At 38.2% G+C, this 72,089-nt stretch overlaps 1 protein-coding gene and 1 pseudogene across 1 annotated transcript; one reads left to right on the top strand and one right to left on the bottom strand.

Annotated features, from left to right (window-relative positions):
• Positions 1-707: 707 nt before the first annotated feature.
• Positions 708-11,653, bottom strand: LOC113268470 (transcription factor IIIA-like; annotated as a pseudogene).
• Positions 11,654-36,585: 24,932 nt separating this feature from the next.
• On the top strand, positions 36,586-65,416 carry SLC5A7 (solute carrier family 5 member 7). The gene is made up of 8 exons (XM_026515906.4): positions 36,586-36,814; positions 42,158-42,271; positions 43,016-43,171; positions 48,496-48,644; positions 52,381-52,524; positions 56,150-56,303; positions 60,257-60,474; positions 61,504-65,416. Exons 1-8 carry the CDS (start codon positions 36,637-36,639, stop codon positions 62,128-62,130), a joined length of 1,740 nt encoding a protein of 579 aa, XP_026371691.1. The 5' UTR covers positions 36,586-36,636; the 3' UTR covers positions 62,131-65,416.
• The last annotated feature ends 6,673 nt before the right edge of the window (positions 65,417-72,089 follow it).

Raw genomic sequence — 72,089 nt, 5'->3', positions numbered from 1 at the left:
CTACATCCCCAATGCCAATAACGACAAGAACAATAAACCTTGTGGGATGCTTGGGTGGCTCAGTTGGTTAAGCATCTGCCTTTGGCTCAGGTCATGATCTCAGAGTCCTGAGATCGAGTCCTGCATTGGGGCTCCCTGCTCAGTGGGGAGTCTGTTTCCCCCTCTTCCTCTCCCCCTGCTTGATTATGCTCTCTCTCTTGCTCTCTCTCTCTCAAGTAAATAAATAAAATCTTTTTAAAAAACCAATAAGCCTTGTGTATTTCCATTTGTAATATACTCGTAAATATTTCCATTTGTAATGTAATTTCCATTGTAATATACATTTGTAATATTTGTGTAAATCCATTTGTAAATAATATACAAGCTGTCGACTCACTTAACCAGTATACTCATTGGGATGGAAAGAAAAAGAAAACCATATCCATCCCCAGGTTTTTATTCCCCAGATACAATGACCTACCCTGGAGAGGCAGAGAGTGGATCCCAACTATGCCTTAGTCACAGCCCAACAGCCTCTAATAAGGGAAAGAATCGTTACTGTTTTTTTAATAAATGGCTATTCTTTTTGTAATGCTGCCACATTTATTTTTATTTGAATACTTTCTTTTTTTGCTGTGCATCAGTGATTTTAAAAAGAAAAATGTGCTTCTGAGAGATAATAACCGAGGTGGCTGCTCTGTAGTCCTTTGAATCGAGCAATCTGGTGTTTAGTTGAAGGTAAGTATTGCACCTGTTGGGGGCACTTTGTCTTCAGTACAGTTCCCTGACTGTCCATCTTTAGGTGCAGATAAGCCTTGTTCTCGTTTCCTTTAGGAGGAATCTATCCACTGAGACCAGGGGCCAAGCTCCATTCTTCATGAGATGGTTTTACTTCGAGATTCAGTTTCTTCTCATCAGGTCACGTGCAACAGTATGCCTAGTGAGACTTTGTTCCATTGCACATGTTTCACCACAGCCAGCACGTTCATGTGTAAATGGGAGCCTTTCCTCAGGAAAAGAGAGAATGTGGCTCTGGAGGTCCAGCACAGTTGTGCAGTTTCCACCACAGCCTTCTCTTGGACACCGGCACACATCCCTTTCTATTTTTTTTTACAATGATTTTTTATTATATTATGTTAGTCACCATACACTACATCCCCGGTTTTCGATGTAAGGCTCGATGATTCATTAGTTGCGTATAACACCCAGTGCACCATGCAATACATGCCCTCCTTACTACCCATCACCGGCCTATCCCATTCCCCCACCCCTCTCCCCTCTGTAGCCCTCAGTTTGTTTCTCATAGTCCATAGTCTCTCATGTTTCATTCCCCCTTCTGATTACCCCCCCTTTCTTTATCCCTTTCTTCCCCTACTGATCATTCTAGTTCTTATGTTCCATAGATGAGAGAAATCATATGATAGTTGTCTTTCTCTGCTTGACTTATTTCACTTAGCATTATCTCCTCCAGTGCCGTCCATGTTGTAGCAAATGTTGAGAACTCGTTCTTTCTGATTGCTGAGTAATATTCCATTGTATATATGGACCACAACTTCTTAATCCAGTCATCTGTTGAAGGGCATCTCGGCTCCTTCCACGATTTAGCTATTGTGGACATTGCTGCTATGAACATTGGGGTGCATATGGCCCTTCTCTTCACTACATCTGTATCTTTGGGGTAAACACCCGGTAGTGCAATGGCTGGATCATAGGGTAGCTCAATTTTTAACTTTTTAAGGGACCTCCACACTGTTCTCAGGAGTGGCTGTACCAACTTGCATTCCCACCAACAATGTAGGAGGGATCCCCTTTCTCCACATCCTCTCCAACAATTGTTTCTTGCCTTGTCTATTTTTGCCATTCTAACTGGCGTAAGGTGGTATCTCAGTGTGGTTTTGATTTGAATTTCCTTGATGGCTAATGATTTTGAACATTTTTTCATCTGTCTGTTAGCCATTTGTATGTCTTCATTGGAAAAGTGTCTGTTCATATCTTCTGCCCATTTTTTGATTTGTTTATTTGTTTCTCGTGTATTGAGTTTGAGAAGTTCTTTGTAGATCTTGGATACCAGTCCTTTGTCTGTAGTGTCATTTGCAAATATCTTCTCCCATTCCGTGGGCTGCCTCTTAGTTTTTCTGATTGTTTCCTTGGCTGTGCAGAAACTTTTAATCTTGATGAAGTCCCATAAATTCATTTTATCTTTTGTTTCTCTTGCCTTTGGGGATGTGTCATGAAAAAGGTTGCTTTGGCCGATGTCGTAGAGGTTGCTGCCTATGTTCTCCTCTAGAATTTTGATGGATTCCTGTCTCACATTGAGGTCTTTCATCCATTTGGAGTTTATTTTTGTGTATGGTGTGAGATAGTGGTCAAGCTTCATTCTTTTGCATGTTGCTGTCCAATTTTCCCAGCACCATTTATTGAAGAGACTGTCTTTTTCCCACCAGATGTTTTTTCCTGCTTTATCAAAGATTAGTTGCCCAAAGAGCTGAGGGTCCATTTCTGGGCTCTCTATTCTGTTCCATTGGTCTATGTGTCTGTTTTTGTGCCAGTACCATGCTGTCTTTGTCATCACAGCTTTGTAGTACAGCTCGAAATCCAGCATTGTGATGCCCCCAGCTTTGTTTTTCCTTTTCAACAGTTCCTTGGAGATTCGGGGTCTTTTCTGGTTCCATACAAATTTAAGGACTATTTGTTCCAGTTCTTTGAAAAATGTCCTCGGTATTTTGATCGGGATAGCATTGAAAGTGTAGATTGCTCTGGGTAGCATGGACATTTTAACTATGTTAATTCTTCCGATCCATGAGCATGGAATATCTTTCCATCTTTTTATGTCTTCCTCAATGTCTTTCAAGAGTGATTTATAGTTTCTAGAATAAAGGTCCTTTACATCTCTGGTTAAGTTAATTCCAAGGTAACGTGTGGTTTTTGGTGCTATTGTAAATGGGATGGATTCCCTAATTTCTCTTTCTTCGTTCTCGTTATTCGTGTACAGAAATGCAACTGATTTCTGAGCATTGATTTTGTATCCCGCCACATTACTGAATTGCTCTATAACTTCTAATAGTTTGGGAGTGGCTTCTTTTGGGCTTTCCATATAGAGTATCATGTCATCTGCGAAGAGAGACATTTTGACTTCTTCTTTGCCGATTTGAATACCTTTGATCCTTTTTTGTTGTCTGATTGCTGTTGCAAGGACTTCTAGTACTATGTTGAATAATAGTGGCGAGAGTGGGCATCCTTGTCGTGTTCGTGATCTTAAGGGAAAGGCTTCCAGCTTTTCCCCATTGAGAATAATATTTGCAGTAGGCTTTTCATAGATGGCTTTTATGAGATTGAGAAATGTACCTTCTATTCCTACACTCTGAAGGGTTTTAATCAGGAAAGGATGCTGTATTTTGTCAAATGCTTTTTCGGCATCGATTGAGAGGATCATATGGTTCCTGAGTCTTTTCTTGTTGATATGATGTATCACGCTGATTGATTTGCGAATATTGAACCACGCTTGCATCCCAGGTATGAATCCCACTTGATCGTGATGGATAATCCTTTTAATGAACTGTTGGATTCTATTAGCAAGTATCTTGTTGAGGATTTTGGCGTCCATATTCATTAGGGAAATCGGTCTGTCATTCTCCTTTTTGAGGGGGTCTTTGCCTGGTTTGGGGATCAAGGTAATATTGGCCTCATAGAATGAGTTTGGTAGCTTTCCTTCTGTTTCTATTTTTTGAAATAGCTTTAGGAGAATAGGTATTATTTCTTCTTTGAATGTTTGGTAGAATTCCCCAGGAAAACCGTCCGGGCCTGGAGTTTTGTTATTTGGAAGGTTGTTTATCACTGACTCAATTTCTTCATAATTAATTGGCCTGTTTAAGAAATCAATTTCTTCCTGTTTCAATCTTGGTAGTTTATAGGTTTCCAGGAAGGATTCCATCATTCCAGATTGCTGAGTTTACTGGCATATAGCTGTTGATAAAAATTTCTAATAATCCTTCCAATTTCAATGGTGTTCGTCGTGACCTCTCCTTTTTCATTCACAATTTTAATAATCTGGGTCCTTTCTCTTTTCTTTTGGATAAGTCTTGCCAGTGGTCTGTCAATTTTATTGATTCTCTCCAAGAACCAGCTTCTAGTCCTGTTGACCTGCTCTACTGTACTTCTGGTTTCTGCTTGATTGATTTCAGCTCCTATTTTGGTCAACTGCTTCCTCGTGCGTGGATTAGGCCTGTCCCTCTGTTGCTGTTCCAGCTTCTTGAGGTGAGAATATAAAAACTGCATTTTAGATTTTTCTATTCTTTTGAGTGAGGCTTGGATGGCTATGTATTTCCCCCTTAGGACCGCCTTTGCAGTATCCCATAGGTTTTGGACTGTTGTATTTTCATTCTCATTGGTCTCCATAAATTGTTTAATTTGATTTTTGATTTCCTGGTTTATCGAGTCATTCCTAAGCAGGATGGTTCTTAGTCTCGAAGTGTTTGAGTTTCTTCCAAATTTTTCCTTGTGGTTGAGTTCCAATTTCAGAGCGTTGTGGTCTGAGAATATGCAGGGGATAATTTCAATCTTTTGGTATCGGCTGAGACCTGTTTTGTGTCCCAGAACATGGTCTATTCTTGAAAATGTTCCATGGGCATTAGAATAGAATGAGTATTCTTTGGTTCTGGGGTGTAGTGTTCTATATATATCTAAGAGGTCCAACTGTCGAGTATGGCATTCAAAGCCTTTGATTCTTTGCTTAGTTTTTGCCAGGGTGTTCTGTCTATTTCTGAGAGTGGAGTGTTGAGGTCCCCTACTATTAATGTATTTTCATTTATATGTCTCTTTATTCTGGTTAAGAGTTGGCTTGTGTATCTTGCTGCTCCCCTGTTGGGGGCATATATATTTATAATTGTCATATCCACTTGTTGAATACTTCCTTAAAGAATAATATAGTGCCCTTCTGCGTCTCTAACTATAGTCTGTAGTTTAAAATACAGTTTATCTGATATGAGAATTGCTACCCCAGCTTTCTTTTGAGGTCCATTTGCGTGAAAGATGGTACTCCATCCCCTTACTCTCAGTCTGAATGCATCTTTGGGTTCGAAATGAGTCTCTTGTAGACAGCAAATGGATGGGTCATTTCTTTTTATCCAATCTGCAACCCTGTGGCGTTAAAGCAAGAATTTAAACCATTTATATTAAGACTGAGTACTGAGAGATATGCTTTTAATTCTGCCATGTTGTCAGTAAAGTCTTTGTTTGTATTGGCTGTGACTTTCTGTTTTGTATCACTCTTGGGGCCTTTTTACTTTTATAGAACCCCCCGTAATACCTCCTGTAGGGCTGGTTTCGTGGTTACGAAATTGGCTAGTGACTGTAGATTCTGAAATGTCTTTATTTCTCCATCAATTCTGAATGACAGCCTTGCTGGATAAAGGATCCTTGGCTGCATGTTTTTCTCTGAAAGAGCTTTAAAAATGCTCCCCCAACCCTTTCTCTCATTCCAGGTCTGTGTAGACAGGTCTGACGTAATTCTGATGCCTTTGCCTTGGTACGTGAGAAATTTCTTTGCCCTGGCCGCTTTCAATACTGTATCTTTGGATCTAATATTTGCGAATTGCACTATGACGTGACGTGGTGTAAGTCTGTCATGGTTGAGCTTGGGAGGGGTCCTCTCTGCCTCTTGGACACGAATTTTTGTTTCCCTTGCTAGATTAGGGAAGTTTTCAGCTACAATTTGTTCAAATATCTCTTCTAGACCTCTGTTTTTCTCCACCCCCTCGGGGATGCCGATGATTCTAACATTGGATCGTTTCGTTGAGTCAGTAATCTCCCGTAGCCAACATTCGTGGGTGTGGATTTTTTTAAGACCATCTTCTATTTTTATTTTTTCCTCTATTAACCTATCCTCCAATTCACTAACCCTTTCCTCTGCTTTGGTGACCCTGGCCGTCAGAGCCTCTAGTTTTGCCTGCATTTGGCTCATAGAATTTTTAATTTCTGTCAAATTCGCTCTCATTTCCACCCTTAGGGATTCTATATTCTCAGTAACATTTTCCTGAATACTTTTTTCAAGTCTACCAATTATCTTGACCATTGTTACTCTGAAATCCATTTCTGATAATTTGGTTACATCCATATCCGTTACTTCTGTGGCAGAGGCCACAGACTCACTGTCTTTTCTTTGCTGGGGGGGGCTTCTCCTTCTTGTCATTCTAATGAGGAGAGGTTGCGGGGTTGTCCAGAGCCCAAATTATTGACTGGGTCCCAGGCCGTGCCCCTTGTTTTATAGGGATCTTAGAGATGTGGGCTTCTTCTTTAAAGATTTTATTTATTTACTTATCTGAGAGAGGGAGACAGACAGTCAGCAAGAACGGAACAGAAGCAGGGGAGTGGGAGAGAAAGAAGCAGGCTCCCAGCGGAGGAGCCCGATGAGGGACTCCTTTCTGGAATGCTGGGATCACGCCCTAAGCCGGAGACAGGCGCTCAATGACTGCGCCACCCAGGCGCCTCGGGTTGTGGGCTTCTTGATTTTTCAGCCTGCCTTCTGTGTTCTGGGGGAGGGGCCTGCCGTGCGGATACTCAGGCAACCCTGTTTGGTTAGAGTGTCCATGTCCCCTGCGAGGGAGGATGGGGATGGGCACTCTCTGAGCCGGTATTTCCAGGCTTTTGTTCTCTGGCGGCTTTCCCTGGCGGCCGGCTATGCCTCTTCTGAGAGTCAGAGCAGCAGAGGCTGCATTGTCACAGAACAGAGGGATTGCGGCCCATTCTCCACTGATGTTCTGGCCACTTTAACTCTATTACTATTGGTGCTGCTCAACCCTGCAGCGTCCCGGGATGTGCGCACCAACTCGGCATCCCTGCCCTCACTTCCAGGGCCGGCGCATCTCTGTCCTTTGTGTTTCTAATGCCGCCAGCCACCGGCCGCCCCGCACACTCCCGGGTCTCCCGGTCTCAGTCTATGCCCGGTGAGCACACCTCGATTCCGGAGTTTCGTGAGAAGCCTGGTGGCACGCGCACCCGGTTCAGGGTCTCAGTCTGCTGTTTCGCGGGTGCCGACCGCGAGTCCGCCCGCTCCCCCGTGCAGGTGGCCCGCCAGCCGCCAGCCACCCCACGCGCGCTCCAGGAGCTCCCGGTCTCAGTCTGGATCCCGTGAGCACACCGGGATTCCGGTGTTCCGGGAGATGCCTGGTGGCGCGCGTTCACGGCTCACCGGTCTCAGTCCGCTCTCTCACGGGTGCCCTCTGTGAGTCCCCCCACTCCCCCGTGCAGGTGGCTGCCGCTTCCCGGTGCCCAAACGCGGCGGCTCCCTCCCCCTTCCGTTTATCTTCCGATATCTGTGCATGGTTTACAGCTCCCCTCTTTGTACCTCAATAGTCAGCGCTGGAGATGTTCATTTGTAGAGATCCAGATGCATCATCCTGCGTCTCAGGCTGATTCCGTGGTTATTTAGGCTGGTCTGGTACCTATCCAGCTCGACTCAGGGGACCGGCTGAAAAAGGGGTCCCCTACTCCTCCGCCATCTTAACTCCTCAACCCACACATCCCTTTCTAGGGTGTGAGTCTTCATACATTGCTTAAGATAATCTTTGTGTTTCTTTCTTTTTTTTTTTCAGATTTTCATTTAAATTCTAGTTAGTTAACATATAGTGTAATATTGGTTTCAGGAGTAGAATTCCAGTGATTCATCACTTCCATATAACACCCAGTGCTCATCACAAGTGTCCTCCTTAATCCCCATCACCCTTCTAGCCCATCCACCCACCCACTTCCCCTCCATCAACCCTCAGTTTGTTCTCTGTTGTTAAGAGTGTCTTATGATTTGCCTCTCTCTCTTTCTTCCTTCTTCTATGTTCATCTGTTTTGTTACTTAAATTCCACATATGAGTAAAATCATATGGTATTTGTCTCTGACTGACTTTTTTTGTTTAGCATAATACACTCTATCTCCATACATGTTGTTGCAAATGGCAAGATTTTATTCTTTTTGATGGCTGAGTAATATTGCACACACACACACACACACACACACACACACACACACACACGGCACATCTTTATCCATTTATCACTTGATAGACACATTTGGCTATCGTTGATAATTTGTCTACTGTTGATAATGCTATAAACATGAGACAGTATGTGCCCCTTCAAATCAATATTTTTGTATCTTTTGGTTAAATATCTAGTAGTGCAATTGCTGAGTCCTAGGGTATTTCTATTTTTAACTTTTTGAGGAATCACCACACTGTTTTCCAGACTGGCTGCACCAGTTTACGTTGCCACCAACAGTGTAAGAGTGTTCCCCTTTTTTCCACATCCTCGCCAACATCTGTTGTTTCATGACTTGTTAATTTTAGCCATTGTGACAAGTGTGATGTGGTATCTCATTGAGGCTTTGATTTGCATGTCCCTGATGCTGAGTGATGTTGAGCATCTTTTCACGTGTCTGTTAGCCATCCAGATGTCTTCTTTAGAACAATGTCTGTTCATGTTTTCTGCCCATTTCTTAACTGCATTATTTGTTTTTTGAGTGATGAGTTTCATAAGTTCTTAATAGGTTTTGGATACTAACCCTTTATCAGATATGTCATTTGCAAATATCTTCTCCCTTTCTGTAGGTTGCCTTTTAGTTTTGTTGATTGTTTCCTCTGCTGTATAGAAGATTTTTATCTTGATGAAGTCCCAATAGTTCATTTTTGCTTTTGTTTCCTTTGCCTTTGGAGACGTATCTAATAAGCAGTTGTGTGGCCGAGGTCAAAGAGGTTGCTGCCTGTGTTTTCCTCTAGGATTTTGATGGATTCCTGTCTCACATTTAGGTCTTTCAACCATTTTGAGTTTATCTTTGTGTATGGTGTAAGGAAGTGGTCCGGTTTCATTGTTCTGCATGTGGCTGTCCAGTTTTCCCAGCACCATCTGTTGAAGACACTGTCTTATTTCCCTTAGATATTCTTTCCTGCTTTGTCGAAGATAATTGACCATAGAGTTGTGGGTCCAGGTATCTTTGCATTTAAATGTTTTCTGGCATACTTGGCATTTTATGTCTTCTTTTTGAGTTTCTCATACATGTTTTAAAAGCTCTGTCCACGTTTTTGCCACAAAGGAACATTCTGTTTGACACATTCAGCCCTGTGGATCTTCCCGTGTAGTTTAAGCCTGCTGAGTGAGGTGAAGCATTTCCCGTACCCTTCAGGGGCACACTTGTGTGTGGCACTGGCACTGGAATGTTGGCACTGGTGGATTCTCAGCTGCTGGTGTTTCTTAAAGGCCTTCTTACAACCTTCAAAAGTGCATACATGTCATTCTTGCTGATTTTCATATCTGCGTTCAAAATGCTTGCTCGGGTTTGATTTTGTGTTGAATTTGTGGTCACAGCCACTAGCTGTACCAATGGCTTCCCCTCGGTGTGAATCAGGACACGGTGGCTCAGATGGCAGCTCCTGACGAAGTTCTTTTGCCACATCCTTTGCGGTCATACACAAAGGGTGTCTCCCCACTTGCTTGCGCAGGTGCGCATCTAGCTTCCAAGCCTGTGATTGTCACTGCAGTCAGGGAAGGAGCAGATGAACCTCCTATTGAGTGCCTAGGGCCCAGGCTGGGGTGCTCATGGGCAGGCCAGGTGAATGCGGTGGTGGCAATATTCAGGGATGTCACCAACAACACAGCCCCTGCTCCAGGGCCCTAAGGCCCATCCTTTTCACCCCCTCACCCCTGCTCAGCCACGTGTGTAACCAAGTGCCACAAGCCATTGTGCACTGCCAACTCTCTTGTGCCTTCTGCTCCCAGAGGACCCTCCACACGACTAAAAAATAAGAGTGCAGTTACAAGTATAGGCCAATCAGTAGGAATGAGTTGCTAATGTGACATTCTATAGTCTGTGCCACTCTGGTTCAGCAAAGAAAAAAGACAAATGATAACATGTGTTTTGTTTTACTTATTCACAATACCAGCACAGTTTGAAGAAATACTTATTACCACAGGATCACGGTTGCATAATTATAGGCATCTTTAAATAAAGTTTTACTTTTGTTATTCAACTTTTATGGCAAATGCAAAAAAAAAATTAAAAAGCTATTATGCACATAAGCCTGGCACATGGTAGGTGATCAATATATATTTATTGAAAGAATAAATGGATTATTTTACCATGTTCAGCAAGAGAGCACACATGTGTCTAAATCATCTATAACTAAAATTAACAGAAATATATAATTGGATCTGCTTGTATAATCATCTAAAAGGAATTAATTACAGACTTATTGCAGCTAATAAAATTTAATCTGAATAGAAACATAAAATTATCTAAAATGGAAATTATAGGTCAAATTGCTTTATTATTGTTTGGGTTTAAGTCTTTGTATGCAGAATAAATTTCCTTTTAATAACCTAGGACATCTCTAAAACTATTTTGCATTGGAAATATACGTAGAATATCTATCCTTAATGAAATTTAAAAATCTTCTATTTGTTTCCTTAAAGGAGTCAGTAACATAAATGATTTCAGCAGTAATTCCTACTAATTTTTATATCAAACATCTTCTCAACTTCCACATCTATTGAGTTTTTGAATCATTGGTTGACTAGTGGCGAAGATAATGTTCATTTTCATTTTCTTCCTTACTGAGCAACAATGCTTAATGATAAAAAAAATTTACTAACAGAAGGTATTTACATTCAACATGAGCAGAGCAAACAATTCCAATCATCAATTACAGTATGAAGAACACAGTGCACAATACAGTTGATTCTGTTGACTAAGGAATGATTAATGTCTCTTACTGTTAGGAACTAGAGAAGACTCACCAAATGGCCCATTAGATTCACATTCGCAGACTTTCTGTGAAATTGAATTAAGTGAGGTGTTGATGTTTATAGAGTTTTTAATCTTTAAAATGCAAAAATTAAATCAATACCAATCATCAGGAAAAAATAAGTAAAGAAACTTGAGGTATACCTGTAATTTCCAGGTTTTAAAATATTTGTCCTCAAAAAATCTAGGATTCTGTAATTCAAAGCATAAGTGTCCCCAAAATATAGTGTATGTATCCCAGATTAAATCAAGATGCTGGGAACAAAAACTCTTTCATAGTTAAAGGATAGGTCTTCTTTATGTCTGGTGGATTAAAGCTGGGCCTCTTCATTGTAATATTACATTTCTCCCAACAGTAAACTGGGAGCATTATTTCTTTGTGGCCCTGGAGTGGTGGATGAGGAATTGGCTTATCTCTTTTTCTCTAATTGCCTCTCCACTTTTAAGTAACAAACACTAATAATAATTCCCATGAATTAGAGACAAAAACTAAGGTTCACTCTCAATTAGTCATCTTAACTGGATTTTAACTTCCTTAAATGCATAAAATATTTCTTGTGAGTCCTTAGTACAGAGTCCTTTATTTTATTATAGAAAAATATACTGAGTTCAAGAATGGCCTTGGTTAACATGATTTTGTTTTATCAATAAAATGTGACGTTGAGATTCTGAAACCATGGCACAAGTATGCTGGAATTAAGTAAGTAGATGGAAGATGATGGAAATCTGGTTTATCATTGTTCAAGTGGGGAGTTACAGAAAAGAGATAACAATGGCTAGAATAATCCAAGTGGTTCTGGATTTGATTTGGAGACAACAGCATGAACTCGTGTATTATATAGATATAGATAGATATAGGTAGATGATAGATACATACATACATACCTGCATCCTTTCATTAGATGGATATAGGTAAATGATAGATGGATGGTAGATAGATGATAGATGGATAGATAGGTAGAGATGAATATATGTAGAATATTTATAGATGTGGGGGTAACATGGTTAGTATTCATACATATTTCCAAACTCTTATCTGAGAGAAGTAGAAACAATGATGTTTCAGAAACAAGGAGCACATCCAGAGACCATATCTTGCTTTGTAATACCATTTTCCATAAAAGGACCTAGAATTCCCTGGTAAAATGGCTCATTCTACAACTGGGTCAGGGAATATATAAAATGAGCTTGGACCATCTTGCAGTGCTAAAAAGTAAAGAAATGTCAAAACATACACACACACACACACAAAACAATGGCAGTATGTCAAAAGGACACAGTAGCCAATTGTAAAAGATCCTAATTCCAAAGCTGGAACAATTTAAGCAACAAAATAAATAATTTGGTTTTGGATCATAACCCCAGAGCATAAAATAAATATCCATGAGACAATATAAATAAATGATTAAACAATAAATGAATAAATTGGGAATAATAGACAATTCTATTATTCCATACAGAAGAATTCCCAGAAATTGATGTAAATATTTCCCCCTCAAGGCATTGGAGTGTAAGTCTCCACCCTTTAAATGTAGGCTGTACATAGTAACTTCCTTCTAAAAAGTATAGTATGGAAAGAGGGAGGAGAAGGGAGAGTAACTTTTCCATGGAGATACATGAAAAATACTATCTCAGTCAAATAACAATCCATGTTCATAGCATGTACCCTTGATATGATATAAGAATAATATTATGTGTCTGTGGCCTTCCTACCCCCAATCCATAATCACAGTCTAATTGTGAAAAAAACATCAAACAAACCCAACTGAGGTACATTCTATAAAATACCTGACCAGTACTCTATAAAACTGTGGGGACCATTAAATAAGGAAACTCTGAGACACTGTCAAAGTCTAGAAGAACCTGAGGAGATATGATGACCTACTGTAATATGGCATCTTGGATAGGGTCCTCGGACAGGAAGGGACATTAGGTACACACTAAAGCCATCTGAATAAATGACGGGTTTTGATTAATAATAATATTACAATATTAGTTAATGATGACAAGTGTATCACACTAATGTAAGATATTAACAATAAGGGAAATTGATTGTGGTAATATATTCTCTACTATGCACAGTTTTTCTGGAATTTAAAAGTATCCTAAAATAAAAATTCATTGGAAAAAACATGATGTTGATTTCTCTCCTATTGGAATAATGATAATTGTAGAATTTGTATTTCATTGGTTTTCTTTTACATTTGAGCTTGCTTTCTCTCCATATTCTTGGCACTTATAATCCCTTATTGACTTCAGTGCTATAAACTGTCTCCTACTCTTCCCCAAATCCTTACTGATGATACCTGAAAGTGAATCACATAGTATGTTTTAAATTATATTTGCAATAATAAGAAATGTGTTGTTGATCGAGGCCAAAATCTGGTGTTGTTACTGCCATCACAAACCAGTCAAGGTCAAATGTACTCAGGTAGCTCACAGACTCATTTTGAAGTTGCTTTAGCAACAGTTTATTAAGTTCATTTGACAGCCCATCCATCATATATCATGTTCCTATGTTCTTTGAAAATGGAAGATTTTGCAATCAATGAAGAGCACACGTAAAACTATTCTCTCGAAAGAGCATAATTTAAATTTAATGGAAAAACTTCTCAAAAGAATGCAAGAAAAATTTCACTCTAGTTTTGAAAAATAAAGGCCTCTATCTTTTAAGTAACATACTCTAGTTTTGAGAAATAAAAGCCTTCTACCTTTTAAGTAAATCTATGTATAATAAAGTATATATAGAGTTTCTTGTATATACAGAAAGAAATTAATATTATTATTAAGTATAACAGAAGCCTTTATTTTCTGTTTCATAGTTTCACTGCAAATTTTTTATGTCAAAGAACCAAGCAAATATAAAGGGGTAGAATGAAATATAATTATATCCTTCTAAGGGTAGGTAGCATTGAAATTCATTAAAATTACCTTTTTGGCAAGAAGACTAGAAAAGGTTTATAAAAGGAAAAGTGTCAGGTAATGCAAGTATACAATTTTGGTTAACTCACATGTTTTTCTTTGAATTACAGCCAACTACCTTAATTTTTTTCGTACAAGGCTACAATTTTTTAAAAAGATTTTATTTTTTCATTTATTTGAGATAGAAAGAATGCAGAGGGGAGGGGCAGAGGGTGAGAGAGAGAATCTCAATCAGACCCTGTGCTGAGTATGGAGCTCAACCTGGAGTTCAATCTCATGACCCTGAGATCATGACCTGACCTGAAACCAAGAGTCCAACGCTTAATGGACTGAGCCACCCAGGCACCACTCGGCTACAATTTTTAAAGGAAAAAAAGTTAAATAATTGTCCCCAAAATGTTTATTCCAGATACCACATTCTAGATATCACTTCAATTCTGTAAACCAAACAGGCCCTAAAGCAGAAAACTAGGGTCAGTCGGAGGATTCTGAAATTTTATCCTGTAGACCTCCAAGCCATTTGCTGCTCTGACAGTCATCTTATTTTCATGGTTTATTTGGAATCTGGAATGGAAACAAAGATAAAGTGGCAATCCTAACTCTTCTTAAAGATTTAAGTAACAGCAGTGAACACACCTCTGATGATATCAAGAATTTTGTAGCGGCGCCTGGGTGGCTCAGTCATTAAGCATCTACTTTGGGCTCAGGGCATGATCCCAGGATCCTGGGATCGAGCCCCACATGAGGTTCCCTGTTCCCGTGGGAACCTGCTTCTTCCTCTCTCACTCCCTCTGCTTGTGTTCCCTCTCTCACTGGCTGTCTCTCTCTCTGTCGAATAAATAAATAAAATCCTTTTAAGCAAAAGGAATTTTATAGAAATTACAAGTGGTTCTTTCTCAATAAAAATGGGAAGATTCCTCCACTGGCCAAATATAATTAAGGAATACGTTGGCCTTAAATATAATTGACTTATGACCTTTACCAAATAGAATTAGTGGGAATGCTATCCATTGGGTCATTTTTCCATTATATTATGAGAATGTTCAAATATACAAATAAATTGAAAAAGCTGTATAGTAAACATGCACAGTCTCATCACCCAGATTCCAAACAAACAAACAAACAAACAAAAACATTTTGCGATATTTGCAAATTCACACATCTACTCATCCTTTCCTCCATCAATCATTCTTTTTTTTCTGGATTTCAAAGTAGGTTATAGACATATTTCACCCATAAACATTTCATTATGAATATCAATATTTGTTTATGCTTTTTGAGGTAGAATTTATGAAGTGAAATATCTAAGTCTCAGGTGTACATCTAAGGAATTTTAGCAAATCTAGATACACAAACAGAAAACTGCTGTCAAGATATCAGCTGTCACCATTGCATGGGAGGTTTCCTTCATGTTCCTCTCCAGCCAGTGCCCAGTGCCCACCCCACCCCAACAGAGGGAACTCGTGCTCTATGTTTTACCACAAATCAGTTCAGCCAGTTCTAGAACTTCATGTAATTGCTCTCATGCAGTCTGTACTCTTTTCTGAAGGCATGTTACGCTCAACAAATATGTTGGAATTCATCATGTTGTTTCATAGATCAGTAATTTTATAACAGCTTCATTGAGGTATAATTTACATATGATGATATTCATCTCTTTTTAAATTTTTTTTATTATATTATATTAGTCACCATACAGTACATCCCTGGTTTCTGATGTAAAGTTCGATGATTCATTAGTTGCGTATAACACCCAGTGCACCGTGCAATACGTGCCCTCCTTACTACCCATCACCGGTCTATCCCATTCCCCCCCCCTCCCCTCCGAAGCCCTCAGTTTGTTTCAAGTATAATTAACATGCAGTGTTTTATTAGTTTGAGGTGTAAAATATAATGATTCAAGAATTCTATGCATTTCTCAGTGTTCATCGAGATGAGTGTACTGTTTATCCCCTTTATCTATTTCACCCTCCCCCACCACCTCACCTCTAGCAACCACCAGTTTGTTCTCTGTATTTAAGAAAAATACTTATTGTAAGTGTAAAATTCAATGAATTTTTGGTAAATATATAGAGTTGGGTAACAATACTGCATTGGAGTTTTAGAACATTTCCTTTAGCCCAAAAGTTCCCTCATGCCTGTATGCAATTTATTCCCACTCACAGTCACCGGCCATAGGCAAGTAATGATTTCCTTTCTGCCACTATTGACTTATTATTACATGGAATCACAAATCTGTAGTCTTTTGAGTCTGGCTTTCTTTCACTTACTATAATGATCTTGAGGTTCATACATGTAGTAGGATGTATCAGTAGTTCATTCCTATTATTATTAAGTAGTATTCCATTGTATGGTCATACCACATCTTGTTTATTCCTTCACCAGTTTATGGATAAATTGGGATATCTACTTTTAGACAATTATGAATAATGTTACTATGAACATTTACATATAAATCTTTGTGTGGATTCCTAGAGTTCAGCTGTCTGAAGTTGCTGGGTTATATGTTATGATTATTATTTAGAGCTTTCAGAAACTGCTGAACTTTTTTTCAAAGTGGCTATGTCATTTTTTGCTCCTGCCAGTTATGTATGAGATACCAGTTTCTACACATCCTTCTCAACACTTGCTATCATCTTTATTATTGCCATTATAGTAAGTGTGTATCTCATTGAGGTTTTAATTTGTATTTAATATGTATTTCTCTAATGACTAATTATGTAGAGCATCTTTTCATATGCTCATTAGTCATTCTTTGGTGAAATGCCTCTTCAGATACTTTGCCCATTTAAAAAATTGAGTTATTTGTCTTTTTATTATTGAGTTGTAAGTGTGATGGTTAATTATATGTGTCAATTTGACTGGCCACAGAATGTCCAGATAATTTTGGGTGTGTCTGTGAGGGTGTTTCCAAAGAGATTAGCTTTTGAATTGGCGAACTAAGTATAGCAGATGGTGCTCTCCAAATGGGTAGGCATCGTCTAATTCACCGAGGGCCTGAAGAGAGCAAAAAGGCAGAGGAAGATTGGCTTTGCTTTCTGCCTGACTGCATGAGCTGGGATAGCAATCTCTCTCTCTCTCTCTATATATATATATATACTATATATATATTGTATATATGTGTGTATATATATGTAAATATATACACACAATATATGTATATGTATATATACACACACATACATATATATATATATATTTGTAGGGCATGCCTATATATATATATATATATATATATATAAAATATGTAATCCTTTTGGCTCATTATATATAATTTTATATTTTATATACATTATATATAATTATACATGTATATGTATTGTATATATTATATATGTTAATTATATATTATATATGTGTATATATGATATGTAAATATATGTGTTTATATACATTATATATATATATATCCTTTTTGTTCTGTTTCTGTCTCTTTGGGGAACTCTGACTCATATGTAATAGTTCTTTACATTCTGGACACAACTCTAATCAGATATGATTTACAAATTTTTTTTTTAGTACCCGGATTATCTTTATTTTCCCCCCCAAAGAAAAAAACAAGGTAAAATTTTTAATTGAAATTTGTATTGAGACAACTGTAGATTCAGATGCAGTTATAAGAAATAATGCCAAGAGATCAAATTAACATTTTTCCAGTTTACCCCAATGACAATGTCTTGCAAAACTATAGTACATATACTACAGTACTACAATATCACAACCATGATACTGACATTGACACAGTCTACTAATCTTATTCAGATTTCCCCATTCTCGCTTGGACTTATTTGTGCATGTGTGTATTTATTTGTATGTAATATTATCACATGTATAGGTTCATGTGCAGGCAAACCTCATTTTATTGTGCTTTGCTTTATTGGGCTTTGCAGATATTACATTTTCTACAAATTGAGGTTTGTGGTAACCTTGTGTCCGTGAGTCTATTGGTGCCATTTTTCCAACAGCATTTACTCACTTAGTATCTCTGTGTCACATTTTGGTAATTTTAATAATATTTGATTTTTTTCATTATTATTATATTTGTTATGATGATCTGTGATCAGTGGGCTTTGAAGTTACTCTTGTCATTGTTTTGGTGTGCCATGAACCATACTTATATAAGGCGGTGAGCTTAATCAACAAATGTTGCGTGTGTTTTGACTGCTCCACTGACTGGCCATTCCCCTCTCTCTCTCTCTCCCTCTCCTCAGGACTCCCTATTCTCTGACACAAAACAATATTGAAATTGAGCCATTTAATAACCTACAACTGCTTCTTTTTTAATATTATTTATTTATTTATGAGAGATAGAGAGAAAGAGAGAGAGGAGCAGAGGGAAAGGGACAAGCAGACTCTGTGCTGACTGAGCCAAAACCAAGAGTCAGACACTTAAGTGACTGAGACACCCAGGCACCCCCTGCAACTGCTTCTAAGTGTTCAAGTGAAATCAAAAGGTAGAAATTATTAAGCTCAGTGAGGGAGGCCTGTCAAAAGCAGAAATAGGCTGAAAGCTAGTCTTCTTGCAAGGAACTTAGCCAAGGTGTGACTGCAAAGGAAAAGTTCTTGAAGGAAATTAAAAGTGCTACTCCGGTGAACACATGAATGATAAGAACATGAAACAACCTTACTGCAGATATGAAGAAAGTGTTAGTGGTCTGGATAGAAGATCAAACAGCCACAACATTCCTTAAGCCACAGCCTAATCCAGAGCAAGGTCCTAACTTTCTTCAATTCTGTGAAGGCTGTGAGAGGTAAAAAAGCTGCAGGAGGAAAGTTTAAACCAGACATTGGTTCACGAAATTTAAGGAAAGAAGCTGCCTTCATAACTGAAAATTGCAAGGTGAAGCAGCAAGTGCTGATGGAGAAGCTGCAGCAAGTTCTCCAGAAGGTCCAGCTCAGAGAGTTCATGAAGGTGGCTACACTAAACAACAGATTTTTAATATAGATGAAACAGTCTTCTATTGGAAGAAGATGCCATCTAGGACCTCCACAGCTAGAGAGGAGAAGTCAATGCCTCGCTTCAAAGCTTCAAAGGACAGGCTGACTCTCTTGTTAGGGGCTAATAATGCAGCTAATGATCTCAAGGTGAAGCCAATGCTCATTTACCACTCTGAAAACCCTAGGGCCCTTAAGCATTATACTCAATCTACTCTGCCTGTGTGCTACAGATGGAAGGGCAAGACCTGGATGACAGCACACTGGTTTGTAACGTAGTGTACCAAATATTTTAAGCTCACTGTTTGAGACCTACTGCTCAGGGGGAAAAGCAATCCTTTTAAAATATTACTGGTCAGGGGCGCCTGGGTGGCTCTGTTGGTTAACCATCTGCCTTGGGCTCAGGTCATGATTCTGGAGTTCCAGGATTAAGCCCTGAGCCAGGCTCCTCACTCAGCGGGGAGTCTACTTCTCCCTCTGCACCTTTCCCTGTTCATGCTCTCTCTCTTTCACTTTCTCTCAAATAAATAAATAAAATCTTTAAAAATAAATAAATAAAATAAAATAATACTCATCATTGTCAGTGAATGCACCTGGTCACCCACCAGCTCTGATGGAGATGTACAAGATGAATGTTGTTTTCATGCCTGCTAACACATTCTGTAGCCCATGGATCTTTCAAATACATTATTTAAGATTTCTCAAATAAATAAATAAAATCTTTAAAAAACACACATTATTTAAGATTTCTCAAATAAATAAATAAAATCTTTAAAAAACAAACAAAAAACCAGAGAGACAAATCCAATATTTGAATATGAAAATACTATATAAATAAAGCAAAATTATTTGAAAGAATATGCCAAAATCCAAAATCTATCATTCACACTATCCAGGATTAGGATACAAACCAAATTACTCAACGTAATTAGCAATGGAAAAATGTGACCAATTTCCAGTAGAAGATAGTAATAGGAAATAAACTGTAGGTGACCCAGATGCTGCCACTAACAGACCAACATACTAGCACACCTATTTTTAACTATGTTTGACTACATAAAGAAAATATGTCATGCTGACTGGAAAGATACAAAATTCAGGGAAGGTAACAATTTAAAGAAAACAAATAGAAATTCCAGAACTACAAAACACAATGTGTGAATTTTAAAGAAAAATAGGATACGGTAAAAGCACAATGGAGATGATCCCCCCAAAATTTCAAAAGTCAATGAGCTTAAATATATCTCAACAAGAAGGATCCAATCTAAAAAACAAAGACAAAAAACTGAAAATACAACTAGAATCTTAAGAATCAGAGCCGCGCGTTCAGGTGCCAGGAAGCGGCAGCCACCTGCACGGGGGAGCGGGCGGACTCACAGACCGCACCCGCGAGAGAGCGGACTGAGACCGGTGAGCCGGGAGCGCGCGCCACCAGGCATCTCGCGGAACATCAGCATCCCGGTGTGCTCACGGGATCCAGACTGAGACCGGGAGCTTCCGGAGCGCGCGCGGGGCGACTGGCGGCTGGCGGGCCACCTGCCCGGGGGAGCGGGCAGACTCGCAGTCGGCACCCGCGAAACAGCAGACTGAGACCCTGAACCTGGTGCGCGTGCCACCAGGCTTCTCATGGAACTCCGGAATCCCAGTGTGCTCACCGGGCATAGACTGAGACCGGGAGACCCGGGAGCGCGCAGGGCGGCTGGAGGCTGGCGGCTGGCGGTGTTAGAAACAAAGGACAGAGACGCGCCGGCCCTGGAAGTGAGGGCAGGGACGCCGGGTGTGGGGCACACATCCCAGGATGCTGCAGGGTTGAGCAGCACCAACAGTAACGGAGTTAAAGTGGCCAGAACATCCGTGGAGAATGGGCCGCAATCCCTCTGTTCTGTGACAATTCAGCCTCTGCTGCTCTCTCAGAAGAGGCATAACAGACCACCAGGGAAAGCCGCCAGAGAACAAAAGGCTGGAAACACCGGCTCACAGCGTGCCCATCCCCATCCCCCCTCGCAGGGGACACGGAGACTCTACCCAAACAGGGTTGCATGAGTATCGGTGCGTCAGGCCCATCCCCCAGAACACAGAAGGCAGGCTGAAAAATCAAGAAGCACACAACCCCAGGGCAACTGGGTGGCGCAGTCATTGAGCGCCTGTCTTCGGCTTAGGGCGTGATCCCGGCGTTCCGGAAAGGAGTCCCTCATCGGGCTCCTCCGCTGGGAGCCTGCTTTTTCCTCTCCCACTCCCCTGCTTCTGTTCCCGTTCTTGCTGACTGTCTCTCTCTCTCAGATAAATAAATAAATAAAATCTTTAAAGAAGAAGCCCACATCCCTAAGATCCCTATAAAACAAGGGGCACGGCCTGGGACCCAGTCAATAAGTTGGGCTCTGGACAATGGACAACCCTGCAACCTCTCCTCATCAGAATGACAAGAAGGAGAAGCCCCCCCACCCCCCAGCAAAGAAAAGACAGTGAGTCTGTGGCCTCTGCCACAGAAATAATGGATATGGATGTAACCAAATTATCAGAAATGGAATTCAGAGTAACGATGGTCAAAATGATGAGTAGAATTGAAAAAACTATTAACGAAAAGGTTACTGAGAATATAGAATCCCTAAGGACAGAAATGAGAGCGAATTTGACAGAAATTAAAAATTCTATGAGCCAAATGCAGGCAAAACTAGAGGCTCTGATGGCCAGGGTCACCGAAGCAGAGGAAACAGTTAGTGAATTGGAGAATGGGTTAATAGAGGAAAAAATGAAAATAGAAGATGGTCTTAAAAAAATCCATGCCCACGAATGTAGGTTACGGGAGATTACTGACTCAATGAAACGTTCCAATGTTAGAATCATCGGCATCCCCGAGGGGGTGGAGAAAAACAGAGGTCTAGAAGAGATATTTGAACAAATTGTAGCTGAAAACTTCCCTAATCTAGCGAGGGAAACAAACATTCGTGTCCAAGAGGCAGAGAGGACCCCTCCCAAGCTCAACCACGACAAACCTACGCCACGTCACGTCATAGTGCAATTCACAAATATTAGATGCAAGGATACAGTATTGAAAGCGGCCAGGGCAAAGAAATTTCTCATGTACCAAGGCAAAGGCATCAGAATTACATCAGACCTGTCTACACAGACCTGGAATGAGAGAAAGGGTTGGGGGAGCATTTTTAAAGCTCTTTCAGAGAAAAACATGCAGCCAAGGATCCTTTATCCAACAAGGCTGTCATTCAGAATTGATGGAGAAATAAAGACATTTCAGAATCGCCAGTCATTAACCAATTTCGTAACCACGAAAACAGCCCTACAGGAGATATTAAGGGAGGTTATATAAAGGTAAAAAGGCCCCAAGAGTGATACACAAAAGATAGTCACAACCAATACAAACAAAGACTTTACTGGCAACATGGCATCATTAAAATCATATCTCTCAGTTCTTAGCGCAAATGTAAATGGTTTGAACGCTCCCATAACATGCCACAGGGTTACAGATTGGATAAAAAGAAATGACCCATCCATTTGCTGTCTACAAGAGACTCATTTCTAACCCAAAGATGCATTCAGACTGAGAGTAAGGGGATGGAGTACCATCTTTCACGCAAATGGACCTCAAAAGAAAGCTGGGGTAGCAATTCTCATATCAGATAAATTGGATTTTAAACTAGAGACTATAGATAGAGATGCAGAAGGGCACTATATTATTCTTAAGGGAAGTATTCAACAAGTGGATATGACAATTATAAATATATATGCCCCCAACAGGGGAGCAGCAAGATACACAAGCCAACTCTTAACCAGAATAAAGAGACATATAGATAAAAATACATTAATAGTAGGGGACCTCAACACTCCACTCTCAGAAATAGACAGAACACCCTGGCAAAAACTAAGCAAAGAATCAAAGGCTTTGAATGCCATACTTGATGAGTTGGACCTCATAGATAAATATAGAACACTACACCCCAGAACCAAAGAATACTCATTCTATTCTAATGCCCATGGAACATTCTCAAGAATAGACCATGTTCTGGGACACAAAACAGGTCTCAGCCGATACCAAAAGATTGAAATTATCCCCTGCATATTCTCAGACCACAACGCTCTGAAATTGGAACTCAACCACAAGGAAAAATTTGGAAGAAACTCAAACACTTCGAGACTAAGAACCATCCTGCTCAGGAATGACTCGATAAACCAGGAAATCAAAAATCAAATTAAACAATCTATGGAGACCAATGAGAATGAAAATACAACAGTCCAAAACCTATGGGATACTGCAAAGGCAGTCCTAAGGGGGAAATACATAGCCATCCTAGCCTCACTCAAAAGAAGAGAAAAATCTAAAATGCAGTTTTTATATTCTCACCTCAAGAAGCTGGAACAGCAACAGAGGGACAGGCCTAATCCACGCACGAGGAAGCAGTTGACCAAAATTAGAGCAGAAATCAATCAAGCAGAAACCAGAAGTACAGTAGAGCAGGTCAACAGGACTAGAAGCTGGTTCTTGGAGAGAATCAATAAAATTGACAGACCACTGGCAAGACTTATCCAAAAGAAAAGAGAAAGGACCCAGATTATTAAAATTATGAATGAAAAAGGAGAGGTCACGACGAACACCATTGAAATTGGAAGGATTATTAGAAATTTTTATCAACAGCTATATGCCAATAAACTAAGCAATCTGGAAGAGATGGAATCCTTCCTGGAAACCTATAAACTATCAAGATTGAAACCGGAAGAAATTGATTTCTTAAACAGGCCAATTAATTATGAAGAAATTGAGTCAGTGTTAAACAACCTTCCAAATAACAAAACTCCAGGCCCGGACGGTTTTCCTGGGGAATTCTACCAAACATTCAAAGAAGAAATAATACCTATTCTCCTAAAGCTATTTCAAAAAATAGAAACAGAAGGAAAGCTACCAAACTCATTCTATAAGGCCAATATTACCTTGATCCCCAAACCAGGCAAAGACCCCCTCAAAAAGGAGAATTACAGAGCGATTTCCCTAATGAATATGGATGCCAAAATCCTCAACAAGATACTTGCTAATAAAATCCAACAGTACATTAAAAGGATTATCCATCACGATCAAGTGGGATTCATACCTGGGATGCAAGCGTGGTTCAATATTCGCAAATCAATCAGCGTGATACATCATATCAACAAGAAAAGACTCAGGAACCATACGATCCTCTCAATTGATGCCGAAAAAGCATTTGACAAAATACAGCATCCTTTCCTGATTAAAACCCTTCACAGTGTAGGAATAGAGTGTATATTTCTCAATCTCATAAAAGCCATCTATGAAAAGCCTACTGCAAATATTATTCTCAATGGGGAAAAGTGGAAGCCTTTCCCTTAAGGTCAGGAACTCGACAAGGATGCCCACTCTCACCACTATTATTCAACATAGTACTAGAAGTCCTTGCAACAGCAATCAGACGACAAAAAGGGATAAAAGGTATTCAAATCGGCAAAGAAGAAGTCAAAATGTCTCTCTTTGCAGATGACATGATACTCTATATGGAAAACCCAAAAGAAGCCACTCCCAAACTATTAGAAGTTATAGAGCAATTCAGTAATGTGGCGGGATACAAAATCAATGCTCAGAAATCAGTTGCATTTCTATACATGAATAACGAGACCGAAGAAAGAGAAATTAGGGAATCCATCCCATTTACAATAGCACCAAAAACCATACGTTACCTTGGAATTCACTTAACCAGAGACGTAAAGGACCTATATTCTAGAAACTATAAATCACTCTTGAAAGACATTGAGGAAGACATAAAAAGATGGAAAGATATTCCATGCTCATGGATCAGAAGAATTAACATAGTTAAAATGTCCATGTTACCCAGAGCAATCTACACTTTCAATGCTATCCCGATCAAAATACCAAGGACATTTTTCAAAGAACTGGAACAAACAGTCCTTAAATTTGTATGGAACCAGAAAAGGCCCCGAATCTCCAAGGAACTGTTGAAAACGAAAAACAAAGCTGGGGGCATCACAATGCCAGATTTCGAGCTGTACTACAAAGCTGTGATCACAAAGACAGCATGGTACTGGCACAAAAACAGACACATAGACCAATGGAACAGAATAGAGAGCCCAGAAATGGACCCTCGGCTCTTTGGGCAACTAATATTTGATAAAGCAGGAAAAAAACATCTGGTGGGAAAAAGACAGTCTCTTCAATAAATGGTGCTGGGAAAATTGGACAGCTACATGCAAAAGAATGAAACTTGACCACTATCTCACACCATACACAAAAAATAAACTCCAAATGGATGAAAGTACTTGATGTGAGGCAGGAATCCATCAAAATTCTAGAGGAGAACATAGGCAGCAACCTCTACGACATCGGCCACAGCAACCTTTCTCATGATACATCCCCAAAGGCAAGAGAAACAAAAGATAAAATGAATTTATGGGACTTCATCAAGATTAAAAGTTTCTGCACAGCCAAGGAAACAGTCAGAAAAACTAAGAGGCAGCCCACGGAATGGGAGAATATATTTGAAAATGACACTACAGACAAAGGACTGGTATCCAAGATCTACAAAGAACTTCTCAAACTCAATACACGAGAAACAAATAAACAAATCAAAAAATGGGCAGAAGATATGAACAGACACTTTTCCAATGAAGACATACAAATGGCTAACAGACACATGAAAAAATGTTCAAAATCATTAGCCATCAAGGAAATTCAAATCAAAACCACACTAAGATACCACCTTATGCCAGTTAGAATGGCAAAAATAGACAAGGCAAGAAACAACAATTGCTGGAGAGGATGTGGAGAAAGGGGATCCCTCCTACATTGTTGGTGGGAATGCAAGTTGGTACAGCCACTCTGGAAAACAGTGTGGAGGTCCCTTAAAAAGTTAAAAATTGAGCTACCCTATGATCCAGCCATTGCACTACTGGGTGTTTACCCCAAAGATACAGACGTAGTAAAGAGAAGGGCCATATGCACACCAATGTTCATAGCAGCAATGTCCACAATAGCTAAATCGTGGAAGGAGCCGAGATGCCCTGCAACAGATGACTGGATTAAGAAGTTGTGGTCCATATATACAATGGAATATTACTCAGCTATCACAAAGAACGAATTCTCAACATTTGCTGCAACATGGATGGCACTGGAAGAGATAACGCTAAGCGAAATAAGTCAAGCAGTGAAAGACAACAATCATATGATTTCTCTCATCTATGGAACATAAGAAATAGGATGATCAGTAGGGGAATAAAGGGATAAAGAAAGGGGGGTAATCAGAAGGGGGAATGAAACATGAGAGACTATGGACTATGAGAAACAAACTGAAGGCCTCAGAGGGGAGGGGGGTGGGGGAATGGGATAGACCGGTGATGGGTAGTAAGGAGGGCACGTATTGCATGGTACACTGGGTGTTATACACAACTAATGAATCATTGAGCCTTACATCGGAAACCAGGGATGTACTGTATGGTGACTAACATAATATAATAAAAAATCATTTAAAAAAAAGAATCTTAAGAATCTGTGGGACAAATTCAAAAATCTTATACACATGGAGACACAGATGTCTAGGAAAGAGAGAAGGGGGCAGAAACAAAATTTTTTAATGATGTGAAATTTCCTGATACCATACACAAAAATTAATTTGAGATAGACTACAAAACTAAAGGTAAAAGCTAAAATTATAAAGCTTTTTAAAGAAAATATTGGAGACTATTCTTTGACTTGAGCTAGAAAGTCTTAGAGAATGAAAGAAACTAAAGAAACTAGAAACTAAGGAAACTACTCAATTACTTAAATAAAACTAAAGAAAATAAATAGATTCAATCAGACTTAAAAACTTCTGATCCTCAATAAGTAGATATATAAAGAATATCTACAACTAAATAATAACTTTTTAAAAAACAAGTAACTCATTACAATGGGAAAAAATTAAATACACACTTCACAAAAGAAGACGTACTATTTTTTTTTAAGATTTTAGTTTTTTACAGTAATCTCTGCACCTAACATAGGGTTCAAACTCACAACTCCAAGATTAAGAGTCACGTGCTCTACTCACTGAGCCAGTGAGGTGCCCCAAAAGAAGACCTGGTATTAATCATTAAGCACATCAGGAAAATGCAAATTAAACCCACAATGACATATCTCTACATAACAGCCAGAATGGTCAAAATTAAAGGGAAAAAACATATATGCAAATTATTTTAAAACAGGAACTGATAAGACCAAATGCTGGCAAAGATATGAAGCAAAATCTTATATGTTGTTAGTGAGAGTATAAAATGGTACCACTACTTTGGGAAAAGATCTGGCATTTAAAAAAAATCTGAACATACATTTTCTGTGATGCAGAAATATCATTTTTATGCATTTACACAAGAGGAATAAAAACCTGTGTCCTCAAAAATAGTTTCTCATAGCATACATCGTAGTCAAAAATTGGACACAACCAGTTGCCTATCGAAAAGAGCATACAGATCACACAATGGAAATGACAGCAAAAAAGGAACACATTACCTATCCAGTCAGCAACATGGATGAATCTCAAAAAACTATGCTGGGTGCAAGTTCATACTGTGTGATCCCATTTACATGAAGTTCTAGAATAGACAAAATTAATCTATAGTAGAAGAAAAATCAGAATATCACTTGCCTTTTAGGGACAATGGCAAGAATTGACTCAGAAGGGTTGTAACAGACTTTCTGGGGGCACAAGTAATGTTTTATATCTCGGATCAGGGTTTGGGTTACACTGGTTCTTGCATTTACCAAAACTCACCTAATATACTCTCAAGATTCATGCATTTCATTGCATGTAAATTTTACCTCAATAGGAAAGAAAAAAAAAACTGTAAATGATTATTGAACTCCAGTTAATGATATGCTTGCTCAGGGGGGTATTCTACTTATGTCATTTATTTTGAAATGCATCAAATAAACAAGATGAATTGATGAGTAGATAGAAGATAGATATGAGAAAAAGAAATGTTTTGATAGAATCTAAATGGTGGCTACACAAGTGCTAACTTTGATACATGTTTTAACTTTAATGTTTATTTGAATACGTCCATAATAAAATGTTAGGGGAAAAAAGGAGAAATATCTTCTGCTGCTACAAGAATGATAGCAATGTTTGCACAGAATGACTTTGACACCACCAATAGATGGTGACCCTAAAATACATTATTCATTAGTTATACTTAAAAAAAAATTGTGATGAGGGTATACAATTATATAACTCCCATATAACTTCTTGTTTTAAAAGTATGAAGATTTAGTCATCATATGCCATTTATTATAAGGACAGAAGAAAAAACTTGGCATTTGCAGGGCAATTGCATTTGAATCTAATTGATTTGTTTCCAAGTGATTAATTTTAGTGTTATTGTCAGCACATGGAGGTCTATTCTAATGTGCTCAGGTCTTTATTTTGAATCTCATTTTTTTCCTTCTGTAAAATAGTAAGGCAGTTTAGCTCAACTAACTTTTTGACTAGTGGTATTCTAGGCACAATGCTAAGTGCTGACTATATAAAACGTATGGAATGTGATCTTTCCCTTCCCAGAGTTCACAGGGTAAAAGAGAAATCGACATAGGATCTGTAGACAATTCATAGGTAGTAGTAAGTGCCACAGGACAACAGCCTGGAAGAGGGACACATCACTTGGCTGGGCATAGATAAGGATCATGGAAGTTTCTCTTGGATTCCTGTCTGAGCTAGATCTAAATGAAAAGGTGTTAGTTAGCCTTATACAAGGTGACCAAAGTGAAGAGGGTGTCACTGAAAAGTTTCTGGGGACTGTTGGTGAGGACTGAGTGTCAGGCAGAGGAAGAAGTTGGAAGATGTCTCTTCCACATGTATCTCTATGAAAGTGAATTATTACCAGTCCTCCCAGACCTACCTACAAAAATATAAATTGAATTTAGTTAAAAATTTATCAAGAAGTAGAATCTAGACCTTAGTCTATGATGTGGTTCATGAAATATAAGAACTTCTGAAGCAGCCCTGAGGTTATTAGCAAAACATTTCTTTGCCATTAAGTAAGGAAATGGGCAGAAACATTTATCTACCATAAGTTGTGTAATTAACTGCCACCAGAGGCTGGAACTTCAGCAGTCTTCAACAGTGAATCAAGCAACAATAACAGAAGTTACTGCTGAGGTAGCAATTGCCTACTGTATACTGAGCACCAGTGGGAAAACATGTGTTGCACATAATGTTTTAAAAAATACTGCCTCAGTTAATCCTCACATTCCTATGAGATCAACACTAACCTAGCATGGTTTTTATTTCTACTTTAGAGAAAAGAGAATTAAAACTTAAAGAAGGCAAAATAATTTTCTGAAGTTCCCATAACTAGCAAATATCAGCTAAAGTTGTGTGTTTTGACTTCAAAACATTTTCCACCCTGAAAAGCAGCAGGATCCCCAAACTTAGCTGATTATCACGCTCCCCAGGGAAGGTTTCAAATAAGGGAAAGGAAAGGAAAGGAAAGGAAAGGAAAGGAAAGGAAAGGAAAGGAAAGGAAAGGAAAGGAAAGGAAAGGAAAGGAATGGAAAGGAAGGAAAGGAAAGGAAAGGAATGGAAAGGAAGGAAAGGAAGGAAAGAAAGGAAAGGAAAGGAAAGGAAAGGAAAGGAAAGGAAAGGAAAGGAAAGGAAAGAAAAGGAAAGGAAAGAAGAGAAAAGAGAAAAGATTCTGCTTTTCTATTTACCTATATACACAATGAACAAGTGGAATCTGAAATTAGAAGCACAGTGGAATCTGAAATTAGCACCCCCCCAAAATAATACAGATATGAATATAACAAAATCTATGTGAGAAAAACTACATAACTGATGAAAGAAGAACTAAATAAATAGAGAGATAGTCCATGTTCATGGATAAGATAGGAAGACTCAATATTGTCAAAGATGTCAGTTCTTCCCAAACTGATCTATAAGTCAATAAAATTCCAATCAAAATCCCAGAAAGTTATTTTGGGGATTTTGAGAAACTGATTCTCAGGTTTATATGGACAGGTAAAAGACCCAGAATAGTCAACACAATATTGAAAGTTGGAGGAGTCATGTTACTCAACTTTAAGACTTAGTATAAAGCTACAGCAATGAGACAAAGCGATTTTGGTGAAAGAACAGAAAAATACATTAATGGAAAAGATTAGAGAGCCCAGAAATAGACCCAACATAAATGTAGTCAACCGATCTTTGACAAAGGAGTAAAGGCATTGTAATTGAGCAAAGAAAGTCTTTTCAACAAATGGTCCTAGGACAACTGGACATCCTCATGCAAAAACAAAAATGAATATAGACACAGACCTTACACGCTTTACAAAAATTAACACAAATTGGATCTCAGGCCTCAGTGTAAAACACAGAACTCTAAAAGTCCTAGAAGGTAACAGGGGAAAATATAGATGATCTTGGTTATGAAGACGACTTTTTATATACAACATTGAAGACACAATCCATGAAAAAGGTAATTGATAAGCTGGACTTCATTAAATTAAAAATTGTTGCTCCATGGAACTTTACATCAAAAACCAGGGATGTACTGTATGGTGACTAACTAATATAATAAAAATATATATTATTATAAAATAAATACATAAAAATAAAAATTGTTGCTCTGCAAAAGATACTGTCAAGAGAATAAAAAAAAATAAGCCACAGACTGGAAGAAAATGTTTGCAAAACACATATGTTAGAAAGGACTTTTATCCAAAAGATACAGAGAATTCTTAAAATTCAAAAACAAGAAAATAACCTGATTTAAATATGGGTTAAAAGCCTTAAAAGACGCCTCACAAAAGAAGATAGATGACAAATAAGTGTATACACTGTATACCATATGACATCCGTGAAGTGCAAATTAAAATAAAAATATAATACTATTACACATGTATTGGAAGGGCTAAACTTCAGAACACTGACAACAACAAATGCTGCTAAGGGTATGGAGCAATAGGAACTCTCATTCATTCCTGGCAGAAGTAAAAATTGGTGCAGACACTTGGAAGATAGTTTGACAGTTTCTTACAAAACTTAACATCCTCTTAAAATGTGATCCTGTAATCACACTCCTTGGTATTTACCCAAAGGAGTTGAAAACTTATGTCCACATAAAAAAACTGCACACATATATTTATAGAAGCTTTACTCATAATTATTCCTAGACTTGAAAGTAAAGAAGATGTTGTTTAGTAGATGAATGGACAAATAAGCTGATACATCCAGACAATGGGATATTATTTAGCATTAAAAAGTAATGAACTATCAAGCCATGAAAAGACATAGAGGAAACATAAATGCACATTACTAAGTGAACAAAGCTAATCTGATAAAGCTACATACCATTTGATTCCAATTATATGACATTCTGAAAAAGGCAAAACTATGAAGACAGTAAAGAGGTTACTGGTTGCCATAGGTTAGTGAGGAAGAAGGAATGAATCGTTGGAGTACAGAGAATTTTTAGGGCAGTAAATCTAGTCTGTATGACACTATAATGGTGGGTACATGTCATTATACATTTGTCCAAACCCATAGAAAGAACACCGAGAGTGAAATCTAACATTAACTACAGACTCTGGGTGATAATGATGTGTCAGCGTAGGTCCACCCATTGTAACAAATGTACCACTGAGTGGGGGTGAGGGTGTGGGTGGTATCAATAATTGTAGAGGCTATGAGTATGTTGGGGAGGGAGTGTTTGGGAAATGCCTTCTATTCAAATTTTCTGTGAACTTAGGTTACTCTTTAAAAAAGTAGTTCATTTAAAAAGAGATTTCTGAACTCTTGTCCAAGATTTACTGAATCAGAACTTTTGCTGTGGGGTCCTAGTATCTACAACTTTTAAAGTACTCTGTGACTCTGATAATCCCGTGGTTTGCAAATGACAGACCAAATTGCAATTGAAGCTGAATGTAATCAATCAGAAATTATGAAAGATTCAAATAAAAATTGTTTGAAGAGAAGGGCCATATGCACCCCAATGTTCATAGCAGCATTGTCCACAATAGCTAAATCGTGGAAGGAGCCAAGATGCCCTTCAACAGATGACTGGATTAAGAAGATGTGGTCCATGTATACAATGGAATATTACTCAGCCATCCAAAAGAACAATTACCCAACATTTGCAGCAACATGGATGGGACTGAAGGAGATAATGCTAAGCGAAATAAGTCAAGCAGAGAAAGACAATTATCATACGGTTTCATTCATTTATGGAACATAAGAAGTAGGAAGATCGGTAGGAGAAGAAAGGGAAGAGGGGGCAGTAAACAGAAGGTGGAATGAACCATGAGAGACTATGGACTCTGGGAAACAAACTGAAGGCTTCAGAGGGGAGGGGGGTGGGGGAATGGGATAGGCTGGTGATGGGTATTAAGGAGGGCACATATTGCATGGAGCACTGGGTGTTATACGCAAGTAATGAATCATGGAACTTTACATCGAAAACTAGGGATGTACCGTATGGTGACTAACATAATATAATAAAAAGTATTATTAAAAAAATAAATAAATAGGCAAAGCAAATAAACAGAAAAGAAATTTAGAAAAAAGAAAAGAAAAAATTGTATGAGGGAAGTGGGACATTATGAAGGATAATAATATAAGGTGAATGGATTCCCCAAAAATCTCATTATGCATTGTCATTCATATCTGAGTCATGTTCAATGTGTGTATGAAAAATGATGTCCTTCTCAAATGATCAAAGTTATAAAAACAAAAGAAAAAGAGAGAGAGAGATGATGATGTTTGACACTGTTGTTCCATGGACCATACTTTGAGTAGTAAGGTGGTAGACTGTAAGCTCAAAGAGGATGGGGCTTTCTTTGTTTCTATGTACCTGGCATCTCTCATAATTCCTGGCACACAATAGGTCCTCACACTGTGTCTGTTGAATGAATAAATCTCCCCCTCCTCCAAGAATACCTGGGCCTGATTAAGGCCTTTTTGTGTGTTTTCCCTTAAATCTGTGTGTATAGCTATGACATAGCTTTGCCAGCATTTATAATAGTATGCTCCAGGAGAGCTTTTGCTGGTTTGTTCCTGTTTTCCTTTCATTAATGATAAATTGCCTGAGGGCAGGGACTATATAATTTCCACACATTTCTCAGTACTTGGAACAGTGCTTAGAACACTGAAGGTACTTAGGAAATGTCTGTTAAATAAATAAATTATTTGGAAAGGCACAATCTCCTTTTTTATCTTCCAAAGCTGCAATTGAGCTTCCACTGCAATGTATTTCCCATATTCTCAGGAGAGTGGATGGAGAGTTGCATTTTGAAGACAAAACAGGAACGGGTGTCTGGGAAGGTACATCCCGGAGCAGAAATTCACAAGCGGCGTCATCATTAGATCAGACGCAGGAGCCCAAAGGGCTTTGAAAATGAGGAAATGTCTCCACAGCACTAGACTCAATACATCAGCAGTTATTTTCAACTGGTGCCTTCTGTCATGAAGATAGCTGCTCTGCCAGGTCAGAATTGTTTTGGCTACCTTCAAGGTCATTGTGCCTTCCCAGATCTGGCCCTGAATCTAGAGGCTGGCAAATCTGGCTTCTTAAAGTGGATTAAGTGGGCCCCACAGAGAGCTTTGTGTCCTGGCTGCATTCCCAATTCTTACAGCCTAAAGCCCTGGTGATGTTTCTCTGAGGACAGCCACCTCTTTTGTCCCTCTTCGGTTTTGAGGCTAGCCCCCTGGACCTGAGCCTTGCACACTACTTCATGCACTCTCATTGCCCATATCTTCTCTGCTACAACCACAAGCTCTTTGTCATCATCACCTTAAGTGTATTCTGGTAGGGAAGACACAGGAAAACCTGTGGCCAAAGTCCAGAATCAGAAATTGACTTATATATAACTGTCAAAAACAAAATCAAGAATGAATGAATGAATGTTTCTGTTGAAAAGCACTTGAGTAATGATATGAAATTCCACCTGTTTTCTATCAGTTCCTTAAAATTGATTAAATTCATAACCCTTCCATGTAAAAATAGGAGTTACATTGAAAGACTTCTTAAATCTTTTCCAGAAAATCAGTAAGCTAATCATTTGAACCAGATGAATGAACTGTCCATGCAAACCCTTCTCCCTTGTCCTAATTTCTGTTTGAATTCCATCGGCCTCTTATCTCAAACAGGGCGATTGGATGCAGTTACTGTTTATACAGAGAACAAAGCAAAGAAGTAGTGATATAAATTTGAAAGTCCATTTCTAAACCCAGCATAAAAAAATGGGGGATGGTCTAAAAATTCACCTAGAGAGAGGTGACCAGTAATTAAGGAATACTCTTACTTATTCTATCAGTTACTAGATTTTCATATTTCACTGTTCAATAGACTGGCATGGTGGAATATGGAAAAAGGGAGAAAAGGAACAAAATGACCAGAGGGGCTTGTGGCTTTGTGACTTGTGGCTCTTCTCTCTCTTTTTCCATACACTCACAGATGTATATAAACACACACACACACACACACACACACACACACACACATATATATATGGCTATAGATGTGCAAGTATAACCATGGATATATAAATAATCTAGGCCTTAAATATAGCTATGTGGGGATAGATAGATGATAGATGATAGATAGATAGATAGATAGATAGATAGATAGATGATAGATAGATAGTTTTAAACTTATACAGTAGATTTTTTGTAACGCTGAAATAGGATATTTTGGTGGGCAAGCAATCTAGTTAGCTCTACAAGGAAAATTACCTTGTCTGGCTTGTGTGATAACTCCATTGTTGTTTTGGACAACTCTTAAGATCTTGTCTTTCATTTTAACCCCATTTTTAAACGGAAGGGACATGAATTTAAAATGACTATGGAAACCTTCCTGAAATATCTTCAGAGAACCCCTCACCAGGGCAGCAGGAACCAGCCTCCACCCGCGGCCCATGGGAGGCAGTGGGAGAGAGTCCCTCTCTCAGTGAGAGATGTAAGAAATCATTTACCGCAAAGTCTGGGAAGACAACTCTGACCCCTTCCTCTCTGTTGGACTTCCAGCTGCTCCATCTGAAAACACGATGCTCCGAAACCCTCCCAGCCTCCCCATTCCCTGCTTCCAACCAGAAGTCATGGGAAAACAGAATGGGAAATGACCCTCGGGAACACGCCCTCCTTCCCGGAGGAGGGGAAAGGGAGTGGCAGCGACTTGGCCGGCACCGCCAAGGCGCGGGATACCGAGGCGGCTCTAACTGGGAGCCCAGGCTCTGCCCCAGTCCCTCAGCCCCAGTCACTCTGCACCCCTACACCCACCCTGAGCGCGAGGCACTGTCCCCAGCACCCGCCCCAGCACCACTTTGCTCTGACGTCCGCCTTCCCAGCTCTGACGATCGCCCCCGCCGGCCGCTCTTATAAAGGGGACTTTTGCCAATACTGGGATCGATCGCCACCTCGCCGGCGTCGAGCGCCCGCCGCCTCAGCTCACACACCTGTCAACTCCTCGCGCCCCCAGGTTCTGGAGACCCGGGGCTGGAACCCCGCCGCCTGGCCCTACCCCTCGCCCCTCGGCACCCCTGACCCTCCCGCCCTCCGCACCCTTGGAGCCCCCAACCCCCGCGGTGCCTGGGCGGCGGTCACGGGAGGAGTCCCAGACGCCGGAGCGCTTCCCGGCGCGGCGACCACTCAAGGTAGGAACAGAGCGGGCATCCGGGGCACCTCGGATCCCGCTACCCGGGGGACACGGTGGCAGCCCCGCAAGCGTTTTTAGGTCGAAGGGACGCGGCTTTTTCGCCTCTTGGTGGGGATGCGCGGGCCGGTCCACTGTCTGGCACCCATGGCTCTCGAGGTGCATCGGCGGGAAAGTCCCAGCGCTGGAGAGGGGCCTAAGGGTAGCGGGAGGGATAGCTGGGAACTGGGGAGCCCCCAGGCTGGGCCCGGAGAAGAACGAACTTCCTGGCTCCCGTGTTCACAAAAGCCGAGCGCATCCAGCCCGCCCCGCGCTTCTTTCGCTTCCTGTAAATCCAAGGGAGGCTAGTTCTTTCACCCAAGGTCTTATCACCCACCTGCGGACACAATTATTTGTTTTTCCGCAAGAAATGTGCTTGTGTGAACGTGAGGGCATGAAATAGCCATGGTCACGAGGGCTGAAAAATAAGAGAACAAGAATTCCAGGAAGTACAGGGGTTAGAACTTGACATCTGTCTCTTAAGAGTCTTGTTTTTAATACCTTTGATGCCTTCTTATATTTTTAGGCAATTCTGTATTTATAAATCGCTTTCTTGTATATACCATTAAGAGGGTGGGAGAGAGATGAAAAGAGCAAAGAACAAGGGATGAGGAAGAAGAGCGGACCAAGAGGGTGCACTCTTTAAACAATGTAACATCTTTAGTTGCTACAGTAACTTGGACCACAGGCACTTGTTGGAAATTAGAGTTGATGTGGTTTTGAAACGGATTTTCCTCAAGTCCCCCCACCCCAGATATTTGCATGTCACATTACTTTTGGAACCATTCCCTGAAATTGTTTGAAAGGAGATATAGAGGAATGAATGAATGCATGAATGAATGAATGTAAGACTATGTTAGAATTCTCAAGGTAGTCTTACAATACCCTTTATGTTACTGAATAATTCTAGATGGAATAGTAAGTTAGTTCCAAAAGCCAAATACGTAATGTTTGTAAATGATTTCTTGACCAAGTTACAAGACAAGGTTAATTTTAAATTGAAAGAATTTATTTAACACAAAAAGTGACCGTGGCTACATTTGTTAAGCAGCATTTTCAATTTTTTTTCTTTTTCTTGAAAGCTCAAAACAATAGTAAACTGTTAAATAGTAATTAGAATAAAATAGTGGGCATGTGTTGGCAATTGCCAGTGTCATATGTAATTTCGATGTGCTTTTTCTGTAAGTGGCACAGGATCGCTCATGAGCCAGCTGGTTTATTCCCAGCTGCCTATGCATGCTTGGCTGGTTTATAATGCATTACTGTATTTTCTTCAGAAATCTTAATGAAGTAGCTAGCTGTGGAAGAATCTGGACCCCTAAATAAAAATGACTTTCCATGTGGAAGGACTGATAGCTATCATCGTGTTCTACCTTCTAATATTGCTGGTTGGAATATGGGCTGCCTGGAGAACCAAAAACAGTGGCAGCTCAGAAGAGCACACCGAGGCCATCATAGTTGGTGGCCGAGACATTGGTCTGCTGGTGGGTGGATTTACCATGACAGGTAGGTTCTGATGCCTCCATTCTGTGCTGCGCACCCCTCCTTGGCTTCTCATAGTGACAAAACAAATATTAGCCTTTGTCCTTTGGGGATTCCTTATGTTTACTGCTTATATATTCTAAAAATAATTTTACATTTATTTAAAACAAAAATAAAATGGTTTCACCTCAGTAGTACTTGAACAAAATGATTTTATAATAAATCGCTGGACAGACTATCAGTGAAATGACTGTGGGGTATCTGGACAGTTTGGTGGGTGGGAACAGAGTAAAAACAAAGAGGTGGAGAAAAGTGTCTTAGTCTTACAAATTATGTGATAAAGTCAGTGTCTCATCATATTCACTAATACAGGAACAAAGTTGTGACTTTGGGTTGTCTTAAATGATGAATGTCAATGAATATTAACTTGTGATGGTTTTCAATTGAATAAATCAGGGGCAACACAATTCCAAATTGATAGATGCTCTGTTTTGAAACCCAATTCTCATGCTTCATTCTAACATAATATAATAAAAAAAACATTAAAAAAAATGAAGTCAGTGAAACCTAATTCTCCCATTTAATGAACTAATTCCTTCAGAGGAGACAATCACATATTAGGAATCCACAGCACTGGGGGAAAAATGATTTCCAGGAACCTTGACATAAAAGGGGAAAAGCTAGGGTGTGCCCTAACAGGAATGCCTCAGCCAGCGACGCAGCCCTCTCCCATTCAAACCACCTCCAGGCTCTGAGGGTCTGTTGCCCTGAGGTGGTTCTGTTTAAGTGGTGACGTGTTTCTCTTTTATATTCTTCTTCGTTGTAGAAAATATTTATGAAATCAACAATTTAAAATTGTGTCTTTAATATTATTTGATACATATTCACTAACAACACACATTTCACTTCTGATTCTTACTAGGTTTTTAAACATTAGTAATATGATCCACACTAACTTGAACTCTGAGAGCTCAATGGAAAATATCCCATCAGAAATCATAGCCAAATGAAGCCCAATTTCAGTCCTGATGTGCTACTTAAAAATGATTCATCTTTAAATGAAATGGTTTACCAAAGCAGTCTGTGAAGACTACATCCCTGCTGGCCATCTGAAACCTATAATATTCTAGAATAGTTTATGGACTATAGGTTTTATTTTTCAGATATGCACATTGTATGTTCTTTAACTCTTTGTCAACTGCCTATGGTTTCATATCATCTTCATGAAGCTCTTTTTATTTGACCATTGTGAAAGGGCTCTGGGATGAAGTAAGGACATAGAGTATGTGGTTAACAAGGACCAGAGTCAGCACCAAAGCCAGGTCTTCTGGCAGCCACGCCCTGAGGCCCCTGCACATTCCACAGCATGCAGGCCTCCAGCTGAATTCACTTCCTTTCTTTTTAATTAATTTTTATTATGTTATGTTAGTCACCATACGGTACGTCCTTAGTTTTTGATGATGTAGTGTTTCATGATTCATTATTTGCATATAACACCCAGCGCTCCATGCAATATGTGCCCTCCCTAATACCCATTACCGGCCTATCCCAATCCCCCACCCCCTCCCCTCTGAAGCTCTCAGTTTGTTCATTTCCTCTTCTGTTTACTCCCCTTTCACTTCCTTTCTTTATAAAGGCACATCGTTTGTAAAGAGGTCCTTTTTTTACCCTCTGTTTCTCAGTTTTTCTACATACACTCATATATAGAGTAACTTGTATCATGCAAATTATTTTCTGTGATATCTAATACACAGAATCATCCATAAGCCTACCATCTGCATATACGTTTACTGAAATGTTGGTATACATTTTCAGATGTTGTTTCTCTTATTATCCACCTCTTGATGGACTCCATACACAACTTTACATCTTCATTTTCATTGTTTATTATACTACAAACATTTCTTCTTTACCCTAAAGATCCAGATGCGATATTGGCATCTGAAGTGAATTAAAACATTGTGATTATATTTCATTCAGGTTTTTCCAGTACAAAGAAAATGAGAAGAAAAGCAAAATAAAACAATGAAAGTTGATCTCACTAAAAAACTGTTGAAAAGAATAAATGAGCTGCTCTATATCAAAGTCTTTGTTCATTGTAAATTTTGTTCATTATTATAATGTTCTATTACTGTAGTTTAACATTTTATCTATTGTGTTCATAAAGATATCCCAGATTTTGTTCATTTGTCATCTAGAATGATTTTTTCAATACAATAGTTTATTAAGTATACAGAAAAATTTAAATCATGGTATTTCATATGAAGGGTCATGGTCTAGCTCATATTTTAAAGATTTTTTTTCAGTCTTTCAGAACTGAAAAGAACCTTGGTCAATATCATAATTCACTTAAAATCTGAAACATAATATCTAAACCTTGTCAGACTCATTGATTGTATATATTTGATAAAGAATAAAGCTTAAAAACGAAAAATCTGTATAATTTGAAAGAATTCTTCTTCTCACTGGTGAATCTGACATGAAATATACAGACATGCAGAGCAAATTCTAGCATAAAAGGGGTGAGACTGGTAAAAATGGGAGGACTTCAACATGATAAGTAACCAAGTCTTCACTTCTGTAATAAGTTGATAATCATTCAATCACCAAGTTTGTTTTGGACAAAGGAGAGGACACCTACACAATGAAAAATGATCACTAAAAAGCTTTGTGCTCATAGGACTATTTATGCAATAAAACATTGCTGGTGTGTTGTTAGCACTTCCAGTAGCCTAGCAGGAGAATCTGGTCTGATTCTGCAGCTGTGAGAATCATTTCTTCAAGTCCCAGTTAGGAACCCAGTGGAGGGGGGAAACCCTGTTTATTTTTATTTTTATTTTCTTAATTAACATATAATGTATTTCAGAGGTACAGGTCTGTGATTCATCAATCTTACATAACACCCAGTGCTCATTACATCACATGCCCTCCTTAATTGTCCATCACCCAGTTACTCCATCCCCCACCCACCTCCCCTCCAGTGACCCTCAGTTTATTTCCTATGATTAAGAGTTTCTTATGGTTTGTCTCCCTCTCTGGTTTCATCTTGTTTCATTTTCTCCTCTCTTCCACTATGATCTTCTGCCTTGTTTCTTCAATTCCACATACCAGTGAGATCATATGATAATTGTCTTTCTCTGATTGACTTATTTTGCTTAGCATAATCCCCTCTAGTTCCATCCACATCATTCCAAGTGGCAAGATTTCAATTTTTGACAGCTGTATAATATTCCATTGTGTATGAATACCACATCTTCTTTATATTTGTCTGTTGATGGACATCTGGGCTCTTTCCATAGTTTGGCTCTTGTGGACATTGCTGCTATAAACATTGGGGTGCAGGTGCCCCTTCAGATCACTTCATCTGTATCTTTGGAGTAAATACCCAATAATGCAATTGCTGCATCATAGGGTAGCTCTATTTTCAACTTTTTGAGGAACCTCTATACTGTTTTCCAGAGTGGCTGCAAGAGCTTGCATTCCCACCAACAGTGTAGGATGGTTCCCCTTTCTCTTGCATCCTCACCAACATCTGTCCTTTCCTGACTTGTTAATTTGAGCCATTCTGACTGGTGTGAGGTGGTATCTCATTGTGGTTTTAATTTGTGTTCCCCTGATGCCAAGTGATGTTGAGCATTTTTTCATGTGTCTGTTGGCCATTTGTATGTCTTCTGTGGAGACATGTCTGTTCATGCCTTCTACCCAGGGAAACCCTGTTTAAATTTTCAGGAAGGCTCAGAATGAGAAGAACAATAGCATCTGTTATTTGTTAACACCCATGTAAAAGCTTCCAAACAGATGAGAGTGGCTGTTAAGTGCATATTTGTCCACTTCAGGATTTTGTATATGAATTTTCCATTTAAATGTGCTTAAAATTCCTTTGCTGGAAGGTCCTTTCATATTAGCCTTTAAACAATAATACTAACTTCACAACATTCTCTTCTTTGCTTTGTATTTGGATCAAAAGCCAGATAAATTTTGGCATGAACATAATAGAGACACCTGATAGTTTCATATACGTATTATTTATTTTACTTACATTCTTTGAGAATTCAGATAACTTTTCAGAGTCAAATTTTATTCCCAATTGGATGATATAGCCTAGAATTCAGACTCATATCTGGTAAGCCAACCTATGTTCCTCGTAATTTCACACAAATTCTACAAGGGATTCTTTTAAATATTTTGGCAACACTCTTAAAGTTTATAAACTATGAAGATTTCAGTGTTCCATTACCTTTAGCTTTTCAGCAGTAATCAAATGTGACATTACCTTCTCACAGAAAATGGTAAAGTTTATAGATCCTTTTTTGGCCCAATCTTGTTTAACCAACCTGTGTTTACTTTGGTTCCTTGACCTCCTCCTTCAGCTATCATGCTACAGATATTCTATTAAATAACACCTGAAGAAGATAATATTTCTTATTATTCTCCATGAAATATCAAATATCTTACTAAAAGATCCAGATTAAAACAAAGAATGCAAGTGGGTATGCAGTCAACATTTCAAATTCTAAATGCTATTTCTGTGCCTAAGTGTATGTTGGGTACTTGGGAAGAGGGAGGGAAATGATAGCTTAATCTCACTTTAGGATGCCTTGGAGTAAAAGTGTCATCTCTCCTTTAACAATTTAAGAAAGTAAGCAAAATGTTATGATGGAGAACAGATCTGCCAAAATCCTATGTACCCAGGGTGTTTAAGAAGTGACCCTATTAATAAAAATAAAAATTTTTAAAAAGCACATACATCCACAACTGCATATGCATGCACTCCCCTCTCCGACCCCCTACCCCCCCCAGGAAGATAATTGTGATCAGAGTGAGAAGATCAATACAATTAAAACTGACCTCACGTTAGGGAGGCTGGGGGGGGGGAAGTACTATTATTGAGAATAGAAATAGTCATATAATATTTTGTATATAATGTCAGACTTCGGTATATAATAATATTGTTTGAAAGTATTGATAACTAAATGGACTCAGAAAACACCCAGGGCAACACCGTCCAAGAGAAACATGGTGTGAGCCATAAAGGGAATGTTAAATTTTGTACAAACCACTTTAAAGAACATGAAAAAATAGGGGAATAAATATAAATAATAGAATATTTAACTCAATACATTGAAAATGTTTTCATTCCATCAGGTAATTAACACAAAAAAATTATTGCAACAGCTTACATTTACTTTTGCAAACTCGGTCTTTGAAATCCAATGTGTGTTTTACACTCAGAACGTTCAAACCAGACTAGCCATATTTTGGGTGCTCAGTAGTCACAGGAGGCTAATGGCCACTGTGTTAAACTGAGCAGGTCTAGCGTATGTTCAGTATGATGGCGTCTTTCCCTCACTGTTCGTTCTATTTCAGCCACCTGGGTCGGAGGAGGTTACATCAACGGGACAGCTGAAGCAGTGTATGTACCAGATTATGGTCTAGCTTGGGCTCAGGCACCAATTGGATATTCTCTTAGTCTGATTTTAGGTAAGTGAAAGTTTAAACCTTAGTGACCCACTCAGCCAAGCATAAAGAAGAGGAGTACAAATAACAAGTGAAATAACGAGTCAAACTGTGAATAACTATTGTGGGGGAAAAAATGTTACCAGAAATCTCTCAAGTAGATGTTACCAGAAATCGGTAACACTAATGCTTAAGATTATTTGATCCCTTGATTGTGGAGTATGTTTTTTAAAAATTCCTTGATCTATAGCAAGAGAATAGTGATTTTTTTTCTTTCAAAAACACTGGAGGAGATTATGCTAAGTGAAATAAAAAATAGTATAGAGGTATCATTAACAGGGAATCAACTTGAAATGTACCTGAATTTCTTTTTGTAAATCAAACTGAGAAAAGGTCAAGAATATTACATAATAGAGTTCCTAATTTTTTTTTGCACTTTTGCATTTATTGGATCTTGTGCTTAATCAGTGTCTGAATGCTATGCTCGGTGATACAAAGGCATTTTAGTGAGCGCCACACTGGTCCATGTTTTTCAATCCACATGCTTTGGATATACCGTCCAGTGACAAATGTATTAAGAAATTCACGTTTGGTTGTTACATATGTCTTGGTTTTGTACTCACAGTATATTTCAGACTGGTTCTTCCACACATACCAGTGTTCTAAAAAAATTTTCCCTTGAGAAATTATAGCATAGTAAAAGTTGGCAAAGACTATTATATTATGAATTTTTTATTTTCTCATAAACACTTGTTTAATTTATTTTAGGTGGTTTGTTCTTTGCAAAGCCTATGCGTTCCAAGGGATATGTGACCATGTTAGACCCATTTCAGCAGATCTATGGAAAACGCATGGGTGGGCTCCTATTTATTCCTGCGCTAATGGGAGAAATGTTTTGGGCTGCAGCCATTTTCTCTGCCTTAGGTAAGGACCTCTGCCTCTCTCTGGTTAACGGAACATCACATACCCAACTTTACTCCCTTAAGCCACAGACCAGGCCACCCACAGCCTCCCTGCCTGCATGAATGCAACCATCTCCCTGCTTATTGTTCAGCGCTCCTCCTCCAGTCTACACATAGTACAGACTCATCCTTCTAAAATGCAAATCTGATCATGTCCCTTTACTGTTCCTTTCCAAACTTTTAAGTGAGTGAATAAAGCTTTTTATGGCTTAGATTATGATTCCTCTCATTATCCCCCTCCTCCTTCCTTTTTCCAGAACTCTAGACATCACCTTCTCTCTGGCCTCTAACACTGTGAAAGCCCAGGTGTCCTCTACTTTGGACTCAGCCCCCGCCCACACACACACCCTTTTGCACATCTGCCTAGCTAACCAGGAAATATCCTTCAGTCTTCTCTTAGATGTCACTTACTCGGAGCAGTAACCCTGACCTTGCTGGATGCCTTTCCTGTGGCCTCCTTAGGCACCTGGAATTTTGTTTTCATTGGACTTGTCACTTTGTATGATTATATGCTTGTTTATCTATATCACGCCCAAATCCAACCTCACAAAAGGGATTATAAATTTCTTGAAGGCAGAACTTGTGCCTTGTTAATAGTCGTGATCTTATCACGAATGAATGAGTGAGTGAATCATCTCTACTTTCTTCAGAAGAGAAGAAAAACAACATCACATCTTTTCTCAAAGTAACCCTCAGGTACTGGGTCGTAGACATGTTTAGGGATCTAGAAAATGAACTTATACTCCAATAAATGCTAAGGACAACCTATCCTGGGCTCACTGATTCTCAGCACACTTGTAAGCTTTAGAAAACGAGAGACTTCAGTGGGGTGGTGGGAGATCTTCAGTCAGGCTTAATAACCTGGTTTTTGATCAAGGGGAAATATAAGCCATTTCACTGAGTGTTGAGGTCCTTCTTGAAGATGAACAGTGTTGGAAGTTCTACAACCTTCCTCAGTGAACTATGTCTGTGTTTGACATCCAGGCATCTATATAGGTTTCTCTCCATCTCTTCTTACAAATGAAGATAAAAGGCTTCAGGGTACAGCTAGACCCCAAGTGGTCAAACAAAAGTGAGATAAGACGAATGTCCTTCTACTCTATATATTCCAGACCACAAACTTCTGGCTTTGGTATTATCATCAGATCTGACCTCTGTAATAGCAGATATTAGTTTATGTTACCTTTCACTTTCTTTTTTAAACTCCTATATAATCTTACCTTCTTAGTCTCCAACTGTAAAATGAAGGGATGATTTGATGTAGAAAAGAAGAGAGTTTGATAACTATAAAATACTGTATAACTCAGTGGAAAATGTTGCACTTTCTTGGTACAATATAATAATACTCCACAATTACCCCTACACTTACACCTGATGAAATTATGTGTAAAAATATACCTCCCTTCCCATCTTGCTCTCATTAGCCAAGAAGCAATGGGTAGTTTTTTGTCATTGGTTTCAACACTCACTAGAAAATGTTGATTTTAAGAACAAGTGGCCCACTGAGATATTAAAAAAGGAGTGGGCTGAATAGCTAATGGAATACAAAATGTTCACTCTCATGGAATAAAGATCAATTTACGTAACAGAGCCCTAAAGGGAGAATTGAATTAATAAACTAATATTTCTCTTTTGTAAAAAGGTTTATTTATTTTAGAGAGAGAAAGAGCACGAGCAGGGGGAGAGGCAGAGAGAGAGAGAAGCATACTCTCCTCTGAGCGCAGATCCTGACATGGGGCTCGATCTCACAAACCTGAGATCATGGTCTGAGCTGAAATCAAGAGTCAGACACTCAACCAACTGAGCCACACAGATGTCCCAACTAATATTTCTAAAGTATCTTGGAAATATAAACTTGAACTAAACTCCAAACATTGCTGCAATTAGTTATTCTTGTATGTGTGTATGTGACTATGTCTGTGTGTGTGACAATATATATGTAAAATATGTTGAGATATATATATATATATCCCTCTCTACATAGATGCACACACATATCAAGCAACATGTATGAAAACATCGCTGCTATTGCTTGAAATATATGCTCTGGCAAAGAGAAGGTGCATTTTTAAATTAACACATTTTCTTCAAAAATAATAGTTGAACATAATTCAAAATTACTGTTTATTAGAAATACTTCGGAATGCATAAGAATAGACAAATATAAGATCTATTACCACCCTGCTGTGAATATGCTTAATTCACCACTGAATCTTAGGAGAATTTTACACTGTCTTCTTGACATAAATGGACAACATCCTTTACAAGCATTTTTAAAAAAGAAATACATAGTTACAGGTGCCTGTGTGGCTCAGTCAGTTAAGCATCCGACTCTTGATTTTGGCTCAGTTCATGATCACGGGGACATGGGATCAAGCCCTCCGTCAGTCTCCACACTGAGCACAGGGTCTGCTTAGGATATCTCTCTCCCTCTCCTTCCACCCCTCTCCCAACTCATGCACTCTAAATAATAAATAAATAAATAAATAAATAAATAAATAAATAAATAAATAATTTTTTTAAATGTATGTTTACACTTCTCACAACTCAAATTCAGTGAATTTTTATAACTTTCTTTATAGTTTGTTTATTTTTATGGCTGCATGAATGAAGTTATATTTCATAGCAGATCTGGAAGTATAACTTATTTTGCTCACTACAAATGATGGAATTATTTAGAAAATATTTTACAAAAAAAATTCATCCCAATCTTAGTAATGATAGAGAAGTGGGTGACTTCTTTAAAACCACTGAGTTGCAACCAAATGGTAGTATTTACCAGTATCCAAATTTTTAGAATCCTAGCCCAGTGATCTTTCTTCTAAGCATACAGTCTCCCTCCCTATTTTTGGAGGTGTCGAATTAATAAAATTTTCACTAATGGGTAGAAAATTAAACAGCAGCCCAAAGAGACAGGGTAATAGTTGTACTTTTCATAATTCATAATATATGACTTAGAAATGTCATTGTTAAAGTAGAAAACCAGACCAAAAGAAGAATGGCAAGGAATTGCTACTAAAGTTTCAATATGAAGTAAATAATTACAGAAAAAAAGACTTGTTAAATATCTATACAACAATAACTCAGTCAATTACCCAAAGTCACTTATAAATAATTGTAATAATTGACTGCATTCCCTTGTCTTTATCCTCCAATTCCTTACCAGACTTTTCATTTTATTATTTTGGCTTCACTCAATAAAATAATTTTGTTACCAAATCCAAAGCACTAAGGAAAAAAATCTCGAAAAATATTTTCTATTGTTATATTAGATCAAAATATTTTATGTTGCTCCTTCAGAAAATGGATTTTCATCTCTGATAGGTTGCATACACTGTTAGCATGCAATTGAGGAGTGGTAGCAGAACATAAGATTGCAATTAATGATATAAAAAATCACAGATTTGTTCCATGTATATTAACATTCTTATAATTGCTGTGTTTAACAATATAAAATATATAACTTTTGAGAACAATGGGGAAAGGGTTTGTAAAGCAGCAAGTGAATTCTGAATTGGAAATCCAAGAACCATAGTGGTCCAATTGTTCATTCCCTAATATTCTCATTAGAAATATAGATAACAACAAACATAATAAACTAATAACATAAGAAAAATACAAATTTTATTTCTAAGGCAGGTTTAAAACTCTGATATTGAAAATTACTTAAAAAGATTATGTTGAAATCTAAGGCCCTTCAACAAAGTGGTGTCCTAGCAGTGGGACTGGAATAAAATTTACCAATTTTATCATGTTCTTCTACAAAATTGACTTAAATCTTGGTACCTTATACCATCTGTCATTTAAAAATAAGGTAATAACAAATGTTGGAGAGGATGTGGAGAAAGGGGATCCCTCCTACACTGTTGGTGGGAATGCAAGTTGGTACAGCCACTTTGGAAAACAGTGTGGAAGTCCCTCAAAAAGTTAAAAGTAGAGCTACCCTATAATCCAGCAATTGCACTACTGGGTATTAACCCCAAAGATACAGATGTAGTGAAGAGAAGGGCCATATGCTCCCCAATGTTCATAGCAGCATTGTTCACAATAGCTAAATTGTGGAAGGAGCCAAGATGCCCTTCAACAGATGACTGGATTAAGAAGATGTGGTCCATATATACAATGGAATATTAGCCATCAGAAAGAACGATTACCCAACATTTGCAGCAACATGGATGGGACTGGAAGAGATTATGCTAAGTGAAATAAGTCAAGCAGAGAAAGACAATTATCATATGGTTTCACTCATTTATGGAACATAAGAAAAAGCAGGAAGATTGGTAGGAGAAGGAAGGGACGAATGAAGGGGGTAAACAGAAGGGGGAATGAACCATGAGAGACTATGGACTCTGGGAAACAAACTGACGGCTTCAGAGGGGAGGGGGTGGGGGAGTGGGATAGACTGGTGATGGGTATTAAGGAGGGCATGTAATGCATGGTGCACAGGGTGTTATATGCAAACAATGAATCATGGAACACTACATCAAAAACTAAGGATATATTGTATGGTGACTAATATAATAAAAAATTATTATTAATAAATAAATAAATAATAAAAATGTAAAAAGCTAACTAGGAGGCACCTGGGTGATTCATCCAGTTAAGTGTCTGACTCTTGGTTTCGGCTCAGGTCCTGATCTCATGGGTCACGAGACCAAGCTCGAGTTGGGCTCTATACTCAGTGGGAGTCTGCTTGGATAAGTCTCTCCTTCTGCTCCTTCCGCTGCTTCCTCTCTCTCTAGTTCTCTCTCTCAAAAATAAATAAATCTTTAAAAGAACAAAAATAAATAAAAATAAAAATAAATTTAAAAAGCTAGCAGGGGTCAGAGTTAATGCAAAATAGAAAATGAATGATTGATCTTACCTCAAAGATGAGTTAATATATTGCACATAGCTAGTAAAATTATTGCAAGTTTTTATAGTAGTATTAAATTTAGTATATTTCTTGAAATTCTGAAGTCATGTCATGAATTTTGGGTGTACCACATAAACAAGTTACCAAAGCACCAATTTCACAAAGAAAGAATATTTTTAAACATATGTGTATTTATATACATAAGTACATATATGTATTTATATACATAAGTATATATGTATATATATATACACAAGTTACAGAGATTTTAAGATTTTTGTATGAAAACTTACATTAACTGTTACTGTATAATACATTTCACATGACATGGGGAAATACCTGCTGTCACTGATCATTCAATATATCCTTGAACAGAAAGTGGAATCCATTTGAGTACCTGATCACAGCATTCTCCTGTCTGCTTTCTTCAGGAGCCACCATCAGCGTAATCATTAACGTCAACGTGCAAGTTTCTGTCATCGTCTCTGCACTGATCGTCACTCTGTACACGCTTGTGGGTGGTCTCTACTCAGTGGCCTACACTGATGTAGTTCAACTTTTCTGCATCTTCATAGGCCTGGTAAGTGGAGCCATTCACAGATTTTCTTTCTTTTTTTACTTTCCTCTCCTTCTTTCTGAAAAGTAATGTGGTATTTTTTATGAACTCAGCAAAAATTAATAGAAATGTTATTTTCCATCATGAGTAATACATAGTAAGTCATGTACCATTTGAAATTTTAAATTTCTCAGTGAATTAATTGGACAAAACGTTATAATCATTTTGTTAGATTTTGACAGAAAATATGCCCTCAGTTTAATTCTTAGAAAGGTCTAGGGCTTCTTTTCCTTCATGCCTATGTTTTATGGAAACTTATGTGTGCTCTTGAGTTTGAAGGCTACACACTTTACTCAGAGTTAAAATGCAACTAACCAGGGAGCCTGAGGTGGGCCTCAATCCAAGGACCCTGGGATCATGACCTGAGCCAAAGGTAGACACTTAACCAACTGAGTCACCCAGGTGCCCTCTGCATTGGTTTCTTAACCTTCCCCTGTATTTGTTTTAATTGATCCATAAGACAGAAAGTATCCCATTCAAAAAACTGTGGGTTTCGATATTAATCTTCACTATTCAGGGTCTAAAAACAAAGAAAAAGTTTAATTATATAAGGCATTACAAAGAATTATTATGTATTGTTTATAAGTACTAAACTAAATTAGGTAATATACGTGTGTTTCATTTAGTAAAAAGTACTGCATAATTATGAGACATGAGTATTATTGATATTACATTAAAAGTGCTTTTGTGTATTATGAACACATTTTAGTCAATGTTGAGCCTTTGCAAACTCAACATCTTAAAATGTGAAGACTGTGTTATATATATATATATATATATAATATCTAAGATGTATCCAAGAAAATGGTGGGAGCACTCCATGCTGGGCACTGTAGTGGGTTCATACACATGTATGTTATCCTAGCTGGGTAGCCTGTAGGGCTGGTGCCCTTGGAGAAAGACCACAGAGAGAAGAAGCTAAGGCTGCACATCATGACTCCCTTCCCATGGATGATTAAAGCACCCTTGAGCCTCCTCTTTTTTCCTTCTTTTTCTCAGAATGAAAAGCTCTTCACTCTATTTTAGTGCTTATACTAAACACTTAGAAATGAAAACTGGAAGTTGAATCTCACACTCATTTTTGTTTTGTTTTTATTTTCTAGCATCTTTAATAATAGGAGGAAAATTTTAAAAGAACTGACTACAACTAAAATTATAGTTAAGCCATAAATTTACATATGCTAGCAATGATCACAACATTTCCTCTTTTTCCCTTAGCATCTATGTGCATTTCATGGAATCTCATTCACTAGTATCTTAGTTGAATTCAAGTCAATTTAATTTGCTCAATGACTCCTACTTTCTTGTTTTTAAATTGTCAAAAGCAAGTGGACAGTGCTGAAATTCAGAATTCTCCTTAGCGTCGTTGTAAGCTTCCAGAAATAAATCTCTGTTCCGAATTTTGGAGGCAAGTTTGCTTTGGCAATGACAGATCTCTTAGCTGATGCACTTTATATACTAAGAAAGACAACACCAGGGGATGAAGCTACTTATTGATGATATATGTAATTTCTCATTGCTTTTCATGAGATCAGAACTTAAAATACACAGGAGCATAAATCAAGCATGCCAGTATAAAGGTAATAGGACAAATATATGTGGGAATAGGTGTTAGAGTGGTTTTCTACTACAAAATGTAACTAAACTCATGAGGAATTGAGTTGTCTTGGTTACTAGTTAAGAGCTTTTCAAACTCAATACACGAGAAACAAATAATCAAATAAAAAAATGTGCAGAAGATATGAACACTTTTCCAATGAAGACATACAAATGGCTAACAGACACATGAAAAAATGTTCAAAATCATTAGCCATCAGGGAGATTCAAATCAAAACCACATTGAGATACCACCTAATGCCAGTTAGATGGCAAAAATTGACAAGGCAGGAAACAACAAATGTTGGAGAGGATGTGGAGAAAGGGGAACCCTCTTACACTGTTGGTGGGAATGCAAGTTGGTACAGCCACTTTGGAAAACAGTGTGGATGTCCCTCAAAAAGTTAATAATAGAGCTACCCTATGACCCAGCAATTGCACTACTGGGTATTTACCCCAAAGATACAGACATAGTGAAGAGAAGGGCCTTATGCACCCCAATGTTCATAGCAGCATTGTCCACAATAGCTAAATTGTGGAAGGAGCCGAGATGCCCCTCAACAGATGACTGGATTAAGAAGAGGTGGTCCATATATACAATGGAATATTACTCAGCCATCAAAAAGAACAATTACCCAACATTTGCAGCAACATGGATGGGACTGGAGGAGATTATGCTAAGTGAAGTAAGTCAAGCAGAGAAAGACAATTATCATATGGCTTCACTCATTTGTGGAACATAAGGAATAGCAGGGAGATTGGTAGGAGAAAGAAGGGAAGAAGGAAGGGGGGGTAAACAGAAGGGGGACTGAACCATGAGACACTATGGACTCTGGGAAACAAACTGACGGCTTCAGAGGGGAGGGGTGTGGGGGATTGGCTGGTGATGGGTATTAAGAAGGGCATGTATTACATGGAGCACTGGGTGTTATACGCAAACAATGACTCATGGAACACTACATCAAAAACTAAGGATATACTGTATGGTGACTAACATAACAGAATAAAAAATTAAAAAAAAAAGAAAGAGCTTATTGACTTGACGGAGTAAAAGACAAAGCTTGATTTGTTTTCCAAGCTTCAAATGGCTATACATGCATACATAATTAATGAATCAATTCACACCTTAAACTACCTGCTTCTCTCAAATTCTCCAATTCTGTTTATTTTATTACCATCCTTGGAGCTCCACAACTGTAAACTTGAGGTTCATCTGTTCATTTTCTCTCTCTGACCTCTTCCTGCTGTAACCTAAGGGCTGCTCAATCTCCCTTCAGAAACTTTTTCATTACCAATGTCTTTCCATGTCCAATATCATGGCTCTATTTAAGGCCATTATCTGGTTATATCAGTGCACCTACTGCTTTTCCTGACTCCTCCTTCTAAGCTTACTGTTCACGTCTATGATATTAAAATGCAGAAGAAATATAGTAAAATCTTTTTAAAACTCAGAAGAAATGCCTCTAGCTTCCAGTTGCCTTCAAAACAAAATATAAGCCCCTTAGTTTGCAATTCAAATCTCTTGCCCTTTATTTATGTTGATCTCTCCCATTTCCCTAAGCCACTCCCATACCAGAATACCTTGTCACTCAAAAGATCTGTGTGCATACCCTGTATGTTCTTCTCCTCTTTGCCTTGTTCCACCTAGACAGCCTTCCCATTCTCTTCCTTCTTCTTTTATTAGCAATGGGCTCATCCTTGAAGTTTTGTCTTACCTATCAAGTTCTCAATCAGATCTTTCTTTGTCACTTTAATAAACGGACATCTTTCTCTAAGTCAAAGAAAACATTAAAATTTTATATATGGATATACTTAATGTTCTCAAATTTAATGTTTTCTTCCCAAAGGTTGGCTGACTGCTCCTATAATTGATATGACATGGTATAATTAGGCACAGGTATAGATAATATGTTACTCTAACTTTTTTTAATCAGTATTTGATGGCGTCCCGCAGAGAACATGATTCCAGGTTCTTCTCTGTCTGAACAAGAGGAACAACTGAGCTATGTGATCTATGAGAACACAAAACATGTGTCTAAACCTTGTGTATATGAGACAGGCAAAAGCCATAGCTTAACTCTGTCACGTCCGTCTTTGGTTGCAGTGGATGAGCATTCCTTTCGCCCTGTCACATTCTGCAGTCACCGACATTGGGTACACTGCTCTGCATACCAAATACCAAAAGCCTTGGCTGGGGACCATTGAATCATTTGAAGTCTACACTTGGCTTGATAGTTTTCTGCTGTTGGTAAGTAATGCCCTTACCTGAGGAAGGCAGTCTCATTTTTCCTAAAATTAACCGCATTTTTAAGATTGAAGGTTTATATGTAAATTTTACTTACTGGCTCATGTCTTTTTCTGCACTGACTACTTCCTGTTGGAAGGATAGAGCCACTTACTGACTATGGTAGCTGACTGGTGCCCAAGTGCAGAGAGAAGCCTTAAAGAGAGAATGTCTACGGTGTGATGTATGGTGCATCCACATTTCTATTGTGCTTGCATGTAAAGAACACCATGCCCTATCCCCAGGGACTTGCCTAATCTGAGGTCAAGCCACCTAAAAGTTTTAATTTGGATTAAGGCATTAAAACAAGTTTCTTCTGAAATAAGTAACCCATTCAGTTTAATTACTGAGTAAGTAAATTATTGCCAAAAGTGCAGATGGAAGTTGGGAAAGGGGGTGTCATTCAGGAAAGATGCCAAGAAGGAAGTGCTGGGAAGTCAGAGACAGCTTAGGAACTTGCAGAACTTTGGGCTGAAGGTGTTGGTAGTGAGATGTGGGGCACAGAAGAAATAAAGGCAGATCACAGATTGAGGGGAAAGACAAAAGAACCTGCCAGATTTTGTGATCTTGCTAACGAGAGGGGTTACTTAAAAAGTAAAACACTGTATTGAACTTCAAAATAAGAAATAGATTAACATTTATTATTATTAACATTTATATCAAAATTAAAGGGACATTATTTTTGTTTTCTTTTTAGAGGGTTTCCTTTTTAGAGGGTTCACAATATTTTGTGATTTCACTTTGTATTTGTGTCACTTTGCTAAATTTCAGCAGTTAAAGTAGATATGTCTGTCTCAGTAGAGAAATTCCTAGTAAGAAGGCAGGAAAACATACAAACAAGTTGTTTCCAGTGGTGGGTGGTGGAGGGCTTCTTTCCCAAGGTTTGTTAAGAAATGAATTGGCTGACATTTTTCTAGAATGGCTTATAATTATGAATTGAATAGAGAAAGGGGTTAAATATTACAAGTATGTGAAATTATATCTGCATGGCTATTTATGGTTATATATGGAGGAGATTATGGCACTCAGAGAACATAGGCAGTCTGTTGATAATCACACCATTGTCTGAGTGAGGGATTGAGATAAAGCATCAAGACCCTAAAGTCATTTCTCCTACACTACACTTTAGTGTAGTACACTTTAGTCCTTAGATTTATTAGATTTATTAATCTTCAAGATAATGCATTATATCCAATGACTGCTAAAGTTTCTTCCATCTCCCAAAATTATATGACTACGTCATGTTCATTCTTCAAAATGTAGTATAAGTGGTAGTGAAACGATAGATGTTGAATGGACGAATGAGTGAACTGTAGAAGTATGCCTCGAAATGTTTCACCAAGGGTCTCTGATCTTCCAACTGTCTCTGAACTTCCACCTGTCATAAGGACTTGTGGAGTCCTGCTCTGGATACCTTCCAGGGATCTCCCAGTCCCACCCTGAACCTGCTCGCTGACAGCATTCTTCAGCTGGCCTGTTGTGGTGGCCTTTCACAGTCTCCATGCGGCAGCCTGCCCACATCTCACTTGTCCGAACCCATCTTCCACCTTAGTCATCAGGGCTTCTGTTTGTCTGCGGAGGTCAGATTTTACCTTACTTACAAAGCTCTGACAACTTAAATGTCTGGAGAGATTGGCATGTAAATGGTTCATACAGGCATTGAAATTATCGATGAATATTCATTGGCATAGAAAATGTTAACAATATTCAGACAGTCCTGATTTATAATGGTTCAACTTAATAGGTTTTCAACTTTGCAGTGGTGAGAAGGCAATAGCATTCAGTAGAGGCCATACTTTGAATTTTGATCTTTTCCCAGGGCTAGCAATATGTGGTATAATCCTCTCTCATTGTGCTGTGCTGCGGCAACCAGCCACATCTCCCAGTCAGCCATGAGGGTGAACAACAGATACACTGACTAACATTCTGTACCCATACACCATGCTGCTTTTCCCTTTAGGTATAGTATTCAATAAATTATAGGAGATATTCAGCACTTCATTATAAAGTAGGCTTTATGTTCAATGACTTGTCCAACTATAGGCTAATGTCAGTGTTCTGAGCATGTTTAAGGTAGTCTAGGCTGAACTATGATGCTCAGTAGTTCAGGTGTATTAAATGAATTTTTGGTTTTGACTTCAGATATTTTCAATTTATGATGGGTTTATTGGGATGTAACCCCATCATAAGAAGGAAGATCTGTATGGATTAACAGGTTGCAAACCAAAGGAAGAGTTTTGGAATAATATAGACTTGAGGCATGGACTATGAATTTTAGAATTTCTTCTTTTACTTTTTTTTTAACTTTTAAACATGTATAGGTTTTATACAGAGGAGATTATCCTGGAATCAATATGTAACAAGCACTCTCATTAGCACAGAGGTGAGAGTGATAAACAAGATATCCCAGAATTTGGAGCCCAGTGAGGGAGACAGGCAATTTAAGAAACAACTTCAGTACATTGTAATATGGAAAATTCATTCACCAGTTCACTCATTCATGTGATAAATATTTATTGAACACTGCATACAAGTCAGAGAACCATGGCAGTAATCATGGGGAAGGTATTCCTCAGCGTCCTCTTTAGCCACTCCCACACAACTTAACCCTTAATTAAGCCAAGACACAGTGGTCTCAGAGCTGCTTCATTGCTTTTTTCTTTCTTCCTTATTCACACTGAATTCTCTGCCAGGTGTTCTCTTCTCTCTCCATCTCTACGTAGTGACACCCTCTCATGCAATTCTGTAGGTTTTCCTGATTATCATGCAGTTGTCCTTCCTCCCACTTCCTCCCCTCCCTCTGTTACCCTTGAATAATTAATTGTTCTCATTTTTCTTCCCATACATACCTCCTCATACCAGGCAACAAATTACATTATAGTTCACTGTCTCCAAAACTTTTATGATTGCATATCCAAAATAAGAATTTAAGCACACTCCCAGTGTAGATATATGTAGTTATGAATTACTTATATAGAGTGTACTAATACGTTGTATAATCATTTAATAAAAAGAATGTAACATATAAGTATGAGGTAAAAATGAGTATAAGTAGAAATTCTAATATTTTCTTTTATGCTCTTTTATATTGTCTTGAGCACTCTGCACATGCCACTTTGGAAGACACTGTGTTGCATTGACTCTCCTAGTGAACAGGAAGCTCCAGAGCAAGAACCAGTCCCCTCACAACCATCCTATTACCTGGTCCAGAAATATTTACTGGGTTTTATTGATTCAGATTAAAGTTTCTCCTTTCAGAATCTTAATTTTTTTGAGACAGTTTTGTGATGGTTAAAACGTCCAAATGAAAATAAATTGAAGGCTTCTGGATAGTTCTAATGCAGTTTGAGGTAGGTAAATTAAAGAATAGAAAATATAGGGCTACATAACGATGAAGGAAAAAAACTTGAGGAAATTCTGCACAGTTGAAAACGTGACAATAACATGATCGCAACTGAGATGTTTGGCATATAGAACCATACATATGACTATTGTGAATGTGACCATAAAACAAAAAATCTTATTTAAAAATACCTAATAGATATTGTTTGCCTCCAATTCATTTTGAGTCCCTCTTGTTCCCATGCAGATGCTGGGTGGAATACCATGGCAAGCCTACTTCCAGAGGGTCCTCTCTTCATCCTCAGCCACCTATGCTCAAGTATTGTCTTTCCTGGCAGCTTTTGGGTGCCTGGTGATGGCTCTACCACCCATACTCATTGGGGCCATTGGAGCATCAACAGGTATATCTCTTGCAGCTTTGCTAATTGACCAATTACCACCCAGCTGCCCTCCCTCCCCTACTTGCCCTCTTAACCCCACTTAGTTGATTGTTTCTCATCATATTCATATAGAGACCTTTATTATAGCATTCAGATAACTGTATTATAGCTCAGTGCCTCCAGTTTTTGATTGCTCTCCCCACCAATAAAACCTATGTGAGCATACCCCCCATGTTGATATACTTATAAATTGTGTATATGTAATCCTGTCAGCAGTGGTTCTCAACCAAGGTGCACATTGACATCATCTGGGGAAGAGAAGAGATGCTTTTAAAAATACCTATTTCTATCCTACCCTACAGGGATTTTATTTTAATAATCTAAGATGGAGCCAGAGACCAGTGTTTTTTAAAGCCCCTTAGTTGGTCAAAGTTGGCCTGAGTTGGACGTTACTGGCTTAGAAACTTAACTGGCACCTAAGGACCACTTTGAACTTGAGATTCCTGCTTTACATTTTTTTAATAGTTTGTTAATTAAAAAGTTTCTTTCTTGGAGAAATAAATTAGTAAGTGTGAAGGTAAAGGTAAAATTAAGGCACTGAGACTTAGATAATATGTTAATCAAAATTGGTAAAAAGAGATGTTTGTAAGATGCTTGTCTACTAGTTAGCCTCTACCTAAAACCTTTTTATAATCTCACCATTAATTTAAGTGAAATTGTTAATTATTCCTGACACTTACGTATTTATGCTATACAGCTTCCAAAAGCATTCATGAAAATACATCACAGTAACCAAATTCAAAGAAGTCCTGTAGGTAGAAGTCATTAAAACAGACTATATAAATTTACCTTTCACTCCACTGTGTTTTGTAAAGATGATACAGGGTGATAACACCCAAGGCTATTTTGATTTTCAAGTAGAGCTGCTTATTGGATTATGTAAGTTTTACAAGAGCAGTCATGGTTCATAGCATACATTCTCCATTCCAGTTGTTCATCCATGACATAAATATTTAAAAAGTTGACTGACAAATGTGATTGTGTGTCTTTGAATGAAAGATAGCATTTATGTCACAATCAGAAAACAGATCTGGCTATGTATGCGTACTCATGCATGTGTGTGTGTGTGCGTGTGTGTGTGTGTGTGCGTGTTGTAGGACAACAGACTGAAAAAGCCAATGTAAACTCTATTTTTTTTCTTGGATTAGGTACACATTCTTGGTTGTTACTTCTGGTACCATAACATCTCAATGAAAGCTATAAAATTGGCTTCAACAAAGCATAGCTTTGAACAATTGTAGTGGAAAATAGGGAAAGAAAAAAGTGGTAGGATCCAAGGAAAACCACTCCTATTTGGTCCTTGAATTATGCCATTGAAGTTCAGCAAATAAAAAAGGAGCTATACGAATGTACATTTAAAGATTGCATTGTAATTCTTCAGTACATGATAGTATAACTAAACAGTAAAGAACTATATATTTTCAAAGATAAACTTATTTTTTCATTTGTTTTCACCATGATTTTCTCCATCTTGCATGGTGCACAACAAGATGTTTTTGTACCCTTTACAATAAATTCTTTTTTTTAATAATTTTTATTATGTTATGTTAGTCACCATACAGTATATCCTTAGTTTTTGATATAATGTTCCACAATAGATTCTTAATAGCCATTTTCTAAGTAATAGGAAAAAACATATTAGCACAATGCAGAATTTCATTTGTTAAAAAAATCAATTCAAAGATGTAATTCCTTCTATGAATTCTAGAGTTCAGCAGACCAACTCATCTTAAAATTTAAATAATCTTACAGCCTATTTTACTAGTGGCTCATCTCAGGTTCTGTTGAGGAAGAATATTAATATTAAATAATATTAAAGTCCTAGACTGCTAATGCATAGGTTTGTATAAATCAAAACACTCAGGTTTTGGGCTGTATTTAAAAAATTAATGGAAATTTTTGGAAAATAATGCTGACAGTGTTTAATTGATCATACAAGTCCTTCAATTATGATAAAAAGACTTAAGCTTGCCAAAATAAAAAATATAGTGTCTTATTTTCTTTATAATATCAATAACAGATATAATTTCTAAGTTTCAAATTTTATTATTTTCCTTTTTAAAAAAATTTTTTTATTGTATTATGTTAGTCACCATACAGTACATCCCTAGTTTTTGATGTAAAATTCCATGATTCATTACTTGCGCATAACACCCAGTACACCATGCAATACGTGCCCTCCTTACTACCCATCACCGGCCTAGCCCATTCCCCCACCCCCCTCCCCTCTGAAGCCCTCAGTTTGTTTCCCAGAGTCCATAGTCTCCCATGGTTCATTCCCCTTTCTTTTTATAATAATTTTTTATTATGTTATGTTAGTCACCATACAGTACATCCTTAGTTTTTGATGTAATGTTCTGTGATTCATTATTTGCATATAACACCCAGTGCACCATGCAATATGTGCCCTCCTTAATACCCATCACTGGCCTATCCCAATCCCCCACCCCCCTCCCTTTTGAAGCCCTCAGTTTGTAAGTTTCAAATTTTAAAACTTGAAAGCACATTTGCCTATTTTATTTTTTTTTTGAAAACCATTTATATATTTGAAGAAACTGCATGTTGCTTACTTTGGCTTTGTGGCTTTAAAAAGCATTTTCAGACACTTACATATATTATTTATTGTATGAAAATGTGTGGTTGTATAATTTATGTATGTAGTTTTTCTAAATGAGCTTCACAGTGTTATTTTGCAAGATAAAATAAATTGGTAATACTCTGTAATGAAATTTTACTCCAAAGGTTAATCTATTGCACTAACTATAATTTGGTGAATTCCCAGATTTAGCTGAATATTACCATCATTCAGAAATATGCAATCAGAATCTTTCAGGATACTCTGCATTGTAAAGGCATGCCCGAGAGATCCCAGTGTTCATTAAGGTTTGCAAACCACTGAATTAATCCAGTGATGGTTCTTTTTACTTCTTGTTTTAACAAAATCAAGCACTTGCCATTCTCTGCCCATTTCTTCCTTATCCTCACAACTGTCAAACTGGTTCATTGCTTTTAACAGCCTGGCTCACGGACTCAGCCAGATATGTGCTGTAAACAGTTGCCTATGCATCTCTGGTGCCCATGCCCTCCTGCTTCCTTGAGACTCTTTCTATTTTTCATGTTTTGAGTCCTTTTACACAGAGTCCAAAATCCTCCTGAAGTGCAGCCTCATATCTGCACTTTCTACTCAATAAAGCAAGGACTTTCCTTTATCTATTGTGCCTCCTGTTTCTAGTAAGTGGAATCCAATGCAATAAGGAATTTAGTTGGGAGAAAAATGATGCTGAGGAAGCTCCAAAACCAAGTTCATATACAGGAAGAGGATGGGTGAGAATAGCTCCTCTATTGTCTATACATTAATGCATGTGTGACTGAGGACTGAAACACTAAGTGTCCTCTCACATCTCCAGCTGGTTGAAGAAATATTCCACGCTTTTGTTTTAGAACATCTGTTTTCCATTCTGAACAATTTGATGTCATAATTACAGGAGAGAAATACAGAGTAGGTAGGTAGGTAAGTAGATAGACGATTGATGATTGATAGACAGATGATGGATGGATAGATAGATGATAGATGATAGATAGATAGATAGATAGATAGATAGATGATAGATAGATAGATAGATAGATAGATAGATAGATAGATAGATATAGATAACAGGTCTTATGAATAAGGCTAAGTGTAACCAAAACCCACTAGAAGCCAGAATTGTATATAAGACAGTGGACTTCCCACCTACTTAGACCAACATACCTAGTTAGATTTCTAGACCGAATTATAGACTTCTCCTCTAATTAGACTTATTCATACATTCTGAATTTATTTCAAAAGCTCCAAGTAAATAGGATGACCTCCAGATAGATAAAGAACACACGGGTCTTTGGTTGTCTTTATATTTGTTTTTCCTGTTCAACAGACTGGAACCAGACTTCATACAGGCCTCTAGATCCCAAGAGCAACAACCAAACGGACATGATTTTACCAATTGTTCTGAAGTACCTCTGCCCTGTGTACATTTCTTACTTTGGTCTTGGTGCAGTTTCTGCTGCTGTTATGTCATCAGCAGATTCTTCGATCTTGTCAGCAAGTTCCATGTTTGCCCGGAACATCTACCAGCTTTCGTTCAGACAGAATGTAAGAAAGATTTTTTCAGACGTAACATCATCATTGTTGTTGCTGTTGTCATTCCATTTATTGTGTCTGTAGTATTACGTATTTATTAATATCCTATTTTAAATTGGGCCCTAGTTTGATTAAGCACACAAGGTTAAATAACACTGAATTTTATTGAAGCTGTATGTAAACATTTTTAATGCATGTTATCATTCATGTTGGTGTGGAAGGGAACAAATCAACACAGGCATTTTTCGAGAGGTACAGTCATATTGCCGTAATTTACATTTCTTGTCTTTCTGATGAGTCATGAAACCTAAAATAGTGAAAAACTTTGAATATAATCAAGTATGATAAGAAACTTGAAGCAGAACATAGTGAGTAAGTTATTTCGTGGGCATTTGTGTAGCATCTGTCCCACTCTTCCCTTGAACTCCCACGTCTATATTGGTAAGAAAATTGCCTCTTAATGTGATTGACCTTATTGAATCAAGAGGGTGCAGAGCAGCACTGTTGTGTCACTGAGGAGCCAACAGCCCCTATTCACCTTCTTCCTTCACTAAGGCTTTGTCTTTCTCTAGTTTTCCTAGGTCATAGTGAACAAAATGATTCCACTTGTTTTTTAAGGTGGCTGGACTTAAAGATGGTAGGACTCCCAGGAGATAGCAAGCAAGGGTGGGCCATCCCTGCTCACAGCCACATAGGAATTATTCCTTAATATGTTAAGTATGTGAAATCCTTTCTTTCATTACTATTCCTGTATGACAGCACATTGGCTCACCTCACTTCTCCCCTGCATGTTCAGGGAAAGGTGTATCTGCTTGTGCTTCCACAAATGGCACACAGAAACCCCTCCCAAAGGCCCACCAGGGAAGCCACCTAGATTGCTTGCTACCTATGCTGTGGTTTAGGCTGATTTTGACCTCACTGACCTAGACGAACCAGGGGAATTGTTTAGACCAGCTTTAAAGCACAGAAATGCACCTCATTCTTCACCTAAATGAGCCAGCTCACTGTGTGAAAAGCTGTCACTGTGGCAATTTCTTGCAGGCATCAGACAAGGAAATCATCTGGGTCATGCGAATCACCGTGTTAGTGTTTGGAGCTTCTGCCACAGCCATGGCCTTACTAACCAAGACCGTGTACGGGCTCTGGTACCTCAGCTCAGACCTTGTTTACATCATCATCTTCCCCCAGCTGCTCTGTGTGCTCTTCATCAAGGGAACCAACACGTACGGGGCTGTGGCAGGTTACGTGTTTGGCCTTTTCCTGAGAATAACCGGCGGGGAGCCGTATCTGTACCTGCAGCCCTTGATCTTTTATCCTGGTTATTACTCTGATAAGAATGGCATATATAATCAGAGATTCCCATTTAAAACCCTCTCCATGGTTACCTCGTTCTTATCCAACATTTGCATCTCCTATCTAGCTAAATACCTGTTTGAAAGTGGAAACTTGCCACCCAAATTAGATGTGTTTGATGCTGTTGTTGCAAGGCACAGTGAAGAAAACATGGATAAGACAATTCTGGTCAAAAATGAAAATATTAAATTGGACGAACTTGCGCCAGTGAAGCCCCGGCACAGCATAACTCTCAGCTCCACTTTTACCAATAAGGAGGCCTTCGTCAACATCGACTCCAGCCCAGAAGGGTCTGGGACTGAAGATAACTCATAATGACCCCATCCAAATAAAATACTGCTTTCACAAACAGAGGGCCACAGCAGGCTAGTCTGGGAAGGATGGGTTGCAGCATATAAAAAAATATACTTTAAAAACAAATAGCATTGAGGAATATAGAAGTCCATATAAAAGTGCAATTGCTCAAATGCAAGCCAAGCTAGAGGGAAGCATCTGTGAAAGCGACAACTTGTTTTCTCATCGATATTTCTCATCCTCGTTTGATTCTGACTTTAGTTAGTTTTAAGTATTCAAAATTGAATTAAGCCCCGTTCAAAGAACAGAGGGCCAAACAGAGTATTTATCTTTATTCTGAAAAAAAGAAGTAGATACAAAAGAGCCAAGGAGATTAGGTGGACTTGATCCAGGTCTTGTCTGCTAATGCACTAGTGGGTATGGTTTATTGTCACAGTGAAGTCAGGAGAGGAACTTGCTATCACTCCAATGAATGGTGCAACAAATTAACCACTGATTGTCCTGATGTGATGATTGACCCCTTCTTTCATGTTCTTAACTAGAACATTAGCTGGATATGAAATTCGTTTCACTTTTTGTAGTGGCACGTATTATTCTGAGCACAGACACACACACAAAATATTGTTTTGTGTCATTTCTTTAGGTACAAGGTAATAGGAAAGTAGAATCCATCTTTGTAGGGGAGCACTGGTTCCTTTGAGTGTGTCTAACAGCTACCATACACATTGAGACACGTACCTGGAGGACGGAAGTCATGATTATTAGGCAACCTTAAAGCAATAAATCAAGAAGGCCATTAAGCAGAAAGTGAAAGGAAGAAGAATGGGTTTTTACCTTCATCTGAAATTTATATAGTTTTGCTTCATGGTAAAAGAACCAACGTCTTGGCTTCCTATCTAAATTGGTATTGGAAGTGAAATTGAGCCATGTACAAGGAGAGGGAGCAGCATAACACCAATTAAGGTTAATGAGAGATGAACAGCCCCTCCTGATAAAACTAGAAAAACAAAACCTTCTCAGTTTTGGACATTCATTCGCGAGGATGATTTAGTGTCAAGAGAGTGACTCTGGCACTTTTTGCAAAAGCCAGTCTTAGGTACTAGACAAATCACCACTACAGAGAGTAGATAGTGACTTTTAAAATGCAGAAGGAAGCAGAAAGTAAAAATAAGTCCTAAAGGGAAAAAGCCATCAATTTTCACATTTAGTGTCTACATAACTTTAATGAGATTGGTCATTAAATATTATTTTGCTCCTTTTCTGGAGTTAAAAAGTGCATATATGTGTATATATACATATATACATATATGTATACATATACATGTACACGTGTGTGTATGTGTGTGTGTGTGTGTGTGTGTGTATGCATGCAGTGGTTTGTATCCATTTTAGAATTTTAAACGCTTTCCCAGTAGTCACATTATAGAAATAACCAGATCTATGTCTACAAAAACAGAGTGAATTGATGAGCTTAAAAATTATCTGCGCATTTGATCCAATAAGGAAAGGCAACATGACTTTTTTAAACTAAAGTACATTGTCCAAAGACATTTGTTTTGCAATTCATAGACAAAATGAAATTAATTCAGTGTTCAACATTAAGTATAAAAGTTGTGTTCAGGAAGCTAGAATTCCTTTTTTAAAAAAATATTGTCTAAAAGCATCAAATAATGCATCTCCTTTGTTATTAAACATGAGTTAAATTCACAGGGTAATTTTTAAAATATGAATTAAATAATTTTACATGTTGTAATGTCCTATATTTTAATGCTTTATCAAAACTTGTTGGAGAATATGATGTTGTGTTCAGAATCTTTATAGAACATCGTCTATACTTAAATGAAAAGAGAATTATTTTCACTCATCTATTTGCTCAGAATCTTCTCTATGTCTAGTACCCAATGGAGTACTTGGAAAGAGCACATTTTTGGAACTAGTAAGTGTGGGAATCCCAAGATTCTCAGACACGGATGGAGAGATTCCTTCCAGGGCAGGAAGGTCACGAAGGACAAAGCACAGTGATGGAACCATTTGGCATGGAAAAGTGATTCATTCCTGGGGACTGCAGTTCTGGGTACATTCAACCTATTTAGGCGCCAGCTTCCGTAGAAGACATCCCCATATTCTAATAGAATACAACAGGGATTTAGTCTCTTTGAAGATGTTATAGTTTACAATTTTACTGGGAAACAGTTGTCCAAATATGTTCAGATATGTGCAATGACCTTATTTAAATCCAGTGAAATAGAATAAATACTAACAGTGAAAATTTCTTCCATCCCATTCATTTTGTAAAAATAAAAGATAAAGGGGGGGAAGGGTTTACCTTATCCAAAATATTAAAAACTAGATAACTTAAATAATGTAAGCCAATAAATAATGTCCTATTTTTATTTCACATGTTGTTTCATACCTATTCTCAAACTAGATTTACAAAAAGCTAGTTTAATATAAAATCCACTAATAAATGTGCAAAATATTGGTAAGACGGTTTTTTTAAAAGGACAAAAAAATGACGATCAAAGGGAATGAAACAACAATCACAGGGTTGTCAGGCACATTCACACGCACATTTCCCTCTTTCCAAGAAAGGAACACAGTTGAGACTCTCAGAAGACAATGCCTTATGCTCATCTCTGCTCTGTTTTGACATCGTGGATAATTCTGGTGGCTTTGTATTCTTCCAGCTTCACTCAGTGGATCTAATTTTCAAAAACCCATTCTCAATGAAAATAAAACAACAGAAACATTTTAGACACCTCTGGAGGTAATACCCATGGATAAAGCATTAGAATAAAACATATATTGTATTTTCATACTTCTACAATAATTTGTAACATGGTTTCTTGGTTAATTTTAACATGTTTTTCCCCCCACACATATTTTCCAAAACATCAAGCTTGTAGCTGGACTGAAAAGTCAACAAGCTTTCAAATAGTGTCAAAATTCAACTTTGTTGCTACTGTTAAAGTACTGAATTATATGTGAATGTTAAATGAATGTAAGCTTGAAATAAGTGAATCTAATGTAATGGCTATTAGCTTTTTATTTGGAAATAATGAATTGGCATTGTATTTTAAACATAAAGTGTGACTTTTTCTTTATAGCCTTTGAGAAAATTTACTCTGGCATAATGTATAATTTATTGTAAGTTTGCTACTGAGTGGACAGATACATATAATGGTTCTAAACATATATCTTTGTCTGTCAAAATATTATATAAATTATGCTTAAAATAAGTAGATTTGCAGCTATACATGTAAATGTTTTCAATGTAAAGGTATTGTATTAAATTGTGCTGGTGCAATTGTCTAGGTTTGGCTTTTTGCGGCCCTCTCTTAAAACCAATATAAGTGGTGCTTAGAGACAACTATGCAATGGAATTGAAATAAACCATCTCACTGCTGGAACATAAAAAATATGAAATGGCAATATTACACCTTGCATAAATCTTAGGGCAATATGTGATATCATATCTCAAAAAATGTGAATTATTGTTCCTGAAAAAGAAGTTCTGCCACTTGCACATAGGCCTTTCTTTGAGTTAAACAAATCAGTAGACAGAATATCTGTTCCATTAATATCAAGATATCTGCATCTTAAAAACCAAGTAGCTGTCTGATAATTATTGGTCTAGGATACACAACCAATCTTTAAGTGAAGAACTGTCCTCATTATGCTCTGATTATGCACTTTATATCTTTTACTAACTCTCTCAAAGTGTCTTGGAAAGTGTAATTATATATGTATTCTCAGAACTTTGACCTCTTACACCTTAATCATAAACATTTGTGCCTTTGGTTATATAGAGACGAGGGGCTTAGAATGAGCTTAAGGATGAATGAAGGAAAGAATAAATAGTTACAGGAAGAAATATATCAGTTTGTCTGCCATTTTGGACACATTTCTGAAAAGCCTGTAATTTGCTTTATCCCAATTCTATACTACAGGGGAAATTATTAGGAGCTAGAAAAGACAATGTGTATTGGAGCATGTGTGTGCTTTCTTCATTTTAACCCTAGTGTTAAGAGAGTTTAATTTTATCATTAGCATTCTCCTCTAAGGTGGATATTCTGAGAGAGGTCCAAAGAGTTACAAGATCATGATAAATGATCACTTCTTCATATTTTATACAATCACCCAAAGAAGAAACCCACAACAGTAAAAAAACAGACATCTCCTCGTATTTAAATTCTTTTTAATCAAGAAGTAAATGGTAATTTTGTTTTGGTTTTTGGTTGGAAAGCTATGGTTACCTATTTAAAATAAGTACCACCTTATGTATTTGGAAAGCCAAAATGCTGAGTTGATTTATGAATTTTTGAACTAGGAGTAGTTAAAAGCATAAACCAGATAGGACCAAAAGGCTAATAATGATGGAGTAGTAGATATTAATGAAAGGAAACAAAACCGCCTCTGATGGTGCTGCAAAATGCAGCTGGAGTGTGGGAGCCACAGCACAAGAATGGCTCGGACTCACTGGCCTCTGGCCTAATTGTAGCATAACTTGGAAGACAGTAGCTGAGAGTGGAAATACAGAGTAAGACACGTAATGGTTTTATTTTTTTTTATGTTTTTTTATTATATTATGTTAGTCACCATACAGTACATCCCTGGTTTCTGATGTAAAGTTCCATGATTCATTAGTTGTGTATAACACCCAGTGCACCATGAAATAGGTGCCCTCCTTACTACCCATCACCAGTCTATCCCATTCCCCCACTCCCCTCCCCTCTGAAGCCCTCAGTTTGTTTCTCATAGTCCATAGTCTCTAATGCTTCATTCCCCCTTCTGATTACCCCCCCTTTCTTTATCCCTTTCTTCCCCTACCGATCTTCCTAGTTCTTATGTTCCACATATGGCTTTAAATAGCCACTCTGCCTCAGATTGAGGGTCTCAACAGTCATAATCTTAGCCAAGGCACTTAACTTCTAGAGCCTCAGTTTCCCAAATGAGAATTGCATTTATCTGTTACTGGGCTGAAATTCTCCAATACCTTAAAGGCTATGTGGTAGATAGAACACATAAGTGTAAAGATATGGAACTATAAACATAGCTCTGCAGCTGGGAGAAATGGACAAAGCACATTTAGCTATTTGTGAAGTTATTTTGCCTGTGAATCTTGTTATATTCAACTAGTTTAAAGCCTGGATTCTAAATTAGGGATGAAGAAAGAAGAGTCATGTTTTCAAGTACATTGACATGAAGGTTATATTTGCTTTGTTTGACTTTTCAAGGACCTAATGTAACAGAATTTTAGTGCTGCTCTGCATGCACCCCAGTTGTGGTCCACGTATGCATATGAACTTAACAAGAAGTGACGAAGTCTATGGGAAAGGTCATCTCATTATTCGTGTGGGAATTTTCAGGCAATACCACCACCAAGAGCACTTTGTGCTTGGAATAAGAAATGGAAAATCTGTAGGTCATTTATAGGTTTGGAAAAGTCAATCAAAAGTTTCTTTAGTTTGGCTGTTTTGTGTATTTCTGATCATCCCACTTAAAAGCATCCCTTTGACTCAATTTCTTAAAGGTAAAAAAAATGATAGATTGAAAAAGCAAATTTTGTTTTTTGAAAGTTTATGTTGGGGGTGGGAGTGGAAATGTGCTGATGGACTCCAATAGAAATTAACATGAAATTTAAAAGTATCAGGATCAAGAAAGCATTGCAAACCGTATTACTCTATATAGGTTAAGATGTCCTGAGCACAGATGGCCATGGGCATAAAATATAAGCTATGACTTAAGTGCAGGGAACACTCTGGGTTGAACACATGCAAAGCAATTGCAGCCCCAACCATGTTTGTTCGTGTTCACAGAGCATGAATAGATACAATGGATGCTACATGATCTATTTTCTGTTACTCAACGTTGAATTGACATTTACCCTTCAGAAAAAAATCTAACCCACATAGGCTTCCATTTCATAGCAATTTGCTTTTCACTTCATTTTAGTTTTTAGAATAAAATTTCTATTAAATAACACTATGTTTAGTATTTTCCACATTTCCCTTTTAAAGAGAACTATAAAGCTCCAGTAAACCAGTTCCTACTAGAGATTTTAAAACATAATATAAAATAAAACCATCTATCTGACCATGTAGCCTTATGCATAGCTGATTCAGTCTTCTATTGTTTTTATACCTATTATCTTCAAAACAATTCTGAGATCACTGTTTTTAGAAAGATGGCTAGAAAAAAATCTTCAAATTAATTTTAGTTCACTCTACCTTCTAATTTAAGAAACATTTAGAGAATTTTAAACAATAAAGCCTGAAGTCAAACAAGTTTTCCAAAATTCATGTTGTTGATCTATTAGGAATTTTACTTTCTTACCTTCATTCCCAATTGAACAAGGAGTTAGGAGATGTTACCCTTCATACATGGTTTAATCTTTGATAAGCTAATTGACCTTTCTTGGTGCCAGTAATTTTCTGTAAATGATGATCTGTAGAGCATCTCTCTGACTTGGAATTTAACAACTACACGAGTCTACATCTCTCCTCCATATCAGTCCAAACATATTTCATTACTCATCCTGGAACTATTCAAATTATCAAATCCCCTGGATCTCAAATTCCTCATTTGCTGTGAGCTGAAGTGTTATGGAAATGGCAAGAGAAAATTGTTGTGATAGACCTGTTCTGTAACTTGATCGCAGCAGTAGTTATGCAAATCTATACATCTGACAGAACTGTGTAGAACAATGGGAACAAGATTTCCCTTCTCTCAGTGTTCCTGTGAGAGTCCAAACTTTCTGCAACTCTAAATACCATGAGCATTAGTTCTGAGGCCATTTTTCTAGTTAATTGATCTCACCCAAAGTAAAAGAAAACTTCTCCTATACCAAATGACCAAAACTTCTCCTATACCAAATGAATACCCATAGTAGGGCTCTGGATTACACCCAAGGATGTCAGAAAGACTGGAGTGTTTTCTTACCAAGTATTTACATTTCAAGAGAAATGAAGCGCAGAACTTAGAAGAGTCTCTAGGTCATAAAAGCCACATTTTGAGTTTTTCTGAATTTTGAAGAAATTTTATTTAAATACCAAAAGTGTTAGAACTAGGACCCATGCCCATTATCCTTCCAAGGAGACAGCTGTGCTCTTCACCTCTATAAGCAAAGAAAAATCATTTTCGTCATCTCTTATCTGTAGAGTATTCACTGCTGAGGAACATTGTGTGCCATATACCACTGCCATAATTTTTATGAGTGAGGTACACTTAATGACCATCCAGTCTTGTTGCCTATTACAATAATTGTGTCTCCTGACTCCTGATAATTGAATATCTCCATTTGGACTCTAGGACTCTACTGTTTTTTGTTTGTTTGTTTGTTTGTTTGTTTGTTTGTTTGTTTTTAAGATTTTTATTTATTTCTTTGAGAGAGAGTGAGAATGAGAGAGATCATGGGTGAGGGCGGGAGGAGAAGCAGACTCACACTTGAGCTGGGTGCCTGATGTGGGTCTCGATCTCAGGACCCTGAGATCATGACCTGAGCTGAAGGCAGATGTTTAACTGACTGAGACATGCAGGCACCCTAAGGACTCTACTGTTTTTTGGTCCTATCTCTTATCACTCGGACTGCTATCAACGAGCTCCTGCTACCATCTACTTTAGCCTATAAAGGAAAGCACCACTGAATTTCCAATACTACTGTGTATTCCACTCCAGTAAGCCCACTTCCCAGAATGTTTTAATCCTTTCCTCTACTATCTAATGTGACAGTTCTGGTATTTCAACTTCACTAAGCCAGGCCAAAACAGTTCATGTTTCTAGGGCCATTCTAGGCATAAGTTCACACCATCTCCAGGGTCCTTGCCAGAGATCCTGTACCTCAGGCAAATGCTCCCATCAAAAAGTTTCTCATCTGGAAGAGGCACCAATAACCAAGTATACAAGACAGTTCTTGTCATCAACCACTTAAGTGTTGACATGGTGAACACATGAATGAAGTGGCTATGGTGGCATGGAAAGAGGCTATAGATGAGACTGACAACACAGGCTCCTTTTTACCAAGCTGATCTAGATACAAGTGTCTAGTCTACCAGGAACAAAGACTAACAGAATTGTGATATGGCATCATTCCTTGACGAAACCAACAGACCACATCATGGCAAGTTGATTTCATTGGGTTTCTTCCACTCTGGAAGAGTAAGCAATTAATTCTGACAAGAATAGGTTATATATACCCCCCCCCCCCGGATATGGGTTGACTTTCTTGACAACATCTCCATCTAAGAGTTTATAGAGTGCTGCTCCTCCAACACAGGATCCCTCATAACCTCACATCAAACCAAGGGACCTACTTTACAGCAAAGGAGGTATACAAGTAGGCCTATGTCCATGGGCTTCTTTGGTCATGTTCTACAACATATGACCCAGAAGCTGCCTGCCTGTCAGAGTGTAACAACCTTCTGAAGGTACAACTGAAACACTGCTTCAATTTATGGAAACAATTTATGATAATACAGTGCCATCATCTAGGATGCAGTATACACCTTGGATTAAAGAACTTTACCTGATGCTGTGTGCCCAGTAGGAAAAATAAATGCATCTGGGAACCAAGGAATGGGGAAGCAGCACTAATCCTACTAAGCAACACTCCTAGTGACCCAATGCAGAATTTGTGCTACCTACCCCTATAGCTCTGAGCTCTGCATAGTTGGAAATCCTGACCCCAAAAGACGAATCACTTCTGTCAATGAAATCAGCAAGATCCTCATTGCATTAAATGCTACCACTGTCACCGGGGCACTTCAAGCTCATTTACCAAGGCGTTAGAAGGCAAGAAGAAAAGTTGCTATCTTCATGGGGATATTGATCCTTATCCTGAGAGGGATCTAGAACTGCTTTTACCTAGTGAGAGCAAGGAGAAACACATTTAACATCCAAGAGATTACTCTGTGCCTTTTGGTATTCTCTTGCTTACTTGAGAGGATAAACATGGACAAGTTCAGCAAATATGCCCGAAAAGAGACATGGTGCCTCACCCTTAGACCCCTCAGAGATGAAGTCACCACCAGCAGACTTGCTAGTGAGGGACTTTAAGATGTCTCACAGAGAAGGGAGACAATGAATATTAGTCATGGCCTGAAAGCAGTACACTGGTACAGCTATAGTTGGTTCCATTTGCTTTCCTTTTCCAAGTTTTCCCAAGAAAAGAGATCCACTGGTATCTTGAAAGACTCCATTAAAATTTCTGGACCTCTATGGGGCGCCTGGGTGGCACAGCGGTTAAGCGTCTGCCTTCGGCTCAGGGTGTGATCCCGGCGTTGTGGGATCGAGCCCCACATCAGGCTCCTCTGCTATGAGCCTGCTTCTTCCTCTCCCACTCCCCCTGCTTGTGTTCCCTCTCTCGCTGGCTGTCTCTATCTCTGTCAAATAAATAAATAAAATCTTTAAAAAAAATTTCTGGACCTCTAAGTAATGTTTACCTACTCCCTACTTCCAAGTGGTTCTTCAGTCCTCCTTGGAACATACTGGTGAAGGATACTCACCAACTCCTGAGTCAGCCTACTCAAACATTACAAAGTTCCTACTATTTAACATGTATGTATTCATTTTATTGAACAAAATCTGCATTTCCCTTAATTTGAAACAAAAACTTTATCTATACAACAAAGTGCAAATTAGCCTCCCTACCCACAATTTTGATTGAAAAATGTAACAGAAGAGTCACACTCTTGCCACTCAAATAGGTACAGATGATGCTGTATGGGCAGAAACAAATAATCTGATTAATATAGTAAATTCCTGGAAGGAGTTAAGATGGCGGAGGAGTAGGAGACACCGTTTTCAGCCGGTCCTCCGAGTCGAGCTGGATAGGTACCAGACCAGCCTAAACAACCACGGAACCAGCCTGAGACGCAGGAAGACGCATCTGGATCTCTACAAATGAACATCTCCAGCGCTGAGTATTGAGAGGCTGAAATTTGGCCGCTGCTGCTCTGACTCTCAGAAGAGGCACAGCAAAC

The sequence above is a fragment of the Ursus arctos genome, unplaced genomic scaffold, assembly GCF_023065955.2.
Source record: "Ursus arctos isolate Adak ecotype North America unplaced genomic scaffold, UrsArc2.0 scaffold_8, whole genome shotgun sequence".
Classification (NCBI taxonomy): domain Eukaryota; kingdom Metazoa; phylum Chordata; class Mammalia; order Carnivora; family Ursidae; genus Ursus; species Ursus arctos.
Note: the sequence above shows the minus strand (reverse complement) of the source record. Positions and strands in the feature narration are given on the sequence as shown.

What these genes read in the sequence shown, in the direction of transcription:
- SLC5A7 (XM_026515906.4), top strand. Translation starts at nt 36,637, where the DNA reads ATGACTTTCCATGTGGAAGGACTGATAGCTATCATCGTGTTCTACCTT. An exon ending in GGCCATTGGAGCATCAACAG is followed by an intron (nt 56,304 to 60,256) that starts GTATATCTCTTG and finishes CCTGTTCAACAG; the next exon opens with ACTGGAACCAGACTTCATAC. An exon ending in AGCTTTCGTTCAGACAGAAT is followed by an intron (nt 60,475 to 61,503) that starts GTAAGAAAGATT and finishes AATTTCTTGCAG; the next exon opens with GCATCAGACAAGGAAATCAT.